Consider the following 55,565-nt stretch of genomic DNA (forward strand, 5'->3'; position numbering starts at 1 on the left):
ACATATTAAAGGACCAGCCTACCAATAAAGACATATTAAAGGATCAGCCTACCAATAAAGAAGTATTTTAAAGGATCAACCTACCAATCAAGACATATTTGAGGATCGACCTTCCAATAAAGACATATATTTAAGGATCGACCTACAAATAAAGACATATATTTAAGGATCGACCTACCAATAAAGACATATTTGAGGATCGACCTACAAAAAAAGACATATATTTAAGGACCAGCCTACCAATAAAGACATACAAAACTGATACAGCCTTAGAATGATAACAGTTTTACTATGGCCAATTATTATAGATCATAACAAGAGTGATCCCTAGGTTGTGAATCTGTCGGATTTGCTAAGGATAGGAATATATCTCTTTTTATCTTTTCAGTTGAAATAATCAAATCTTATGTTGTTGAATTGTGTTTTCTGGGATTGTTTGAAGTTTTTGTTTGTTGTCTGTTTTATAGCCATGAATGTGTATCTGATTTAACATATAAACAACCTACTCTATTTGAACTTTCACCTCAACAGCTTCTTGATCCTAGAGCAACGACTATAATCTGTTGATAAATATATACATGTGTACATGTTTACTCCAGATACTGTACTTAAACTGTGGTAGGTACAGTAGTTATATATCGAGTGTTCAAAATGCACAATACAAATGTTGATGACCTTTCATACTTACCTGTACCACCTTTATCAGTATGCATCTTGAAACTTCCTCAATCTTAAAGAGTTTCTTTCATCAAAAGCATAATCTATTACGTGATGTTACCCATGTGTTTATAAACACAAAATCTCCATTTATTAGAATGATTACGGCATATGGATTTTCAATTGTTGACACATAGTTTTAACTATGATAAATAACAAATATTTGAATCCCTCTGTTGTCCTTTTAGTCACTGAAACTTAGGTAAGATTTTAAAATCTGGCAATTTGTCACGAATCTAAAGTCCTGTCCGTATTTGTGTAGTATTTAATCTGTACTTTAAGGTAGGGTGTGAGTAACAGTGTTTGTGGGACAGGTAAACACCTAAATGATTGACCTTGTACTTATAGCGGTCAAACCAACTTTCAGAATTTGTATAGACCAAGTGGTCATTCAACTGTATGGACATCCTACTTAATCCTAATCACCAGATGTTGTTACGTCATCAGTGTTGATGATTATATCACATTTATAGATCCTTAAACAACATTGTAACATTTTATGTACTACACAGATGTGAGGTCAGGATCAGGAAAGAGCTCAAGGACGTCTGAAAGGTCAAAATAATTCTGATGTTTTTCATCAGAATCAGGGTCTTGATGTTAATATCATTTAAAGCAGTGTTGCATGGATTGACAACATGTGTTGTTTTATTCACAGTCAAGGTCATTTGCAAAAGTCATACAGATCAAATAGATGTCTCTTAGTGCTAAATATAGCATGTTTGGCAGATGTGTTTTTGTTACAGGTCAAGGTTATATCAATATATATGTCTTTTATGGCAGAGATTTAAACTTTCTTTCTTATGGATTATTTTGATACTTGACCTCTAGATAACAGTGGAAGAATCTCCTGCAGCTTACATAACCTCTGTTAATAGCTTCCCCTGGGATTTCTGGAGACAGAAAGATTTAGTCATCAAAGGCAGATTTAATCCATTATGGTCCGGTTGTCAATATAACAATCCTCCATTCTCTTTGAAGATCTAGTTGTCAAAAATCTTAACAATTTCTCTATAGTTGTTTTTTCAATACATCTCCCCTCAATTTCTGTTTCAATAACTGGTTGTCAAGACAACATAACACAATCATCTGTGACGTGGTGAGCAAATGAGACGATGTATCCTGTATAAATGTGAATGGGACTTGGGACTTCATTTACATTTAACAGGTTCTCCTCGTGAGTCAGTGAGAAGTATTCTACTGTGTGGCACATTCCCACTCCTGGAAAGAAACAATGATGCTTGAGAGCAAGGTGTAGTATTTTGTCAATTTTCAATGGTTCCAACGTAGGTGGCACGTCTTATCATGAGAGTAAGGTTCATTGTAGAATCTTACCCTGAGAGCATTAGTATGTATTTTGTCAGTATTTTGTCAGAAGTCCGTGGTTCTGACATTGGTGTTGAATCTTACAATCAAAGCCAGGTTCAGTATTTTGTCAGTATTCTGTGGTTCTGACATTGGTGTTGAATCTTACAATCAAAGCCAGGTTCAGTATTTTGTCAGAATTCCGTGGTTCTGACATTGGTGTTGAATCTTAAAATCAAAGCCAGGTTCAGTATTTTGTCAGTATTCTGTGGTTCTGACATTGGTGTTGAATCTTACAATCAAAGCCAGGTTCAGTATTTTGTCAGAATTCCGTGGTTCTGACATTGGTGTTGAATCTTACAATCAAAGCCAGGTTCAGTATTTTGTCAGAATTCCGTGGTTCTGACATTGGTGTTGAATCTTACAATCAAAGCCAAGTTCAGTAATTTGTCAGTATTTCATGGTTCTGACAAAATTGTTGAATCTTACCATGCAAGCCATGTTCAGTATTTCGTCAATAGTTCATGGTTCTGACATACGTGCCAAATCTTATCACAAAAGCAAGGAAATTTTTTCATCTACTTGACTCTACTTATTATCTTTTTCTTAATGCCTAAGTCAGCATTTCTGTTGATGAATGTCCATGGAAAATCTTGTCATCACAGATACCCAGGTCTTGTGGTTAACCAAACTCTACAGAATGAGAAATCTTTCTGGTCAAATTTTAAAAAGAGGATTTCCACATGCTACATGGTTTTAGAAAATTTGTTCTTTTTCTGTGTCAGCTGTTTATTTGTCTCTCATTAAAAAGATAATTACTGAGTGTCTAGTATCTCAACCATACTAAGATGGCTGCACCAATCACAGGATGCATTTTCAAATGTGGATTTTCATTTTCTTTTATTAAAACTACCTCTGGAAGAAATGCAGTGACACTTTCAATAAAAAATTCTTCTCTCGGTGGTTCAAAGGCTTCAACTTTTTCCTCCAATTTTTACACCCTGCTTAACAGGCATGTGCAATGAGATTTGATTCGCTGAAAAAATTCCATTGTAATGAAAGTATTTAGATGAGTTGAATGTGACTCCTTACTGGCCACCATCAGATCTTCATAATGTAGTGTATAATGATGATCGGTCTTTTCAACAGATAGAAGAGAATCGTCACTCAATGAACAGAAAAATCAAATAAACACACAACAACTTGATACAGTTTAAATAATAAAGTTTATTGTATGTTAACACCTACAGATCGGACTGATCACTAATGCATGAAGATGACAGCACTTGTAACATGAATACCTGACAACTAGGGAACATCATCCTCCTAGCATTTCGCCTTCTGTCGGCACTCAACAATAATCCAAGTAAAAAACTATCAACAGTTTAAATGTATATGCCATTAAAATCACATGTGATTTTTAAAAAATGGACGGCTTCTGTTATAAATGGTAAATTAGGTTGCTCAGCAACAAAAAAACTGGACGGTTTTGTTAATTATAATAAAATAATATAGGATGAAAAAAATATGATTGTTAAAAAAGATATATATATACTTCGTCTGTAGCTTGCACAGACACACACCAATAAATAATTCATTTGCTTTCAAAAATTCTTTTACCATTAGAGATTTCAAAAGCATTACCTTAACAGTTGAAATAAAAGGCAATTTAATTCCCATCTTAAATCGAAGTCTATTTATTGCAATTTTAGATCACAATGACACTTTTTATTCTGATTAACACTTATATCTAAAATTATGTAGTTAGAGAGTACTACTATCTATGGTTTGAGATTGACGTATCCCCTAAATAACAAGCAAAAATATTAGGACAATAGATATGACTTTTAACACATCATGTGTAAAATATGCTTAGTAAAATGTCGAGTCTTGACTTTTCAAATCAGAGCCTTTCATGACAAGACCAAGATTTCTAAAATGTTCTTGTAGATGATTTCTGTGTCATTTTAATATTTTACTGACCAAGGATTGGAATTAGGTGCTTTATACTGTATCATTAATACATGATCAGTCAAATTACATTTAAAAAAAAAAAAAACGATGCTTTTTTTTTTCATTTTTGAAATAAAACTGGTGGTCTAGATAAATAAAATATGTTACTAGGAAATTTGAATTTAGTGCACAATTAATGAATTAGATGCATTTCTAAATGTAACTTTACAACCAAACACATTTGCTACTGTACATGTGATGTATGATAAAGTAGCCAGACTATCACAACTGATCTGGTAACTGGTACAGGTAGAAATGTATGGACTAGTGCAATGTTGGGACAGAATGATTCAGACATTGTTACCATGATTACAAGCATCAAAATTTATTTTATGGCCTAATACAATAAAAATGGTTATTCATGTAAATTATTCAATTATTTTATCAACCGATTGATTATTACTGATCAAGGCTTACTTCCGTTTCAAACAATGCATAAAACTTTTACCTCAATTTTTTAATTGTTTAACTTAAAATTCCATTCACAATAAAATTTGAAAATAAAATTCTAAATTCCCTCAAAAAAATATCTGAAACATCCACATAATTGATAATAAGTCTGCGAGACCCAATAATCTGTACTAATTATATGCATCTATGTGACCCCCCCACTTCCTAAAGTCAAACCTTTAGGTTGACCTATAGGACATATTTTTAACCTCGTGAACAACATTAATTACAACTATATGTACACAATCTTATAAACGTCTGTACACAAGGGACACAATGTACGTAAATACTACTGTACACCTGTGTAACCACCAGTGGTACACTAAAAGTACATCAAGTTGCCAAGGCAATAATTAGATGACCGGGCAGAGATCGCCAATCGCAAATATATGCCAGAATTGTCCAACCAGGTCTGTAACATTTTAAGTGTTGTAAAAGATACAAGTATGAAATTAATGAACAGAACTAAGATATGGAAACCCTGAAAGTTGAATGATTAAACTCCCAAATTTACCCCAGATATATTTAAGTGCTGATGAGGAGTCTGGGATGTAACAGACTTCTAGGATGCAAATGATACTGTACTGCTGGAGACATTGGGGAAATCGTGGACACTCGATTGTCTTAGGGACACCAAAGATACTCAACTGCTGAAAACCCTCATGATGTCTATAGACAAATCAGCCTGACAATACTGTATATACACTTGTGTTAAGATTCTGAGACATGTAACCAACTAGCAATACAGTACTGCTGTCAAGACAATACATTTTATTTTATTTTTTGTTTCTCTACTGATCAAAACAATTTGTTTCTCTACTGATCAAAACAATTACCTATGACCATAAAATGAAACACAAAAGGATTGACTTGTACATAACAAGAATTCAACAAATGTAGAAAAACACTGATGACAATAACAATAAGCACTGGTAACGTCTCCACAGAGAAGTACAAATAAAACATAATAAACAACTAGAAAGGCAATGATTATTACAAAAACTTGGCATAACTTAAATGGACAAAACTTTTTAAAAAATGTACAGCACTTGTTTCTTATAATGAGGCAACTGGAATAAAACCTGATTGGTAATTATAACTTGACCTCTAGCTTATGTGGAGTGAGACCCTTTATATCGGACATAAATGTAACCCTGTATTACAAATACATTTATATCTTATATTTCTGTCAGTATATGTACAGTCATGGAAAAGGCTTTTACATCACTGATGGTATCAAACAAATACCAGAAAAAATTGGTCACTAATTGTTCAGAAATAAAAAAAAAAGATACATCTTTTCGATAAAAAAAAATTCAATATTTATGAAACAGCTCACATATGTAAATTCACCATATAATGGTATTCACTTTGTAGGGAGTGTACCAGGTGATCACACCATAGCAACACGGACTAGATTAACAAAGCAATAATACTCAGTAACCAACAAACATTTGGCACAATCTATCGCCATGGCGATCCTTCTACACGGTGGTACCATTAGCTTATTCTTCTCATAAGAACTGGACGGAAACAATTATTTGGAAGATGACTTTAAAATGTTGCTCTATAGTAATTGATATGTATGTTTCTTTAACAAATTCATTTGTGAGGATTTATCACAAGTGCAAGATACAAAAAAGATCTGCCCAACATTGATGCATGAAATTTAGTATTGATAAGTGGACATGATGGCCAATCAACCATTGATACATATCTTTACAAATACCTCAGATTATCATGAACCTGAACAAAAAAGTTAATGAACACACATTTAAAGCACTTGTTGGATAAAACAAAATCTACAGTTGAATATTTGTAGACAAATATCACAGCTACAAAAATACAAAAACCATGGGAAGACACTACAACATATTAAGAGAGAGAAAAGGCCTAATAAGACTGAATAATTTCAGTGTTGTGCATCTTAAAGTATCCCTAATTAAATCTGTCACATATCTATTGTTTGATTTCTATCTATTTCCTTAGTTTACAACATTCCACAGAATGTCAAATGAATGACTTGACAGCAACGACCAATGATGTTAGCATTGTGTCAGGGAGGCTGCTACAACAACTTTAAGGAAGGGAAAATTATATTTGTGCATGTATAGAAACATGACGAAATAGCTAGTTGGTGTAAGGAAAAAGGCAGACATGAAGGAACAGCACTGTCTCAAGATGTTACCTTGGTTCAATATATCACTGATAGTATCTATAAACGAAGTCCAGATTTGGGAAATATCCATATATGGGATAAGGTGTTTCTGGACGGATGATAAATACTCCTTAGGGCAACCATGCACTAAGAAGGAAATAAGTGTGGAGGGAGGGGCGTTGGTTGGCTATACCCTTCAATGAGAGAAGACACATCCTCATAGTTTGTGTGCCTCCAGCCACATAACAAATATGTATAGTTCCCCGAGATAAAGTCCATCAGGCATGAAACACTCTGAACAAACGGTGGATCCTGAAAAGGTAAATTCTCTTTTACTTGCATTGGCTCGCAAATTCTGTCTATCCAAAGGCAGAGGATGCGACAAAAAGTAAAAGATTGAGCGAGAACTCTCCTTAGGGGGAGTTGTCGTTGTGACATGGCAGTAGGTTCGATGTTATGGAACATACAAATGCAGATACCAGTATGTAGACCAGGGGGGCATCTCAGCCCAATGACGCCAGGTCTGCCTGTACATCTGGGTCACGATGAAGCTCGTCAATTTCCTCTGGCTGAACACGTCTATGTTCTGACCGTAACGAGCGGCCAGATCGATTGGACTTATTGCTTTTAGTTGACCGTGTGGATTTGGCACTTTTCGTACTGTTGGCACGGATGGATTGTCTATGTATGAGGTTCTGACTTATCGTACGATGAAGGTTCTTGTTGCTAGAGCTAGCTGCATTGGTCACTAGCCATGTGTGGTTCATAGACTGGTTGGCCCCGATTCGCACATTCGGGTCCACAATCAGTAATTTGTCAATGAAATCCTTTGCAGCAGCTGATACATCCTTCCAATGCTGCAAAATTAAAACACAAATCATTAGTCACTATACCCAAATACATTATTCAATCTTCTACTCAATATAATTATAAATCATTTTCAGTAATATGTATTGATATATAATTTATATATTTATATTTATGAGTATAAGCTGTCTTCCCAAACACAAATTATGGTTGATTTCCTGAGATAAAAAAATAGACAAATAAATTGTGTAGAGTTGTGTGGACTTGTTACTTCCTTCACTTCTGTCTTAAAATTTTTTTCTGATAATCATCATTACATGGGAGTAGTTTTACATGAAATTTTAGTATAGTTTCAAAATTTTTTTTCAAAATTTGACCTTTAAATTGTACTCAAATGAAACGGTATGCAATATATTTTAAACTCAAAATATTTCTGCAGTTTTCTCTACACAAGATACATAATAACCAAAAAGGACACATGGAAGTCATAAGCAGACAAAAACCTTAAACTTCCAAAATATGACAATTCATCAGAAGTAAACATTGATAAAACACAAATTTCTGCAAACAGAATATATCATAATCAATGTTTTTCTCCATTGTCTTTATAACCCAGGTTATTTCTTTTTTCTGCATTATTAATTCTACCCATCACTTAATATCTGTTTTTATCAACTGTAAAAACATTAATATTTGTTGAGGATTTATTTTCAACTGTTTTGTGGGTACTCTTAATCCTTAAATTTAAATGTCCACTAAGTGTTAAAATAAGTGTATGTAGACTTATTGAGCTATAGGTATATCCACAAAATCATGTGTCCACGAAATTATTTTTTTGAAAAAGCATAAAAATTGAGCCCGTTAAATGTATGCTTTCACAGTACCTAGCTATAAAATTGGGTACCCACAATATGCTGGGAAGAAGACACATGAATGGCTGTCGTACTTCAAACAGGGGTCATGTACTTTAATTGCCTCATGGTAGTAAAACTGTAGAGAATACAACATAAGCCCATTACCACCTTACTGTTCACAGAGATGTGGTGTTAAGATACAGACAACATATAGGATGAGTGCTTTGGACAATGACCTTGACACTACTTCCATCAAGGTCAATTGTCTAGGTATAAAACTGGCTACTGTCTGTACAATGTATCTCTATACCAGAATTAAATATTTCCCACTTAAAACATATATTAGCGCTTTTGCTGATAAAACAATTATGTCGTTTCTGAATCCATGTATAAGCTCACATAATGTGTATTGGCTGTGAATTCAGTCCAATTTCTAGTTGTACTGTACCCATGATACTTCACCCACTAACTGATAAAGTTTAATATCAGGAAGCGCCAACCGATATGCTTTTAAAATATATTTAAAACTATACTGCTGCCACACAATGATCTTGTTCCTCAGTCGTGCTGAGAATACAGCCCTCGTCCTAAATCTGCCATTTGTGTATGGAGCAGGCGTGCTGCGTGATCATCTGCCAGGCTCTGAATTACGGCTCTGTTTTCAACATTGTAAGACAGCAAGTAAAAAGATGGCAGTGTTTAGCAAAAGCAGGATGGGGGCAAACTTGAAGGCAAAAACCTAATGTACCTGCTTCATGAATAATAATATTGTTGAGTAAATTGATTTCCAAGATTGTATGACAGTGGCTGATCTGCAGTACTGCCTCATTGTGTGATGTAGGGTGAGGAACCCCATCTCTACCCTACCACTACTAAATCTATTACAACACTGAAACGAATAAAGGTGTCAGCTTTGCAGGTGCTTTTCTTACTATTGTGTTGTCGTTTACAGGGGCTCCCCTCGGGGAAGTCTAGTTTGATTTATACTAATTTCCATACCATACCACTAGATAAGCTTTCAATGACATTGAAGTGGTACCTCATCACGTTACAATACAAGCATCTTAAAATCAGTGCATGATTCTGAAGAGTAACAATACAGTTCCATTTTAAACATTTCCTGTTTTTGATATACAGTGTTCTATCCACAATTACTTCACAGATGTTTTTTCCCTTATTTTAGTGTCTGTCCATGGCCCTTGATGAGATCTCAGCATGCATTTAACAACAGAAGGAAGAGATATGGCAGTTGTATAGATTAGCCTGGTGATAAACCTAAATCCAAGATAAAACTGCCAGTGTGACTGTGCAAATCATACTTAGTTCCTATTCTTTATAGGAGGAAACTTACTGAGAGTAAGGAGATCACAATCATATCTGACAGTGACAGTTTACAATGGTTAACATATGTAGGTACCCCACTGTCAACACTGACAGGTACACTACAGTCAACACTTACAAATACACCACGGTCAACACTGACAGGTACACCACAGTCAACACTGACAGATACACCATAGTCAACACTGACAGGTACACCATAGTCAACACTGACAGGTACACACCAGTCAACACTGACAGGTACACCATAGTCAACACTGACAGGTACACCACAGTCAACACTGACAGGTACACTACAGTCAACACTTACAAATACACCACGGTCAACACTGACAGGTACACACCAGTCAACACTGACAGGTACACACCAGTCAACACTGACAGGTACACCATAGTCAACACTGACAGGTACACACCAGTCAACACTGACAGGTACACCATAGTCAACACTGACAGGTACACACCAGTCAACACTGACAGGTACACCATAGTCAACACTGACAAGTACACACCAGTCAACACTGACAGGTACACCACGGTCAACACTGACAGGTACACCATAGTCAACACTGACAAGTACACACCAGTCAACACTGACAGGTACACCACGGTCAACACTGACAGGTACACCATAGTCAACACTGACAGGTACACACCAGTCAACACTGACAGGTACACCACAGTCAACACTGACAGGTACACTACAGTCAACACTTACAAATACACCACGGTCAACACTGACAAGTACACACCAGTCAACACTGACAGGTACACACCATAGTCAACACTGACAGGTACACACCATAGTCAACACTGACAGGTACACCATAGTCAACACTGACAGGTACACCACCAGTCAACACTGACAGGTACACCACCAGTCAACACTGACAGATACACCATAGTCAACACTGACAGGTACACACCATAGTCAACACTGACAGGTACACCACAGTCAACACTTACAAATACACCACGGTCAACACTGACAGGTACACCACCAGTCAACACTGACAGATACACACCACAGTCAACACTGACAGATACACCATAGTCAACACTGACAGGTACACCACGGTCAACACTGACAGGTACACCATAGTCAACACTGACAGGTACACCACAGTCAACACTGACAGGTACACCACCAGTCAACACTGACAGATACACACCACAGTCAACACTGACAGATACACCATGGTCAACACTGACAGGTACACCACGGTCAACACTGACAGGTACACCACGGTCAACACTGACAGGTACACCACAGTCAACACTGACAGGTACACCACAGTCAACACTGACAGGTACACCACGGTCAACACTTACAAATACACCATGGTCAACACTGACAGGTACACGGTCAACACTGACAGGTACACCAGTCAACACTAACAGGTACACACCAGTCAACACTGACAGATACACCATAGTCAACACTGACAGGTACACACCATAGTCAACACTGACAGGTACACCACCAGTCAACACTGACAGGTATACCACACCACAGTCAACACTGACAGGTACACCACACCACAGTCAACACTGACAGGTACACCACCAGTCAACACTGACAGATACACCATAGTCAACACTGACAGGTACACCACGGTCAACACTGACAGGTACACACCAGTCAACACTGACAGATACACCATAGTCAACACTGACAGGTACACACCATAGTCAACACTGACAGGTACACCATAGTCAACACTGACAGGTACACCACGGTCAACACTGACAGGTACACCATAGTCAACACTGACAGGTACACCATAGTCAACACTGACAGGTACACACCAGTCAACACTGACAGATACACCATAGTCAACACTGACAGGTACACACCATAGTCAACACTGACAGGTACACCATAGTCAACACTGACAGGTACACCACCAGTCAACACTGACAGGTACACCACACCACAGTCAACACTGACAGGTACACCACACCACAGTCAACACTGACAGGTACACCACGGTCAACACTGACAGGTACACCACAGTCAACACTGACAGGTACACCACAGTCAACACTGACAGGTACACCACGGTCAACACTTACAAATACACCATGGTCAACACTGACAGGTACACCACGGTCAACACTGACAGGTACACCAGTCAACACTGACAGGTACACACCAGTCAACACTGACAGATACACCATAGTCAACACTGACAGGTACACACCATAGTCAACACTGACAGGTACACCATAGTCAACACTGACAGGTATACCACACCACAGTCAACACTGACAGGTACACCACACCACAGTCAACACTGACAGGTACACCACCAGTCAACACTGACAGATACACCATAGTCAACACTGACAGGTACACCACGGTCAACACTGACAGGTACACACCAGTCAACACTGACAGATACACCATAGTCAACACTGACAGGTACACACCATAGTCAACACTGACAGGTACACCATAGTCAACACTGACAGGTACACCACGGTCAACACTGACAGGTACACCATAGTCAACACTGACAGGTACACCATAGTCAACACTGACAGGTACACACCAGTCAACACTGACAGATACACCATAGTCAACACTGACAGGTACACACCATAGTCAACACTGACAGGTACACCATAGTCAACACTGACAGGTACACCACCAGTCAACACTGACAGGTACACCACACCACAGTCAACACTGACAGGTACACCACACCACAGTCAACACTGACAGGTACACCACCAGTCAACACTGACAGATACACCACAGTCAACACTTACAGGTACACCATAGTCAACACTGACAGGTACACCACAGTTAACACTGACAGGTACACCACACCATAGTCAACACTGACAGGTACACCACACCATAGTCAACACTGACAGATACACACCACAGTCAACACTGACTGTTACAGGTAACAAAGGATTCTTGTAGATGGTTATCAGCCTTTATTACAGTTAATTCAGACCTTTTAATTCTTAAGCTTTATGTTTGAACATAAAAATAGTCCCTGATAGCAGTGTTCCCTTTACATAATTTTATACATGCAGTCTTTAAGTATTTAATTTTTGCTACTTTATCAATATCCAGTATAAACTAGCTATTACAGCAGTGACAATGAAGAGCCATTTTCCTTGTTTCAATTTTCTGTTTTGAATACTGGATATTATGATTAAAAACTTTCCCTCTACAATTACAGCATTCTGGGATTATTCTTGAATGGGATTTGTATCGGTGAAATATTGCGGAACAGCGCTTAATGGTCAGAATTCTTGCTAAATATAGACTTGTTGTACTATATATAGCCACCTGACAGGGATAAACAAGTGTTCTGGTACACAAAATGCACGAAAGTTACACCGCCACGGCCAACATGTGCTCACAGAACCTAACACTCACAGAAGACGGAGTTCAGATTTTCTAATTTTTGATTGTACATGGGATTGACATGAATATGGCCAAGGTTTACATCACTGTTAGTGAACTGGATATTTATAGTTGTGGCCTACTGATGGCATAGAGGACTGACCTGATAAACAGAAATGCTGTTTGTTGTAGGCTATCTCTGCCTCTCCCAGCTGACATTCTTGTGAATGGGTAATGCTCAGCCTATGTCTGATAATCACCAATAGTACAGCTTCTCCAGTCTATATACCTCAATGTTACAGTATACTGCAAAATCTACTCATTTTCTCATTAACACTGTTTCAAGACAATATTTCTTATGTACAGAAACAATATACAATACTGAAGTAAACACTTAAAGGGACAATTATAATCATTATAATCATATAGTATGGTCTTTAGGGAATCATTGCTAGTCGTACTTCAAAGCATTAAAACACTAAGGTCTTTAGGGATTCATTGCTAGTCGTACTTCAAAGCATTAAAACACTATGGTCTTTAGGGATTCATTGCTAGTCGTACTTCAAAGCATTAAAACACTATGGTCTTTAGGGATTCATTGCTAGTCGTACTTCAAAGCATTAAAACACTATGGTCTTTAGGGATTCATTGCTAGTCGTACTTCAAAGCATTAAAACACTATGGTCTTTAGGGATTCATTGCTAGTCGTACTTCAAAGCATTAAAACACTACGGTCTTTAGGGATTCATTGCTAGTCGTACTTCAAAGCATTAAAACACTATGGTCTTTAGGGATTCATTGCTAGTCGTACTTCAAAGCATTAAAACACTACGGTCTTTAGGGATTCATTGCTAGTCGTACTTCAAAGCATTAAAACACTATGGTCTTTAGGGATTCATTGCTAGTCGTACTTCAAAGCATTAAAACACTACGGTCTTTAGGGATTCATTGCTAGTCATACTTCAAAGCATTAAAACACTACGGTCTTTAGGGATTCATTGCTAGTCGTACTTCAAAGCATTAAAACACTATGGTCTTTAGGGATTCATTGCTAGTCGTACTTCAAAGCATTAAAACACTATGGTCTTTAGGGATTCATTGCTAGTCGTACTTCAAAGCATTAAAACACTATGGTCTTTAGGGGTTCATTGCTAGTCGTACTTCAAAGCATTAAACCACTATGGTCTTTAGGGATTCATTGCTAGTCGTACTTCAAAGCATTAAAACACTATGGTCTTTAGGGATTCATTGCTAGTCGTACTTCAAAGCATTAAAACACTATGGTCTTTAGGGATTCATTGCTAGTCGTACTTCAAAGCATTAAAACACTATGGTCTTTAGGGATTCATTGCTAGTCGTACTTCAAAGCATTAAAACACTATGGTCTTTAGGGATTCATTGCTAGTCGTACTTCAAAGCATTAAAACACTATGGTCTTTAGGGATTCATTGCTAGTCGTACTTCAAAGCATTAAAACACTATGGTCTTTAGGGATTCATTGCTAGTCGTACTTCAAAGCATTAAAACACTACGGTCTTTAGGGATTCATTGCTAGTCGTACTTCAAAGCATTAAAACACTATGGTCTTTAGGGATTCATTGCTAGTCGTACTTCAAAGCATTAAACCACTATGGTCTTGAGGGATTCATTGCTAGTCGTACTTCAAAGCATTAAAACACTATGGTCTTTAGGGATTCATTGCTAGTCGTACTTCAAAGCATTAAAACACTATGGTCTTTAGGGGTTCACTGCTAGTGATGCTTCAAGGCATTAAAACACTATGGTCTTTAGGGATTCATTGCTAGTCGTACTTCAAAGCATTAAACCACTATGGTCTTTAGGGGTTCACTGCTAGTGATGCTTCAAGGTATTAAAACACTATGGTCTTTAGGGGTTCATAGCAAGTGATGCTTCAAGGTATTAAAACACTATGGTCTTTAGGGGTTCATAGCAAGTGATGCTTCAAGGTATTAAAACACTATGGTCTTTAGGGATTCATTGCTAGTCGTACTTCAAAGCATTAAACCACTATGGTCTTTAGGGATTCATTGCTAGTCGTACTTCAAAGCATTAAAACACTATGGTCTTTAGGGGTTCACTGCTAGTGATGCTTCAAGGCATTAAAACACTATGGTCTTTAGAGGTTCATTGCTAGTCGTACTTCAAAGCATTAAAACACTATGGTCTTTAGGGATTCATTGCTAGTCGTACTTCAAAGCATTAAAACACTATGGTCTTTAGGGGTTCACTGCTAGTGATGCTTCAAGGTATTAAAACACTATGGTCTTTAGGGGTTCATAGCAAGTGATGCTTCAAGGTATTAAAACACTATGGTCTTTAGGGGTTCATAGCAAGTGATGCTTCAAGGTATTAAAACACTATGGTCTTTAGGGGTTCATAGCAAGTGATGCTTCAAGGTATTAAAACACTACGGTCTTTAGGGGTTCATAGCAAGTGATGCTTCAAGGTATTAAAACACTATGGTCTTTAGGGGTTCACAGCAAGTGATGCTTCAAGGTATTAAAACACTACGGTCTTTAGGGGTTCATAGCAAGTGATGCTTCAAGGAATTAAAACACTATGGTCTTTAGGGGTTCACTGCTAGTGATGCTTCAAGGTATTAAAACACTATGGTCTTTAGGGGTTCACAGCAAGTGATGCTTCAAGGTATTAAAACACTATGGTCTTTAGGGGTTCACTGCTAGTGATGCTTCAAGGTATTAAAACACTACGGTCTTTAGGGGTTCACAGCAAGTGATGCTTCAAGGTATTAAAACACTATGGTCTTTAGGGGTTCACTGCTAGTGATGCTTCAAGGTATTAAAACACTATGGTCTTTAGGGGTTCATAGCAAGTGATGCTTCAAGGCATTAAAACACTATGGTCTTTAGGCATTCACTGCTAGTGATGCTTCAAGGTAAAAAAACACTATGGTCTTTAGGGGTTCATAGCAAGTGATGCTTCAAGGTATTAAAACACTACGGTCTTAAGGGGTTCACTGCTAGTGATGCTTCAAGGCATTAAAACACTGGTCTTTAGGGGTTCACTGCTAGTGATGCTTCAAGGCATTAAAACACTATGGTCTTTAGGGGTTCATAGCAAGTGATGCTTCAAGGTATTAAAACACTATGGTCTTTAGGGGTTAACTGCTAGTGATGCTTCAAGGTATAAAAACACTATGGTCTTTTTAGGGGTTCACTGCTAGTGATGCTTCAAGGTATTAAAACACTACGGTCTTTAGGGGTTCAGAGCAAGTGATGCTTCAAGGTATTAAAACACTACGGTCTTTAGGGGTTCATAGCAAGTGATGCTTCAAGGCATTAGAACACTATGGTCTTTAGGGATTCATAGCAAGTGATGCTTCAAGGCATTAGAACACTATGGTCTTTAGGGATTCATAGCAAGTGATGCTTCAAGGTATAAAAACACTTTCGTCTTTAGGGTTTCACTGCTAGTGATGCTTCAAGGTAAAAAAACACTATGGTCTTTAGGGGTTCATAGCAAGTGATGCTTCGAGGTATTAGAACACTATGGTCTTTAGGGGTTCACTGCTAGTGATGCTTCAAGGTATTAAAACACTACGGTCTTTAGGAGTTCATAGCAAGTGATGCTTCAAGGTATTAGAACACTATGGTCTTTAGGGGTTCACTGCTAGTGATGCTTCAAGGCATTAAAACACTATGGTCTTTAGGGGTTCACAGCAAGTGATGCTTCAAGGTATTAAAACACTATGGTCTTTAGGGGTTCAGAGCAAGTGATGCTTCAAGGTATAAAAACACTATGGTCTTTAGGGGTTCATAGCAAGTGATGCTTCAAGGAATTAAAACACTATTTTCTTTAGAGGTTCACTGCTAGTGATGCTTCACAGTATTAAAACATTATTATTGTCTTTAGAGGTTTATTACCAGTGATACTTCACAGTATTAAAACATTATTATTGTCTTTAGAGGTTTATTACCAGTGATACTTCAAGTCCGTTTTTCAGTTCTTACTCTTAGAACTTGTATTGTACAATTGAATATATTTCAATTGATGCAATATTTAAAGACATATGCAACTTTATATGCTGACAAATATTGAAGTTCTTTGTTTGTTATCAATTCATAAATAATTAAAGCTGTTTTCATGTTGGAAACATGGACTAGCACTACAGACGTTTTTACAGCAAAACACAAATGGTTAATCATTGAATGCACCAGCCTTAAGTTAATGTTCTCTTGAGGTTTACCCCACGCCATCAATACATTGAGGTAGTATAAATGCCCTACCAACAGTGTGTATACTAGTATCTTATACAGCCATGTTAATCCACACAAAGATAAGTGATTCCAGCAATGTGAAACATATGATTCAAACACGGCTGGTCCAGAACCAGGCTGTTTCTCTGCCAAGCAGGGAGTGTTTGGTGGAGATTATCCCAATACACAGGAAATGGGGGTCATTATCTTGGTGCTAATCTCCTAATCCTATAGGATGCTCAGACAATGCATCAGAAACAATGGCTGTTGCCAGTCAGTCAGCCAAGCTGTATAACATGTGTATAAACTAAGGGTTCTGTTGCCCAGTATCTTATTAACCTCAACTGTTTCGGATCAAACACACCTAACCTTGAGAATAGTACTTTCTTAAAACTTCTTTCTTTCTTAGGGATATTTTGCCTTACATCAAACCACTCCTGAGGGTGTGGGTAAGATACTTAGTATATGCTATGTGTGTGTGTTTGATGGGGTGAGTGCTGGGAACAGGATTAGGAGACAAGGGTAAAAACAGGTAACTGTTCAAAGCTACAACAATGAAAAAAACTATTTTCTATAAATCTCAACAATGTTCATTATCAATAAAGAACTACAGCAAAAAATTTTACATTGTGAAGTACATATAAAATATCAGTTTCATTTGAGATATCCTGGGTTTAAGTTTATCACAAAAACAAGTCCACGTTACACACTAAGAGATATATACGCCAGAACCGAGCCGCACTACACTACAACATCTACATCCTTTGTCTCTGCCATAGGGATCTCTCCTTACCCCCCATGATAAATACTTCCTGTGAGAGTCATTATGAATCATAACAAATGTGCTGACAATTGGTTCTCTGTAAAAGAATACATTGAGCCACCAGGATGTGTATCTACCAGCCAAAATCCGTATACAAACTTTGTCTTCCAATACTATTCTTCAGAAATTCAACATGTGTATATTTAAGAATACCTCTATATTTTATCACTCAGAATTTCAACATGAAACACCTTTTCGAATAACTGTAGAATGTATAAATTATTCTATAAACTTCCTTCATCTTTAAATGGAGTTGTCTTCTAGAACCTTATTCTTCATAATTTCAACATGATAGTACTTTTCAAGATTTTCATTACAAAATGTTGAATATACCAACCAAAATTCTTCTTTTACCAAGTGATATCTTCATTTTTCTCTTCACATGCAAAAGGATTTTTTTTCTTCATTATATCAAATTGCAGTATGTAAAACTACCAACAAAAACCTTTCAACGAGTTGAATTAAAATATTTCGTTCTACAGAAAATCAACATATTTGTCAAACATTTTACTGAATAAATAACAGTTTGAGTTCAGCTGTATATAAATCTGCAGACAAGATCTAGGTTCACTTGTCCACGCTGTTCTAAAGTAACTATTGAATTTAGAATATCTAGCTAATCCTGTGAAATCCAGCTTTGCGTCATGCCAGTGTACATGTTTAGTGGCTATGTCAAGTATAGAATTGGTACTAATACCTAATAAATCTCTTTCTCCTGTTGATAGCGGTGGCCAACAGTTTGGACTCTGCTTAAAATACAACAATTACAGCCATCTAGAACACCTGTCCCGAAAAGAAAACAGACCCAAGTTCTTCTGATTGTGTTAACGTTGTTTCACTATAATACAGTACCACCAAACATTACAGGATTTTTCACACGCAACTAAAAAGTTACCTGATACATAAAACAGGATTATCACATTTGGAACCTCAATCAATTGTTCATAAAAGACATAAATTATATGGAACCTTCCAGTTAAACAGATCTAGGAGCATGTAAGATTCAATTTGATACAATGACAGAATGCTTGCATGACAAATTGCTCAATGTACTCTAACAAACCACGAGCCTTTATGTCTGTCAGTGTCAAGACAAAGATCCAAATTTACACACATGCATTATTCCTGTACATGTTGATCACATTCAACTTTTTTTTATCAAAAGTAGTTCCAGCACCTGCTGTCAATGACATGAGCACTCTGTATTACTTGTGGAGACCCAACTTCATCTGTTAAATTACATTTAATTTGTTTAATTCATAAAAACATAAAACTGATAAGTGACTTTGGTGTATAGGGATCACTAACAAGCAAATAGGTATTTCTATTTCCTTCTGGGTACACAAATGATTTTGAAAATTTCATGAAGTTGTCAACCTGTAAAATTTTTTTGCATGATTGGGTAAGATAGCTAGAGGATTGTCAAAGTGGTAATAATATGACATTGTGTTCTTTTATCCTACAACACAAATGGATATCTATCTAAACAGGAACATGTAACAATAATCAGGCGTCCTTTACGCTTCACCACACCCTGTCAGACCTCGCTAACACCATATTCTCTGTCAAACATTTATACAGGTGTTTTTAGTATGGCCCAAACACAAGGCTTTGGAAACATGTTAACAAAGACTATTCTGGAACGAAATCTTTAGACATTCTACACATTTTCTAATTCAGCCACTGTCCCCAGTGTTTAGAATTTTAAATCGCAGGAAAAATAAAATCTGTAATATGGATAAGGTAAATGTTCCTGACATTTGTTGTTACAATATCATTCATAGACTCTACACTTACAAACAATAACAATTACATCAAATTGGTCATCCTTTTTTGGGCTATCAAATAACAGAGATTTTCAGTCTCGGTTAAGCTTTCCAAATTTTAAATTGTATTTTCCAACATAATTACAACAATTGAAACTTGTATGTTTGACGAGTTGAGTACTATGATCCATTGGCTTCTGAAACAGGCAAATCAAATTATCTCATCACTTTAAGTGCTACTGATATAAAACACTGAAAAAAAAACGTTTGTACATTAAATTGGAAAATCCCTGATGTGATTGGCCAGGACTAGATTTATTTATTTTAATATGATGATTGAAAACAAATACAAGTAGAAATAACAAATGTTTATCGATTCTGATCCAATATGGCTCCAGAAAGCATGGAATGGAATCCATTTTATTGTATGTAATTAATTATATAAAGTGCACATGTCATTTGTTGGCTGTGGAAGCGATTACCTGTTCTTGGAAACTTGGCTTTGAAACCTTTAGATCTGCACTTGACAGATCTCAAGGGTAAGCAAGTTGCCATTTCATCATATATACCGGAGTGCAGATGATAATTACATACCATCACAAGAAACGACTACAGATAGCTAGTAGTAGTGTTTTAATTGTAATTTAACACAGAGAGAAATGAAGGTACATTTCATATCACAATTATAAATTACAAAATACAGCGACCATTAACGATGTAACATTCTCTATCAATTATCAAACTGTGATGATAAATTGAGATGCGATTTGGTGTCACGAAGTTCCATCAGGAGACGGTTACACTACATCTCTAATAGAATACAACCAAGTGTATTGCTAATAGCTTTATCAGTCAGTATAATATTAATTATCTACAAATATTCCGAGAGTATAATGGTCTAGATCATTGGCACCTTAAACCAGACTCAAATTACATGCATCTCCGTGCATAAAACTGTGCATAAAACCGAGTGGGCATGTGAGACACAATATTCTATATTATGTCATGGATAGATTACGTCAGACGATCCTGCCTGGCAATGTTTTAAAGCATGCAATGTTATCTTTATGGGGCATCAGGAAATTTAGGCTTTTATGACTCAAAGCCTCCCGCCACCTCCTCCCCTGCTACTGTGGCTGGATTAATATAATGCACCTATAGTGCTGTGCATTATTAACATGCTCAGTACAAATTTCCTAACGGTTACAAGTACACATGTTTAGGGTCAAAATAATCATATTCAGACTCGTTCTTGACAGAATTTAGATGCAAATCCATGCCAGAAAATAAAATAAAAATATGGAAATTCTTTTTTCTATTGAAACTATCAGTGTTCATTTTTTTCTCTCTTTATGGTGGAGGAAAAAAAACACTTTTAGTTTTAGGAGCATTAATATGTAGCTAACATTTTTCCAAATTCAAGGACAACAACTTTCAAAATGACGAAGAAGGTATTTTTTTAGTCAGATTTGAATAGATTTTATTAAACCAAGAAAATATCTATCTTAATGTACGTGTACAGCTACTTGAACTTCAAAATTTTCTTCCTTCAAATTGGTATGTCAAAAGTTGAATGAATTTAAACTTCAGCAATGGTCGGTTGGCGCAGTGACAACACACTTGCTTTTCACTTAGCTGCTCAGGGTTCGATTCCCACAATGGACTTGAAAATGTAAGGGGCCATTTGCCCAACCACTCGGGTTTTCTCTCGGTACTCCGGTTTCCTCCCACAATAAGACCCCTAGCACGCTTTCATCCCAGCCAACAAGAGTGACTGTTAATATAAGTTTAAAAAACTTGTTTTGCAATTGTTGTAAAGTTTTTATGTTTAAAAATGAATTGGAGATCTATACCTTACCCAGTGCCTGGTATTACAAATCTACAGGTAAGCACACTAGCACTCCCTGTCAGAATGCTCATTAATCAATAATTAATGAGCCAAATGTGAGCTTTTGTCTTAGCAAACAAAATACCTGTCCAGGTCATTAGATACAACTGATTACATTTTTTCAACATAAAGCCAATTCCTTGATGCCACACATTGTATTACTTTTATCTACCTGTATATTTACACACATAATGTCAATAGATCTCGCCACACTATTTAAATCTACAGAATTCAGGTCTCTTTTCCTCCTTTATGATAAAATATGTTTCATTGTATCTTACAAAAATCTTTCATTGAAGTCCAAAATGTGCCTTTTATATCTTACCACAAAGTGTCATGAGGCTTGTGTGACCTCAATATTAATGGATTAAACAATATTTGATTCATGGAGCCAGCAATGAGCAGAAACTATCTTTATAAAAATACAACTTTATATAGCACTTCCATCATTAAATAATATACCCCCGCAAGTTTTTGACACTGAAGAAAGATAAACTTGCACATATGCAATGCCAATTCTAGAAATATCATTGATATTACAGGTAGTTTTATTAATATTTCACAACCATATCATACATATTCCTGAATGTAAAATTGCTTCAACAAACATGATTCCATCAATTTCTGACAAAGAATTAAATGCCAAGACTAAATATATCTACAGAGTTGAAATATTTGTACAAAGCATACCAGGGCTCTCGATCTGCCAGATTTGGGGCTGAATTCCCAATGCAAAATAGTATCTTTTTTTCCCAATTTAGACCCGAAGTTTTCCCAGTTCTAAGGAAAACACCATTATTTTTCCAAATTCTAAGGGCCCCAGGCCCCAGTCCCAAAATGGGGTGTGAGAGTCCTGCATACATATATCGATCTGGTGATAAGTCCCTCTCCTGCAGGTTCAGTAGAAAATTGCAAACAGATGATATATTCTTGTCCTATAATCAGCCCTTACTTCGATTCGGATGTTGGGCATTTGCTCCTTGGGCTTAATGCAGGACAAACACTGCACTATACTGTCACTTTCTTCAGCCATTTTTCACACTGATTAAACAGGGAAACCAATGCCTTGAAATTCAAATTTTAAAAAGTTTCAATGAATATTTGATTACAAGTTGATGTCAACATTCTGATTACTGATCAACTGGTCACAACGAGTCTTCAATACTGGATAGATTCTTAACATTACCTTACTCAAACAAAATCTTTACCAACCCGCTTAATCTCCAATACTGGACAGATTCCTAACATTACCTTACTCAAACGAGATCTTAACCAACTCGATCTGTCAACAATGGACAGATTCCTAACATAACCTTACTCAAACAAGATCTTTACCAACTCAATCTGTCAACAATGGACAGATTCCTAACATAACCTTACTCAAACGAGATCTTTACCAACTCGATCTGTCAACAATGGACAGATTCCTAACATTACCTTACTCAAACGAGATCTTTGCCCACATGGAAAAAAGAAGTTACAATATGCATAACACAATAATTGTTTATCTGACTCGCTTCACTAATAAAACAACTAATTAATTCATGGAATTTTTACACAACAGTAAATCCTGTACTTCAGAACTAACACAACTTCTTCAACTGTTTGCCAATCTAATCTTGCATACAAAACTAATATGCTGTAACTAATTTATTACAAAGCTTGTGCGTACATCTGTCACGATTTACAGATTAACAGGTCCTTTACAAACATTCTGTAATAGGAAATAAATGGTGTTCCACGAGATTGCAAATACAAACTTCTGTAGATCAGATGATATGTTTGTTGTGCATTATCGACGGCCAGATCAGATCTGAACGGTAGGAGAAAAGGTTTCCTGGTTTGTAAATAAACCTTTGTACCTAGTATTTTTCTACACTTCTGTACATCAAGAGTTAGCGAATTTCATCAATGATAAGCCCATGGTTGGTATCAAATCCACCTCCTTTACATACAGATTTTAGAGTTCAACATTGCCACAAAAGATAAAACCTAACTACATTCCTTCTTGATAAATTTAGTTTTCAGGTAAACTTTCGTTGCAATTTAGCTATCACTCACTGCTCCCTTTTGTAAAAAGGGTGAATATTTATGATTGGTTGAACATGAAAGTTCACACAGACGAAGATGTTCATATAATTCAGGACAAATTTAAATCAACAGTTTTTCAGTTGAGGCAAACCAAACCCTGCCCAAATGTTTCCCGTATACAAATTGGCAAACAATGCTCTGTACAAAATAGATCAGAACAAGAGTATATTTCTCTTCCTTTTTTAACTTTGGTTCATAAAAATATATTACTGTTCATACTTCCCATAATTCTATTGAATTTTGTTTTCGTTTTCATTGTCAACTTAAAGTAAAATAAGATAAAGATAGATACATGTGTCTCGCCAATGAATTAACAATTGTATAGTCAAGTGACCCTAAAGATACTAATAGTATAGGTAGCATAATAAAGAATATTGAAAATCAAAACGATTATAATAACGAAAGGAGAAACAAGAATAAAGCACCATTATTCTGATATTCGACTACAGGTGAAATCACTACAGTTATCTGATCACGACTTCAACAAACGAATTAAAGCTCATGGTGATCTGAAGTAGCCGCTAACCCAGGGGGATGGATTTTGGCAGTCTTTTATGTAAAATCTGGTTTCCTTCCAGAGCATTACATCCAAAATTTTAATTCCACTACTGCAGCATCAACCGCATTTCCTCTGCAGGAATTAGGAGATTACCGCAGTTTTACCGTTTCCTTTGTAGTATTCTGGCACTTACCAGTAGTCCTGTTAAAGCTTGGGATCCATTAGGGACCCAGGCCAGGCTCCTAAGTAAAAGCTCTGATGAAATGATATTTCTATTCTTTTAGTTCTCTTATGATAATGGACCAACACCATCATTGCGCACTAAAGCACCCCACTTATGAATGGTCTGATATCAAACGAAAAACCTATTGTAGAACTATGAAGTCAGGTCAGAAGTTGAACAGGGAACTTTTATGACACATACCAATTTAGTCGACTGTTATTATATTGGCGGTGGATAAGGCTACCCAGACAAAAGAGACTGCCAAATAGTGGAGGTATATGGGCTTCCGTTTAATCTGATAAGAGTAATGAGCATATATCACAATTTGTAGGCCTACAACCTGACAGATACTGCCATCACACAATAACCACCCTCCTCATACATCCAAATCACAAAGGAGCATCTCACCACGTCTCCCATTTTATAAATCTGTATTGTTTTGCAGCTTTCTTCAAATTAATTCCCATCCCCTTTGAACATGGTGTTCTTGATGATGGTACAGCAACCACACATATCAGCTTGGTATATATCCAGAGCACAGAGTACCACACATGTACAAATCCTTCCCCCAACCCCCTCCCTTCCCACATCTTTATTCCCTCCTAGGATTTGTGCCATCTCACATACATGAAAATATTATATCAATTCATCTACTCTGCTGCTTTGTTTGTAAAAATATCACAACAATAAAATTAGCACATGTAGACACCCTAAATACACGAGTCAAAGCATTTAATAAAGATGTTAAGTCTGTGTGGTATATACCATTCCTTAATTAAACATTTTAACTTCACGATTTTGGGGTTATTTCTTTATAACATTCAGTCTACAAACTTACGCAAATTTAATCTCCATTATGAACAATGACCCATGAGCTAGCTTTAGTTATACTGGATCCATAAGCTGATTGAACTCAAAATAACTAGTTAAAAGTGATCTTGATATCATTGTATTCCAGTGAACTTCTTGCCATGGTGTTTGTCACATTGGAGATTATTAATAAGCATTTTTACATGTACTCTGCCTACATATATATCCTCCTATAAAGTCCCCACCACTTCCCTTTCTGTTGACATTCATACTGTAATGCTGCCATTCCCTTTTGTATAGTTGATATATATAATCTGAAACAGTTTTGTCCATTTACTTTTGACATTCCATGTAGAATTTAACTTGTCCCACATCGCTTCCATCTCGACTTCCCCGTTCTTAGTTTCCCTTTATTCTGAACATTTCCCCTGTAGTTTTGACACTCCCCCTGTGCAGCCCCAGCCCCATCCTTTTCCCCTGTCTCTTCAATTCTAACTTCCTTGGTTTTATATCCTTTTTTACTCCATGTATTTCCCCTCAGTTTTGGTTCTCCCTCTTTGGAGTTGTCCCTTTAATTATTATTTTTTTAATTTCCCTTCTGTATAATTGGTCTGTCATTGCTTAATTGTTCGTGTTACTTGCTCTAGATTAGGCACTCACCTGTGGAGTTATCTCCCTTCAATTTTAAAATTACCCCCTTGCATCACTTTTTCCTTAGGAATTCCCCCTCTATGTATTGATAGCAATTACTATTAGCTGTCAGCATTTCCTGGGCAGGCTCTGTCAGTTCTGTAGATGCCCTATCCTACCTGTATATACAGTTGCCCCCTGTGTATTGTCTGCACTCCCCTCTAGTATTGTACTGTCAATATTCCAATGGAAAGATGGAAAGGCCCTGTCAGTTCAGTAGCTGGCTAGAGCCCTATATATTTTGCCTGTATTTACATGGAATAGATGCCCCCTGTGTATTGTCAGCTATCATACTGTCAGTATTCCCCTGGTAGGGCCCCCATCAGTTCAGTAGGTGCCGTATATATCCTGTCTTTATAGATGTGGTTGCCCCTGTGTATTGTCAGCACTCGCCCCTAATACCATACTGTCAATATTCCCCTGGTAGGGCCCCCGTCAGTTCAGTAGGTGCCCTATATATCCTGCCTGTATGTATGTAGATGCTGACTCATCACCGACAGATTATACAGTATTACAAAGGCATGGTTCTTCTCCATTGTGGCTTAACATTCTCTTCACATTAAAAAACCCAGGATATTTTACACACCCTGTCTGCCTGAGGTGGGGATCAACTTCCTCAACAAATACACTCAATATCATTGGATGCTATTGCTTGCACAAACACCCTAATCGCATAAATCATCTCCTCAAGTCGTAAACATCTTCAGTCAAAATCTGTGACGGAAACAATTTTGAATTGAGAAAACAACTTCTATAGAAGCTAAAAACCACCGCTGTTGTTAAAGCAGATATACATAATTACGTTAAAGCAGGTTATTGTGATTGTGTGTTCCTAGCACTACATAACATGCCTTTTCTATTTTAACTACGACAGGGGGATCATTTTATCAAATACAATGTATTTAATTTTATAGCTCCATCACCTGTTAATCATGGTTTTCATAGCACTTTTATGTTGTAAACACTCATTTCTAAATATTGTTATAGAACGTTATTACTTTTGAAGACATACCCTAGAGGTAATGTTGAATATACAAATCTAAATATATGTTAGCCTTATCGTTCTGACTAGCATCTTATCTTCTCACAGCAACTTTTTCATTGTTACCAAAATAATTGAATTTCCTTCAAAGATCTTCAGAAACTCTTGAACAAAATATATGGCTCTGAAGCACACAAGTACCAGTTAGTGTTATAACATAGGCCTGAATAATCTGTATAATTAACTCTGGTAGAACTTCAAAATCTTTACAGCAGGGTATAACGGGACATGAAATACCTGTATTACATAACTGAACTTGGAAACATGGATAACTGGGTATCAGACATTTGAACCTGTGTATAACAAATATTTTAAGACTTGGAAATAACAATTTAGAAAATTGTACAAAAGACACATATGTATAGCACCTTTCAATAAAAATTTAGAATTTACAGCATAGCCATCATTGGTAATCCATGGTCTTGACACTAAGTGCATGAGCATCAGGACCGTGGGTTACCGATGATGCAGTATTGCTAAATAAATGAAAGCTGCATCATACAATAATTTCATCCTTCTAGACCATCATATTTTACATAAAACCTTTAAAATTAGTCACCGCTCACTTAATGAAATGTGGGCAAATTTTCAGCTTTCACTTGCTTATGGCTTACAAGTCTATTCCTGTTTACTTATCCATATTGGGACTAAAAACTGTCCAGCTTGACCAGGACAGTGTCCAGTCGACTAGTAGAATATATACTTTCCTAAAATAGTGTGATCTCAAGCTTTATTTATAAATGAGGCTACACTAAAACAAAGGATATACCATACTATGGAAGAACAGTGAACCAGTGGCTACCTTTTGCAGAAGTGCCAGCACAATGCCCTAAACCTCTGCATTGTACATCTCCATATTGTTGCATGATATAATAATTTCCATTTAATACCTTATATCTACTCTGCACATTTATAGATTTATCTTGTTATCATGGTTGTTATCAAACAGGTATCAAAAGAAGGTCAAGACCAAGCCAATTTCCTTAGTACATTTGTTATACACAATGTAGCTGCCTAATTAGCATGTTATTCAGTCAGTCTGACAAGTTCCATCAGATAATGATTTCCTTACACAGTGATGTAATTGGGCATTTTTCAGTTTGTATTCAATTTGGGATAAAGACATACTTTAATTTGTGCCTTGTTAAATTAATTCGGAAAAATGGATATCTTCAGCACTGACCACCTTTAATATAAGATGGAATACAAGAAATAGATTTCAAATATGAACTGATCTTGTAAATTTTGGTAAGTTTTGAGTTTAATAATTACTTGTCACAAAACAAGAGTATGCATGTATGACACTGTTTTGAAAGATGGTGGCATTAATATTATTTATAGCATATGACTGCTGCTAGAGATCAATGATAATCTGTTGCCACATTTCATCGAATCCAAAAGCTCAAGAGTGGTAGCAATAGCTAATTCCAAAGGCTGTGACAATAGACAGAAACCATAACTTTGTAACATTTAAGCTAAAAATTCTGAAAATTTTGCAGCCTTCTGGGTTCTGCATTTATATTGGGCAGGCCAAATAACCAGTCTAGCTTACTGAACAACATACAGGAGACCCGTCACAAGCCATCCAGGGCAATTACAGTAGTGTCTTGCTGAATGACACAACCATGACAACAGAGACCAGTCTGTTTCTCTGATTCCAAGGAAACACTGAACCACACAGATCAGATGTTCACCCAAGGATACATAAAGGTAAAATCTCAACAGACTGAGCTATTATGGCCCCTACTTTCATTTTGATATTGGGATGGTAGCCATTTAAACTAGTTCTAATTGAAACATCTACAATCTATATTGAACTATATGCACTGCAATGGGCACTGGAGATCTCTAATTTAAAATTTAATGTTTACTCAAGCTATGTGTGTCTTTTGTAAAATCTTTGAACATATTACACTGCTGTATTGTAAACCACTGAATACATTCTTTTGATTTCTACACATATCTAAAGGTGTTACAAAGTATTATTCAATAGAATTATAAATATTTAATTCAAGCAATGATAACTGGACTATATATATATCAACAGTATTGGCTAGTCTTAAAACAGTTCACATTCACTAGATTCTCATCAAAAATCACTCTCCCATCTAGAAAATGTTTTCACTAACATGTTTTGTTAGAAATCTTATTGAACATGAATAAGACCATAAGAAATTCAACACTAATAAAACCTGTCTGTCCTGTTAATCATATATAAAGAAGAAGCATACATGGTGAAAGACAGCTGATCCTCTGTTGCCTTGACCCTCACCTCACAGCTGTGAACCTGTCCTCTAATTGGGACCCTCCCACTATTGTTCTACTTTTAAGTACCTCCAGATCCACTGCATCTCCTCATTAAGGTCTAGCTGCACCCCATCATTTGGCAACCAAACCACACAACATGCCCATACAATCCCCCTATTGATACATTGCACAGACCTCTGAGGAAGGGATTACAATATGAAGGCAGGTTGATTGGGCAGGTTTCCGACATGCAGTTCCCAGCTAGCCAAAACTAGGTTTTAAATTATATCCGGGATAAATACCAAGTTAAATGTATGATGTCCAGTTGATCACAATGTTTATCTACAGACTTGTTACTTGACAAGAAGAGGCATATAAAAGGATTTGTCGGACAGGTTGTACATCTGTTTCCCTACCAGACCAAATACAAAGGTATAAGTTGCTTGTATGTGCAGTCATTATCTTTCCATCTCCCTAATGGGGATTGAACCTGGGACATTCTACAATCAAAATGCACTGTAAGCTTCTAGTAGAAGACAGCTCGCAATTGTTTATGAACAGCATACTACAAACACACAAAATGGATCTCTCAATAAAGCTATTTATACAGACAAAAGTTTTCAAATTTAACATGTCAAGACAAAAACTTTGGTGGAAGAAAAAAATATATTGGAAAATATTCCACAATATCATTCAGTGGCTATGTAAAAGGCGGCAAAGAGTTGAAAGGTCAAATCCACAAATCAAATTATCAAACATTTTAATGGATAAAGTACAATTATCCTCTTTTCCAGAAAAGGGTTGAAGAGGCTTTTATCTTGGTAAAATATAGTAATAGTAATCTGATTCCTGTCACTCTGATATGGTCAATATTTTGGTCAAGCTTTCCTGTTTATAAAAAATGTGTTTCATTACATAATTATAATAAAATCAATTTGTTTATGATCTTGAAAGTCCATTTTATAATTATAGTATTGCACATCCATCAAAAATATGTTATTTATATATATACCATATATTTTTTGTATAAATCATATTTCTGACTTATATACTGTTTAAATTATCAGGAGGCCAAACTATAAATCAATCCATACACATTGTATAAATATAACCCTTAGCAATGTGGTTCAGCTACACAAAAACATTAATCCAAACATGCTTTAAATAATACTCTTATGGATTATAAGCAGATCACTAATCATGAAAAGAAAACGTTTTAAATATATAACGTTGGGTATCTGTAAAATTTACCTATCACTTGTATGTTATACCAGTACTGGATAAGAATAAAAAATGACACAAACTTTATATAGATGTAGCATACATTATCTGATGCATTCACAATTCTTCTCCTCACAATACAACTCATTGAAAAGGAAACAACAAATTATTTTTAAAAAAAAAAACTCACTTAAATCTTTGCGTGTCAAAACTTTCCCCTAAGCATTCTGGTTTCAACAAACTTAATGTTTCCCTATTTTCTGTTATGTATTTGAATCACTGCCGAGTGTCAGTGTAAGATAGACAGCTGGTAATTGACAAAATTTACAAATCTCATTGGGACTTAAAAACCCAGACTGAAAAAGATTCTTTTAATGACTGCTTTAAGATTCTTTAATATTCCTTTTGTTGATGTATGAACTACATTACCTAGAATTTTAAAGTTTATCTTGATGTATTTTATAGCAACAAACAACATACTTCTGGACAATTCATCTAATACAAAATGTACATGCCAGTTTGTTTCTTTGTCATTCATGTTTGCCGTCATATGGCAGTTATTAACAGGTGTTCAACAATTTGTAATTTTCATAAAAAGACCACAAAAATAATCCTCACTGTAATCAGTTATTCATCTGACAGAAAACACTGCAATCGGTCTGATGGACCAATTCATCAGCATTACAGGTACATTTTGTAACAGACCTACTGCCTCTTTCAGACTTTAGTGGCTTTAGATACTTATTTATGGGATTCATCATGAATCAACTTTTTATCCAACATTTACAGGACTATAACTTAAACTAGGACTGTCACTTATGATATCAATACTGCGACAGTATGTATTTTAACTACTTTTAACATCATTTTTGTCCAAACATACAATTTTCTCTCTCTTTGACATGGAATCCAGTTCACTTTTTTAATATGAAGTAACTTAGAATACCAATACTGAGTTGATTATATTTTACCCGAGTGAATTCACATCTTTTTTCTTAGAGAATATTTGTAGGTTTACTAAATAAAACCAACAAAAACATTGCTTACCAAGCTTCTTCACAGATCAGCTAATAATACTCAGTATTGTTACTCCTTACTAACTTGTATACTAGTGACAGGACGATGATCTTATATCATCCATTAATATGTTATCATTTCATATTGTCTAATCCAACAATCAATTGTTTTTTTTTTTAAATTCATCATCAGGACCTCAATACCTTTTGTGTTTAAGCAAAAACAAAATTCACATCACTCATAATAAAGACGCCAGTTACCAATAATATTCTTTTTTATGCTTTTAGGCTTTACCTCGTATCGAAGTAAACTGATTGTTAACAATTGGGCGTTTTGTTCATTTGTAAGTGAAGAGTTTCCCAATTAGTTTAGCTAAATATGAACCATAATTTCAGTTGGAATCTTTACTGTTGAGTTGGGTGTACACAGGGATGTGCTTTGAAATGAAAATTCCCTACAGATCTGTATTGATATATATCAGTATGCTAGTGTGATATATAATCCTAATATTAGATATTGGAGTTAGTGATCATGATAACAATTATCAGTTGAAAGAAAATGTATTGTAAATTTCATTTTAATACCGTAATAATTATTTTATTTTCATCATTTTGATAATGCTGCAGAGATGAATCCATAGAATTTCTTAAAATACTTTTACCTTTTGGGACTCATTACTTTTAGCAATAAAGTTGAACAGTACCATGAGGATCAATTGTAGATTGACAACTGATGCTGATTTGAAATTTCAGACCAACAAGATGTTAACCAGTGGATATTCTCTCATACAATGACCGTCACATACCTAAAACCTACATTTTTTTTGACAACTTTCCTGCATTATAAACAGGAATAAACATTTCAGCAATTTCAACAGCACAAGTATGATTTCTATCTAACTACTTGGATTGAACTCTGCTCTGCACCTTCCATGAAGCTTAAAACTTTCATTGTCATCTATATACCACTGTTTATCAGCTATTACCTGAAAAAACAAGCATGTTACATATATTTTTTATTAATAAAAACCCACCTCTCCAGCATAACTGTATTTTGCCTTCAGGATAAGTCGATAGAGACGTGTTTTGTTTTCATCATCGAAAGGCATAGTTCCACTGAGCAGGATATAGGTAATGACCCCTACTGCCCACATGTCAACCTGGCATGTATAAGGTTTTCGGGCTATGATTTCTGGGGCTATATATTCAGGGGTACCACATGTAGTTCTCATGAAATTATCCGGACCTTTCTTAGTAGCACTTAATCCAAAGTCTGTGATCATGATTTTAGAATCATGACCCGGATGATAGTACAGTAAGTTTTCTGGTTTGAGATCTCTATGTGTTATACCTAAACCGTGCAGGTATTTCACACCATCCAAAACCATGTTCAACACATGAGTAGCATCCCTTTCTGTAAATGACCCTTTCGCAATGATTCTGTCAAAAAGTTCACCACCTGTTGCAAGTTCCATGACCATGTACACTTTATCCTTCGTTTCAAAGACTTCTATAAGTTGTATTATATGTGAATGTTTAACCCGGCGCAAGACCGCGACCTCTGCTTCGAAAACCTCCTTGCCCTGAACCCGGTCAATCATTTTGATGGCATAGGGTTGTCTTGTAACCCTATGTTCCACCCGCACCACTTTAGAGAAGTTCCCCCTTCCTATCAATGCTTTGATGTCATATTTAGCTGTCACCCTAGCATCAAATTTATCTCTGTATTTTTTCACCTTTCGGTTCGACCTCTGCCCGTCAGCCGGAGGCCCCGAAGCCCGGGGGTCCTTCGGTTGGTCCCTGTTGTTACGGGCGTGAGAGTGTTTTTGGTGTGGATTCTGACGACTGTTTTCCTTATTTCGCTCATTTTGCTCAAAAACCTGGACAACGACCCGAGTTGCCGTCGGGTCATCAGGCACCGTCTTACTTACATTACAGCCCATTTGAAATAAAACGAAAAACACTTCCTTCTACATGGTGTCATCCCCTCAGCTGTTTGGAAGGGGGTCGTGGCTATCAACGTGGAGGGAATACACAAATCCGTTCGTTTTCAGAATCCACTCATGAATCCGATTGGTGTCGAAGAACAACATGGACGACGGGCAACTTGTTAATTACATGATTTCCGCGGAAGAAAATAGTCCGCACACATGAACATTGTTCACTCATTACATATCTCTTTTGATTGGTTTCTTTTTTTAATTTACAACATGTATATGTTGAATTTGTGTATCTGATGAATAGAAATAATGTTACAGTTCACAGATGATGATAATCTTTCGCAAATTGCGCATTAATACCGTTATCCCATAGAAAGATCGTGAAACGGCCAATCCTAATACACGTGATCCCCAGATCAAAACCACAGGAGTTCGTCTGTGTGTATTATACCGCTACCTAATACACAACTAACGGCATGTAAAGCGGGAATGTCATATTAACACTTAGATTATTCAATCCCCTGTGAACAACGTCAGAAGTTGTTATAACGACTAACGGGAGCTCACTTGTGGAAAAAACTATGTAAACACTACTTCTTTCCCGTGAAATAAAATAGTAAACAAATATTTCTTTCACAGTCATGCAATTTGTTAGTACATAATGACATTTGGGATTTGTTTTGTGGTGTTTCATAACCTGAGATACGGCACTAATTTTATTTTGTTTGCCTGACCTACTTCGCTACATAACACCCAACTTATCAGCGCGCCCAACAAAGATTTAGACAAACAATTGCCGTTATCACGAGCTGCTAAGAAAATCAGCTTCTGTTGTTCCGTGCGGATTATGGTAAAGCGTTTTCAGCTGAGCTGGTATTTGAAACTGACCCATTTAGAATGTCTACTAATATCAGTGTGGTCGTTCGAGTTCATCAATTTTAATACATATACTGAAATGAACCCTTGCTTGTCACAATGAAGATTATTTTTAAAGCGTGCAGTTTTTAATATGATATAGGACTTCAGTATTCTTATAACTAAAAACGAATAAACACAACTTATTTTACTTAATTTAAACTTTGTCTTATCGTATATTGAAGTGATGCATGAATTATATATATCTAAAACTAAAGGATTCAGAAAATAATGTTATACCGTTGATCATAGCTATTAAAACATGAAAGTATTAAGTTCGTGGTTGTGGAAAGAGGGTCTATGTAATAAAACTACTCATTTTATCACATACAAAAGTTTTGTTTATTTTCGAAACACCAACGATCAGACTCCCGAAAGTTCAAATTATCACGGACTTCAATAATCGATATCGAAGTAGACTAAAATTTGACATGGATCTACGAAATCGATGACATTATACACTTTATACTGGTAACCATTTATGTCCAAGATATGGAAACAATTCAAATGATTTTTTTTCTCAATGAAAGAAAGATTATTTAGATAAATTATGAATAATATAGAAAATATAGAGTACTTCAAACAAAAATATGATATGTGGTCCTATCGAATTGTGACGGTCAGTGACAAAAATATTCCTTCGTGACCAATAATCCTCCTACATGAATACGCCGATTCTTGAAAGAGAAAAGAAACATCTATTGGGACGTGCTATTGAGGTGAAATAAAACCTTTTTCCTTTCACACAACTTTGACCCAACATCTTTCATATATCAGTCAAGCGGTCGACACAAAGTTGCCATATACGGTAGTTGATAATGACCTAGTTGATTTTAGAGGTGTTGACCTTGATGGTAAACTGAGAATAAAAAAAAATGTTCAGTAGAACTTAAACACGCGTGATATTTAGGACTCTGTGCAGATCATGTTTTAACTGTTTGGATTTCTAAGAGCCCATGCCTATCCGATGATCAGTGTTTTTATTGGGAAGAATAAAAAAGTTATCTTTAACAGACATTCGTTTTTCCGGGGTAATTCACCCGTTACTCTGTAAAACCACAGAGACTTCATTGCGCGAAACGTTTCCCAGCCTTTACTTATTTTAATAAAAAGTCTCGCCGGAGCTAAATATTGCCCCTCGGCTGATTTTATATACGGCCGATTTTACGTGTTTATAATCATTATGATATATTTAACGACAAATTAAGCTTACACATATACATACACAGTGTTTGTTTTCATAGTCATGTCACTAAAACCAAACGAGGCCAGAGGGTAATGTGATCTGTAAACTACCGTTATAACGAGGCTCGGGTGGGTGCCGACTGAGGTCATCACCATCACAAAACAACACAATATTTCATTTCGCTCCGATATATATTTATAAACGGTTAAATAGGTACACGTACACTTGGTTTTCCCGAGTTTGTGTATATTATGTTTCAAAACTCCTGTGGTAATAATGTTTTCAGCGAATGGACATGATTCAAAACGTTAAAAAGAAGAAACTTATAAAATACCGATTTCAGTGTTTATGTGCGACAATAAACAATCTCTCTACATTATTAAAAATGGGATAAAGAACGACCTCTAGAAGTGAGTGAGTGAATGAATGAGTGATTGGAATAAGTACACGTGTTAAGAAATTAAGGGGAAAAACAAAGAAAAAAAATTCCATATAAGTGAGAAACCAAAAGAGCGATCTGTATGTAAACTCTGGGGTGTTATGTAGGTACAGGACAAGAACGATCTATGTGAGAAGGATCTCTAACAGTGGGTATATGTGGAGGGAAGGACAAGAACGATCTCTAGCAGTGGGTATGGTGGAGAAAAAGACAAGAACGATCTCCAGCAGTGGGTATATGTGGAGGAAAGGACAAGAACGATCTCTAGCAGTGGGTATGGTGGAGAAAAAGACAAGAACGATCTCTAGCAGTGGGTATATGTGGAGGAAAGGACAAGAACTATCTCTAGCAGTGGGTATGGTGGAGAAAAAGACAAGAACGATCTCTAGCAGTGGGTATATGTGGAGGAAAGGAAAAGAATGATCTCTAGCAGTGGGTATATGTTTAGGAAAAGACAAGAACGATCTCTAGCAGTGGGTATATGTGGAGGAAAAGACAAGAACGATCTCTAGCAGTGGGTATATGTGGAGGAAAGGACAAGAACGATCTCTAGCAGTGGGTATATGGTCTAGCAGTGGGTAAAAAGACAAGAACGATCTCTAGCAGTGGGTATATGTGGAGGAAAGGATCTCTAGCAGTGGGTATATGTGGAAAGGACAAGAACGATCTCTAGCAGTGGTATATGTGGAGGAAAGGACAAGGACGATCTCTAACAGTGGGTATATGTGGAGGAAAGGACAAGGACGATCTCTAGCAGTGGGTATATGTGGAGGAAAGGACGAGAACGATCTCTAGCAGTGGGTATATGTGGAGGAAAGGACAAGAACGATCTCTAGCAGTGGGTATATGTGGAGGAAAGGACAAGAACGATCTCTAGCAGTGGGTATATGTGGAGAAAAAGACAAGAACGATCTCTAGCAGTGGGTATATGTGGAGGAAAGGACAGAAACGATCTCTAGCAGTGGGTATATGTGGAGGAAAAGACAAGAACGATCTCTAGCAGTGGGTATATGTGGAGGAAAGGACAAGAACGATCTCTAGCAGTGGGTATATGTGGAGGAAAAGACAAGAACGATCTCTAGCAGTGGGTATATGTGGAGGAAAGGACAAGAACGATCTCTACCAGTGGGTATATGTGGAGGAAAGGACAAGAACGATCTCTAGCAGTGGGTATGTGTGGAGGAAAGGACGATCTCTATGTGGAGAAAAAGACAAGAACGATCTCTAGCAGTGGGTATATGTGGAGGAAAGGACGAGGACGATCTCTAGCAGTGGGTATATGTGGAAAAGACAAGAACGATCTCTAGCAGTGGGTATATGTGGAGGAAAGGACGAGGACGATCTCTAGCAGTGGGTATATGTGGAAAGGACAAGAACGATCTCTAGCAGTGGGTATATGTGGAGGAAAGGACAAGAACGATCTCTAGCAGTGGGTATATGTGGAGGAAAAGACAAGAACGATCTCTAGCAGTGGGTATATGTGGAGGAAAGGACAAGAACGATCTCTAGCAGTGGGTATATGTGGAGGAAAGGACAAGAACGATCTCTAGCAGTGGGTATATGTGGAGGAAAGGACAAGAACGATCTCTAGCAGTGGGTATATGTGGAGGAAAAGACAAGAACGATCTCTACCAGTGGGTATATGTGGAGGAAAGGACAAGAACGATCTCTATGCGTGGGTATATGTGGAGAAAAAGACAAGAACGATCTCTAGCAGTGGGTATATGTGGAGGAAAAGACAAGAACGATCTCTAGCAGTGGGTATATGTGGAGGAAAAGACAAGAACGATCTCTAGCAGTGGGTATATGTGGAGGAAAGGACAAGAACGATCTCTAGCAGTGGGTATATGTGGAGGAAAAGACAAGAACGATCTCTAGCAGTGGGTATATGTGGAGGAAAGGACAAGAACGATCTCTAGCAGTGGGTATATGTGGAAAGGACAAGAACGATCTCTAGCAGTGGGTATATGTGGAGGAAAGGACAAGAACGATCTCTAGCAGTGGGTATATGTGGAGGAAAGGACAAGAACGATCTCTAGCAGTGGGTATGTGTGGAAAGGACAAAAACGATCTCTAGCAGTGGGTATATGTGGAGGAAAGGACAAGAACGATCTCTAGCAGTGGGTATATGTGGAGGAAAGGACAAGAACGATCTCTAACAGTGGGTATATGTGGAGGAAAAGACAAGAACGATCTCTAGCAGTGGGTATATGTGGAGGAAAGGACAAGAACGATCTCTATGCGTGGGTATATGTGGAGGAAAAGACAAGAACGATCTCTAGCAGTGGATATATGTGGAGGAAAGGACAATAACGATCTCTAACAGTGGGTATATGTGGAGGAAAAGACAAGAACGATCTCTACCAGTGGGTATATGTGGAGGAAAGGACAAGAACGATCTCTAGCAGTGGGTATATGTGGAGGAAAGGACAAGGACGATCTCTAGCAGTGGGTATATGTGGAGGAAAGGACGAGAACGATCTCTAGCAGTGGGTATATGTGGAGGAAAGGACAAGAACGATCTCTAGCAGTGGGTATATGTGGAGGAAAGGACAAAAACGATCTCTAGCAGTGGGTATATGTGGTGGAAAAAACAGAAACGAGCTCTCGCTGTGGGTATATGTGGAGGAAAAGACAAAAACGATCTCTACCAGTGGGTATATGTGGAAAGGACAAGAACGATCTCTAGCAGTGGGTATATGTGGAGGAAAGGAAAAGAATGATCTCTAGCAGTGGGTATATGTGGAGAAAAAGACAGTGGGTATATGTGGAGGAAAGGACGAGAACGATCTCTAGCAGTGGGTATGTGTGGAGAAAAAGACAAGAACGATCTCTAGCAGTGGGTATATGTGGAAAGGACAAGAACGATCTCTATCAGTGGGTATATGTGGAGGAAAAGACAAGAACGATCTCTAGCAGTGGGTATATGTGGAGGAAAGGACAAGAACGATCTCTAGCAGTGGGTATATGTGGAGGAAAGGACAAGAACGATCTCTAGCAGTGGGTATATGTGGAGGAAAGGACAAGAACGATCTCTAGCAGTGGGTATATGTGGAGGAAAGGACAAGAACGATCTCTAGCAGTGGGTATATGTGGAGGAAAGGAAAAGAATGATCTCTAGCAGTGGGTATATGTGGAGAAAAAGACAAGAACGATCTCTAGCAGTGGGTAATGTGGACAAGAACGATCTCTAGCAGTGGGTATATGTGGAGGAAAGGAAAAGAATGATCTCTAGCAGTGGGTATATGTTTAGGAAAAGACGAGAACGATCTCTAGCAGTGGGTATATGTGGAGGAAAGGACAGAAACGATCTCTAGCAGTGGGTATATGTGGAGGAAAGGACGAGAACGAGCTCTGTCAATGGGTATATTAGGAGAAATGACAAGAATGCTTTGTTTATATGACATATCATTACTGTAAGACGATACGTAAATGAAAGCAATATTAAGGATCAAGACCAGTTTTTCTTCCGTTATGGACTTCTGTCAACCAGGCCTCTATCTGTGTGAAGTAAACATGATCCGTGCCAATAATCACCAGGAAATTTAGAGTAAAATGTGATGACATCTTGATATTTCACACTAGTTCGTTTATCGTAGATCATGCCAGGGTATTACCGGATTTTGATAACATCTCATTACAGAATCTAATATCTAAATATCACAAAAACATACATGTCACGTTTTTAATTATAAGTTTGAATGCACTTTTATTCAGTAAGGTTGACTTTACAGCGATATTTGAAAATGTATCTACCTAGAACTGACGTCATCAAGTGTTCGGCGTTGTGTTAAAAATATTTAACGAAGAAAACACCTTGATCTAAATTCGATTATGTATATCAAATCTAATGTATTCGTATTTACAATTAAAAAGGCGGGGCGGATTAAATACAGACTTTTGAAGAAGATTTTTACAGGTGATTTAACAATGAACAACTTTAAGTCATATCCGGCTTATTATGTCAGTTTTTTTCTCTCACTTGCCCGGTGTTAAATTACATATATTTAAATTGAAACAGTATCTGCCAATCAGCTCAAAAAACTAATATTGGTCGTCACTTTGTGTTCAGTGAGCTCGAACAATCCAATTAAGTGGATATATAATGAACGTGTGTTGAAGCCCTGGTTAATAGCTTTTATATGACGTTGAGTTGTGAAGTTCAAAGCCAATGACAATGTTTAAATCGTTCACAGAGATCTACATGATTGTTTTAGAATACTTGATTATGGGTAGTTTATTTACCTACATTTATATATAGACACGACTTCAATCTGATAAAATAGTTTCGTTACTTTATTTAAAGTTTGGTTGTTGATAAAAAACAAAACAAAAAATGTTTACAACACTCCAAAGAGACATGAACACATGGTAACTATGTATATAACATAACGTTCTTTAGGTCTTGTATATGGGGTGACTCTCTGGTCAAACTTTTCAGCCGATGGTTACAAGACCAAAAGTTGAAGTTGGGGTGAGCAACCACCTTTGTTTGTACTTAAATGATGTTGAAGATTATTCATTCCAAAATAAAATTCAAGTCTCACAATGCCCCAGTAATGATTTCGAAACTCTATTTAATAAATGCATGTATATCAAAGTTTTGTGATAGGAATTATGTTACTAATCTGCTATGACAGGAATTGTTACTAATCTGCTGTGATTGGAATTATGTTACTGATCTACTGTGACAGGAATTATGTTTCTAATCTGCTTTAGCAGGAATTGTTACTAATCCGCTGTGATACGAATTATGTGACTAATCTGTTGTGATAGGAATTATGTTACTTATCTACTGTGATACGAATTGTGTTACTAATCTGCTGTGATAGGAATTATGTTACTAATCTGCTTTAATAGGAATTATGGTTCTAATCTGCTGTGATAGAAATTATGTTACTAATCTGCTTTGATAGGAATTGTGTTACTAATCTGCTTTGGCAGGAATTATTACTAACCTGTTGTGATAGGAATTATGTTATTAATCTGTTTTAGCAGGAATTGTTTCTAATCTGCTTTGATAGGAATTGTGCTACTAATCTGCTTTGGCAGGAATTGTTACTAACCTGTTGTGATATGAATTATGTTACTAATCTGCTGCGATAGGAATTATGTTACTAATCTTCTGTGATAGGAATTATGTTACTAATCTGCTGTGATAGGAATTATGTTACTAATCTGCTTTGATAGGAATTATGTTACTAATCTGCTTTGATAGGAATGATGTTACTAATCTGTTGTGATAGGAATTATGTTACTTCTCTACTGTGATACGAATTGTATTACTAATCTGCTGTAGAATTATGTTACTAATCAGCTTTGATAGGAATTCTGTTTCTAATCTGCTGTGATATGAATTATGTTACTAATCTGCTGCGATAGGAATTATGTTACTAATCTGCTGTGATATGAATTATGTTACTAATCAGCTTTGATAGGAATTCTGTTTCTAATCTGCTGTGATATGAATTATGTTACTAATCAGCTTTGATAGGAATTCTGTTTCTAATCTGCTGTGATATGAATTATGTTTCTTATCTGCTGCGATAGGAGTTGTTACTAATCTGCTGTGATAGGAGTTGTTACTAATCTGTTGTGATAGGAATTGTTACTAATCTGCTGCGATAGGAATTATGTTACTAATCTGCTGTGATATGAATTATGTTACTAATCTGCTGTGATAGGAATTGTTACTAATCTGCTGTGATAGGAATTATGTTCCTAATATGCTGTGATAGAAATTGTTACTTATCTGCTGTGATAGGAATTATGTTACTAATCTGCTTTGAATGGAATTATGTTACTAATCAGTTGTAATAGGAATTATGTTACTTATCTGCTGTGATAGGAATTGTTACTTATCTGCTGTGATAGGAATTGTTACTAATCTGCTGTGATAGGAATTATGTTACTAATCTGCTTTGATAGGAATGATGTTACTAATCTGTTGTGATAGGAATTATGTTACTTCTCTACTGTGATACGAATTGTATTACTAATCTGCTGTGGAATTATGTTACTAATCTGCTTTGATAGGAATTCTGTTTCTAATCTGCTGTGATATGAATTATGTTACTAATCTGCTGTGACAGGAATTGTTACTAATCTGCTGCGATAGGAATTATGTTACTTCTCTACTGTGATACGAATTATGTTACTAATCTGCTGTGATAGTAATTATGTTTCTTATCTGCTGCGATAGGAATTATGTTACTAATCTGTTGTGATAGGAATTATGTTACTTATCTGCTGTGATAGGAATAGTTACTAATCTTCTGTGATAGGAATTGTTACTAATCTGCTGTGATAGGAATTATGTTCCTAATCTGCTGTGATAGAAATTATGTTACTTATCTGCTGTGATAGGAATTGTTACTAATCTGTTGTGATAGAAATTGTTACTTATCTGCTGTGATAGGAATTATGTTACTAATCTGCTTTGAATGGAATTATGTTACTAATCAGTTGTAATAGGAATTATGTTACTTATCTGCTGTGATAGGAATTGTTACTTATCTGCTGTGATAGGAATTGTTACTAATCTGCTGTGATAGGAATTATGTTACTAATCTGCTTTGATAGGAATGATGTTACTAATCTGTTGTGATAGGAATTATGTTACTTCTCTACTGTGATACGAATTGTATTACTAATCTGCTGTGGAATTATGTTACTAATCTGCTTTGATAGGAATTCTGTTTCTAATCTGCTGTGATATGAATTATGTTACTAATCTGCTGCGATAGGAATTATGTTACTAATCTGCTGTGATATGAATTATGTTACTAATCTGCTGTAATATGAATTATGTTTCTTATCTATTATGATAGGAATGATGTTACTAATCTGTTGTGATAGGAATTATGTTACTTCTCTACTGTGATACGAATTATGTTACTAATCAGTTGTGATAGTAATTATGTTTCTTATCTGCTGCGATAGGAATTATGTTACTAATCTGTTGTGATAGGAATTATGTTACTAATCTGCTTTGAATGGAATTATGTTACTAATCAGTTGTGATAGGAATTATGTTACTTATCTGCTGTGATAGGAATTGTTACTAATCTGTTGTGATAGAAATTGTTACTTATCTGCTGTGATAGGAATTGTTACTAATCTGCTGTGATAGGAATTATGTTACTAATCTGCTTTGGCAGGAATTGTTACTTTATCTGCTGTGATAGGAATTGTTACTAATCTGCTGTGATAGGAGTTGTTACTAATCTGCTGTGATAGGAGTTGTTACTAATCTGCTGTGATCCACTGCAATATGTTTTATGTATATATATGCTAACTTCTATATTCTCTGTGTATGCTTTTAGATGTGTTGTCCTGTTGGTCTAATGATAATGTAATAATTATGGTATGTTATTATTGTATAGCTCTGTATGTCATTGTTGTAAATATATGTTTAATTGTTCTGTTTTGTCGCAAGAACGGCTATAGAATTTATATTTATTGTTCATAACATGCGACTTAAAATTAATTTTCTTGTATCTTGTATGTATATTTTACAAGTACATTACACGGGCGTAGTAACTCCGTTAATCCGGCGCAGAAGTCCGTTGGTCTGGATGCCCAGGTTCGGAATTCGAATATTCTAAACCATAATGATATACACTAGAGATGATTATACTGTATGTAAAGTCATAACTTATCTCTTCCTTAATTTAAATGTACAGTTTTGTGGTAATGTGTAGTTTAACTAAAAACAACGTAAAACTCGACTTTAACAAAATGGAACTCTTTTACGAAGAATTTTCTAATTTTGCAAAAATAAATCGGCAATGTTAAAGTAATCTTAACGAAAATGAAGGTATTTATAAGTGACTAGGACAGTTTGTATCACATTTCTTCTTCCATGTTATTTATCACATGCATTTGATAATAATAATGATCATGATAAATGATGAAAGATTCCGGGAAACGATGTAATACGAAAACAGAAACATCGTGTCCTGTAATTAAACAGAGAAGGTATCGCTGAAACGAGTGTTTTTGATAGACAGGTGACTAAAACCTGGGTAAAACTATCGAAACTTGTATCAAACGAAGTAAAATATTTTAAATTATGTAAAGTTATTTCTTTAAACAAACTTGATTCACAAGGTGTTCCTGACTGGGTACCCACAACTGATGAAGCAAAACCTGAGGATGTGCATTTCTGAAACGCTTGAAATTTTCATCAAAAGGTGTTCCAATTTAAATTGTGCCGAGTGTGAACCATCTTTTTACTCTACTCGTGATATTTTCTCGTTAGCAGGAAGGACACACTTTGATTCCAGGACAAGTCATGAGTTTGAGATGGGGAGTTTATGTTTCAATGTGCGTTACACAAACGCTTATTTAGGTTTCCATGTTCAGCTTCACACGTCTATTCTGAAATTGATTTCCGATAATCTCTAAAGCTCGTTGAAAGTTACATTACAGTGCCACATCGATATTTAAATACTTTCGATTTTTCAAAACTGTGTTTTCTCAAGCACTTTCAGTAGCTGACATATGGTAAAATCGTTTAACACTTAAATTGAACAAAGCCACCCAAGGACAGCCATTATAAAAAAAATAAACAAGTCTGTTATTCTATGTAGATTACGATAGCATTTTATCGATACAAATATAAACACTATCAGCAAGATGTCATTGAAACAAATCAATACGTTTAGCATATTTAATGGATTCTTGGAGTGTAGGTCCACAAACAGGATTTACATTTGCATGTTAACTAACCATTAAACGGACTCCAGTCAAGGCATAAGTATAAACAAGATATTGACTAGCTTCTTATACCATAGTGGTCGGAAATCTACTCTTACTTTCCAGATCACAGGGAGACGACAGACCTGTTGCCAACTGTCCTGATCGAAAATCATTTTAGAAATCGCCAAAAGAACCCATCACCTTTCTACAATGTAGACAGAGATGTTTCACTTTCATTTTTTTTTTAATTCAATAAATTGCTTTCTCGAGTCTTAACTTTCTGAGAATTAAAATTTATCTACATTACAGTGAATTTATTTTTCTCTTGCACACTTTCTCATGGTAAAATATCCTTTCATCGCCGGAGAATAAATGGGAGACGAGGTGTGTGACAAAATGGGCAACATTAACATGTTGTTGTTTGTTTTTCACTTACTAAGTTTATTGCGTTTTGGTTATATCACTTTTATTTATTTATGATCGTGAGATAGGACCGACAACTTTCTAAACGAATACAGTGGCAAAATATGACACACCACTGCCTTCAAAAAAAAAACAGATTGGCATAAAAGGGTATATGCGGTATCAATGGACTATTTTAGTACTGAAAGTAGAATGTTTAGAGGGCAGATACTATACTAGGTAAGGTACTACAGATATTATATTTCTCTTACGCCGAATTCATTACTTACAGAACAGTTAAATCAGAATATGTTGTTTTTCTCGACTGTCGAAAAAAACGAAAAACCCAAAAAGTTCAGTTCGTAAAGAAAGTCCGTTACGGCGGGATTTGGTTAGTCATTGCGTTCTCTTTGCGTACAGTTCAATATTTTATTACATCATGCATTGAACCTGTCATCCCGTGAATTGTCATTGTATTATTTTGTATATGTCACTATTGTATACACTGGAACGTTTCTCGTTGGATTTACAAGTCAGAATTCCATTGTGATGTAATAATATGAACAATGATCACAAATTGAAAATGGTGCAACGAAATGGCTGCCCCCCCCCCTCCCCGATTGATTTTGTCTTCCACATGTTTACTTTAAAACCCGTTAAATGTTACTTTTCTGAGTGATAAAGATTATCTCACATTTGTTGTTGCTATGGAATGGTATTTATGAAATGAGCCTATATATATATCATATCTAGTGAATAGAACCATGCAGTATTATTGTGTATTACACACGAGTAATATAACTTAGTGTGACGTTAGTTTGAGATAATTACATGACGTCACACACACAGATTACATCGTGACATAACAATGGTGACCATAGATATAGTATAAAACCTTGGACATTGACTTGTAAATATCCATTTTCTACAATATTTGCGCGAACAGTTGAATGTGATAAAAAGGATCTTAAATTATCCATCCATCCATCCATCCACCAATCCCTCCGTAAAAATGAAATATGATGTAGATTATAAAACTATTTATATGTAATATATTTCTTTTTATATTTTGACCGAACTTCCTCTAAAGTAAGAATAATTCGATAGATATTTTTTTTCTATCATTAAAAGTTTCCACACCAACGTAACGTCTATGATTACCAGAAAATCTGAAATTCTTATCTTTGAATTTTCTATCCAAACTGAATCTTAACAACATTCCCGCCTTTATAGTAGCTTCTCGACTGATGTTCACACACTGTACCGACCTTCATGGTCATGTAAATTATTCCATTTCCATGTTACTATGTGTCTGATTTGTAAAACAGAAAAGCTTAAATGCATCGTGCACGTATATTTGTCATTTGCACATATATTTGTCATCGTGCACGTATGTTTGTCATCGTGCACGTATGTTTGTCATTTGCACGTATATTTGTCATCGTGCACGTATGTTTGTCATCGTGCACGTATATTTGTCATCGTGCACGTATATTTGTCATTTGCACGTATATTTGTCATCGTGCACGTATGTTTGTCATCGTGCACGTATGTTTGTCATTTGCACGTATATTTGTCATCGTGCACGTATGTTTGTCATCGTGCACTTATATTTGTCATCGTGCACGTATATTTGTCATTTGCACGTATATTTGTCATCGTGCACGTATGTTTGTCATCGTGCACGTATGTTTGTCATTTGCACGTATATTTGTCATCGTGCACGTATGTTTGTCATCGTGCACGTATATTTGTCATCGTGCACGTATATTTGTCATTTGCACGTATATTTGTCATCGTGCACGTATGTTTGTCATCGTGCACGTATGTTTGTCATTTGCACGTATATTTGTCATCGTGCAAGTATGTTTGTCATCGTGCACGTATATTTGTCATCGTGCACGTATATTTGTCATTTGCACGTATATTTGTCATCGTGCACGTATGTTTGTCATCGTGCACGTATGTTTGTCATTTGCACGTATATTTGTCATCGTGCACGTATGTTTGTCAAAACCGATGAGGATTAAGTCAGGACGCCGTCGTCATATTTACTCGGATAATTGCACTAACTTAGGAGTAAGCCAAGGCGCGTTATTGTCTAATATTCTATTTTCATACGATCTTTGCCTGCAAAGTTTGTCCTCGAAAACGACCATTAAAGCAGTACAGTAAAGTGCTTGTATTCATGTTTCCTGTCAATGCTACTGTCTTGTGCCGATTATAGCTTGAATTAAACTAAACTAGAATAATATTATTGATTATCGACACTGTAATGCGTCAAGTGGAAAAGTATGACGTTTAAATGAGAGTGCATCATTATGTCTACTCTTATATTGTAATGTCTTATTGTTAAGGTGCGTCATAATGTCTACTCGTATGTTGTACTATGTTAAAGTCAGGGTGTGTCATTATGTCTACTGGTATGTTGTACTATGTTTAAGGGTGTGTCATTATGTCTACTGGTATGTTGTACTATGTTTAAGGGTGTGTCATTATGTGTACACGTATGTTGTACTATGTTAAAGTCAGGGTGCGTCATTATGTCTACTACAATGTTGTACTATGTTAAAGTCAGGGTGTGTCATTATGTCTACACGTATGTTGTACTATGTTAAAGTCAGGGTGTGTCATTATGTCTACACGTATGTTGTACTATGTTAAAGTCAGGGTGTGTCATTATGTCTACTCGTATGTTGTACTATGTTTAAGGGTGTGTCATTATGTCTACTGGTATGTTGTACTATGTTAAAGTCAGGGTGTGTCATTATGTCTACACGTATGTTGTACTATGTTAAAGTCAGGGTGTGTCATTATGTCTACACGTATGTTGTACTATGTTAAAGTCAGGGTGCGTCATTATGTTTACTACAATGTTGTACTATGTTAAAGTCAGGGTGCGTCATTATGTCTACTACAATGTTGTACTATGTTAAAGTCAGGGTGTGTCATTATGTCTACTCGTATGTTGTACTATGTTTAAGGGTGTGTCATTATGTCTACTGGTATGTTGTACTATGTTAAAGTCAGGGTGTGTCATTATGTGTACACGTATGTTGTACTATGTTTAAGGGTGTGTCATTATGTGTACACGTATGTTGTAATATGTTTAAGGGTGTGTCATTATGTCTACTCGTATGTTGTACTATGTTTAAGGGTGTGTCATTATGTCTACTGGTATGTTGTACTATGTTAAAGTCAGGGTGTGTCATTATGTGTACACGTATGTTGTACTATGTTTAAGGGTGTGTCATTATGTGTACACGTATGTTGTAATATGTTTAAGGGTGTGTCATTATGTCTACTGGTATGTTGTACTATGTTTAAGGGTGTGTCATTATGTGTACACGTATGTTGTACTATGTTAAAGTCAGGGTGTGTCATTATGTCTACTCGTATGTTGTACTATGTTAAAGTCAGGGTGTGTCATTATGTGTGCTCGTATGTTGTACTATGTTAAAGTCAGGGTGTGTCATTATGTCTACTAGTATGGTGTACTATGTTAAAGTCAGGGTGTGTCATTATGTCTACTGGTATGTTGTACTATGTTAAAGTCAGGGTGTGTCATTATGTCTACACGTATGTTGTACTACGTTAAAGTCAGGGTGTGTCATTATGCCTACTGGTATGTTGTACTATTTTAAAGGGTGTGTCATTATGCCTACTGGTATCAGTACTATGTTAATGTTTGGGTGCTTCGTTATGCCTATTGGTATATTGTATTGGGATTTGGAGTATGCCAGGGCGCCATTGTTATACCTTTTCGTACTGTGAAATATATGTTAACATTAAACCATGGCATTATCCTTATGTCTATATTCTTACTGTGTCATACATATTTGTAAATACATTATTTCATCATTACATCTGATATCGTACCAAGGCACATATATCACAATCTTATTATTAACTTTTATTTCAGTAAGGGGATCGAGATGTGAGGTCAGTGGTGTCTACCACCTGTATAATCGGAATCCAAGTTGTTAATCGGATGGACAGGGGTTTTCTTAAATCGTATTCGATAGGAGAGTCGACAAAGTCATCGTTAGACCTTACTGCAATGGTACAACATTCTGTTTCCAGATGAAATTTTGTCTTGTACAGCTGACGGAAGAGGCTAAGAAAGGAGGTGACGAAGGGGAGCATTTTACGAACTGCTGCGTCACAGAACGGGACCGAATCGTAGTGGACCGATGTCTTCATCCGTACACGACTGACAAGGGTTTACCACGGTGGCTGATTCGGGACATCGTAATATCGCTTCGTTTAGTGGGAAGCGATATTGCGATATCACGATACCACGATGCGATATCACGTTATCACGATGCGATACCACGATAGCGCGATGCGATAACACGATAGCGCGATGCGAGACCACGATAGCGCATTGTGTTATCGTGTTGTCGCATCGTTCTATCGTAATATCGCAATATCGCTTCCTATTAAACGAAGCGATATTACGATGTCCCGAATCAGTCACCATAGTTTATAATGGAGTGCTACCTTTTATGGTTTTCGAGAAGAACTTCAGTTCATTACAATGTTACCAGTTAACATCATCCTCATCTACACAGAGTTGTCGTTTCTTGAACTCCCCTATAAGATGGTTGAAATTTTAGTTACCTTTTGCTCGCAAATTAACCGAAACCCGATACTTCAAATCACAGGAGTATTTTGCATGTCGTTTCCTCTTCTTCGTCCTGTATCGATGTCTACAGCTAGACGGTGTTCGTGTTAGCTCGTGACTCACGAAACGTGTCCTTTATGTATTCATCCTGTACTTTGTGGTACACAAATCATCGGTTTGGACGCAGTATCGATACTTAGTAAAAAAACACATATAAAACACGAAAAAACAGGTGATGAAAGGAATATCAAGATCTTATGTATTTCTTCCTTCTATATAGATGTACGCTGGTATTGGATGTCACGTTTTCTGCAGTCTTATCGATTCTTGGTGACAGTATTTTTAAATTATCATCTCCGTTCTTAGATGTTTATGCAGACTATAGACAACACAATATGAAATTGATTCACTGGGTGTTTGATGTTCTCGATTTGTTTACTGTGTACATCTGATATTTATTAACACACGACGACATATATAATAGGCCTTCTATGTATCTAAACATCAAAGTCAATATGAAACACGCCCCATCATTTCTTTAATATTTACCAAAGCCGTTCTATTATTCCAACATAACTTTTTAACTTGGTTATTCTATTGGCAAGTGCGTGTTCGGCCATTGTAGCGTGGAGTCAATCACCGATCGTACCTGTCTTTTACTAGTTACATGTAAATCGATAGATATATTTCAATTGACCAAATTAGGCTTTTTATTTATGAAAGAAGGGTTCATTATTACTGCAGCAGAGCCTCATATAGAAAATAAAAGTAAACCTTGTGAAAATCCTGTGTGATGAAAGGGATTTTAAAATAACTTGTTATAGGTTATTGGGTGTGAGTGCCCACACTTTTTAAAGCCCCAATATACGTAAAATCACTATAAAAAACAAACTTTACCTTATTTTCCACGTAATATATGTAACAAAACAAACACTTTCCTTTAATTAAAGAAAATAAAACTGACTGTTTTCAATTTAAATAAAAATTGAAAAAATCGGAAAATAAACAATGTGGGACCCACAATAATTCATACATTAGCGATGACATTGCGCATGCGCATTTTCCGCGCGTGTAAACATGGCAGACACAGTACAGACATTCACCAGTCGCTTCCTTTTTTTCCGATCATACATCAGGCCAGTTCTGAATTCTTACGTTATAATTGTGCGTCGTATCGTTTCTAAACCAATTATTCCTTCTAATAATTTCCTAAAAACTTAATGTTTATCACAGGAATACCTCAAGTCTACGACAAGACTTCGCAAACAATGCTTGTAAACAAAAACTTACCGAAGACATATCTGCATGTGCTTCCTCTATAAGTAGAAACCTCAACTCTCGCGAGATCAGGTCATGAACTTTCCGACGTGGTTCGGCAACAATCGAAATTTCGATGGCGGCGTGTTTGAAATGGAGGTGTGTTTACAAATAGCGAGTTTCAGCTGCTCATATATCAATAATTTATGCACAAAGTCATGGTAACTATTGTTTGAACAACTTAATTTTAACTACATCTTAGAGAATATCTCAATAATTATGTGTGATTCTACACTAAATTTTTGGTGAATGTTACGTATATTGGGGCTTTAAACAATAGGATGGTGTTGTTTTATGAAACAATAGCAACGCATTTATATACTCCTCCATATCATGTATCTTTTTCTTAGCTGGATCTTTACCTGAGATTTAACTTTGTTTCTCACAACCTTCATATGATTGGGATATTAAACAAAATCTATTAATTTATTTTGATGAAAAATACTGAATAATTAGGTTTTACTTTATTCAGCACTAAAACATATAGAAACCTAACATATTTCTAAAATCAGTATAACATGAAGGAAAAAGAACCCACAATAGAGCTAATATTGATCTTAGTAATCTGTCACAGAAAATATACAATATTTAACTTAATTACCAGACATTACACAAATAATAATCAGTTTAGTGTCATACAATAAAGAACCCGAATCAAAACCTAGACATAAAGAGAAAAGTATCTTAGATAAAAGTAGGGTATTCGAAATGAAAACAAATATACCTAAAAGGAAAATAGAAAGGAAAGAAATATCTTTTATTACATAGCTTATAACCATTTTTCTTTTTAAATAATATTTGATTTACCTTTCGCAACAGTAAATTTAGCCCTATACTTATTGCCGTCATGTACTAAGTTCTGACCACCCAGTCTGTTTTCACCAATCTAAAGGTCAAACTGAGCATTAGCCATGATACAGAAGAAAGATTATGGGTTTTATTTAAAATTCAAATGCAATCTTTAAGGACAGAAAAATCTGAATGCAAACTTCTCATAGCAACAAAAACATAATTACACCTGCTACTCAACAAAACGTTATTTCAAAGATGGGATGATTATGGTTATGAAAACAATGTCATTATCGGTTAAGAAAATATCATATTTCTAGTAACTGGTATCAAATCTACTAATTTATCAATGAGGAATGATTGATAGCCATTTCAGTTTCATTTAGCTTTATTAACTTTTAAACTAAGGGTCCATCAGTACAACATGTGTAGACAAACACAAGGTATATGTGAATAAAGTCAATTATCTAAAATATGGAAGATAAAATATTTATGATGATATGGTGGAAAACATTGACCCTTGGATCCTTAATTTAAAACGTGACCTTTTAACTGTCTGCCTTGGAAACATGTTTGAAGATACCAATAGCAGTTCTGCTTAATTTCATAATATTGTCTATAAACAACGTTTATTTAACAATTTTCAACAAGAATGTCATACGAAAGTAAATTCTTCATCAAAAGGATTTTTATATTAACATCTGGTTGAAAGTATTAAAATCCAGTTATACCTATACATAAGCTAGATAATCATAATTCTCAGAAACTTATTTCGAACATCCGTTTGGCGATACAGTGACGTACCTAGAGAAGAAAGATAGTGTATATTATGTAATGAGAACGATATAGAAGACGAATAGAATTTTATTATTAAATGTAAATGTTATGCAGACATGCGCACCAATTTTATTCAGCCATATCATTTTGATAAGCCAAGTATGTTTGAATTCATTCAGTTACTCAAACTCGAAAATACAAAAAAAAAAGAAAAAAAATTTAGGATAATATCTAACATCAGCAAATAAACGTAGGAAAGATTTATTGTCACAATTTAATTAGTATTTTTCTAGTTTCCTTCAAAAATTTTATACCAACATGCTGTATAATGACATAGTGTGTATGATGGTAAGAGTGTGAATGTCTTTGTCCTTTTAACCGTCAGTTATCAAATAAGTTGTATAACTTACGGAAATAAATTGGATATTTATTTAAATTTGACAAAATTATCATAAATACTGCATTCAAAATAAAATAAAAATTCAGACATTCAAACATTTCACAAGATATATAAAATAGGTTTCTTCATACCTGATAAGGTTAATAATAAAATTACTTACAAAATTGAATCTTGTTTCAACATATCCTTAAAATTTGTAATAAAAAGGTACCATGAACATAAACCGAAAGGCTAATGGCAAATAAAACTGCAAACCAGTTGCTGAGTGCCAACAGGTTAAGTTTATAGGTAAATTTACCTGTTGGAACTATTACTTCTATAAGGGAAAAGGCTATTTCACTATCAAAACAAACTGTCCTGTAGGGGGTTACAATGTTGGCACTCAGGGATACACCCTGCGTCGGAGATACAGACAGGCGAGTTATACAGAGACCCTTGCACTTTTTCAATTCCAGAAAAAGTCAAGATCCGACAGGTGACCGTCTTCAATTGTGATCGTTAAAATTTGAATTATGATTATGTTGACATGTTGGTATTTCTTGTTGTTTTTTGTACGGACAGCTTTGCCCCTGAGAGCACTTCTAACCCAGTAGCAAATACCATGATGAGTCGGCGCCCAAGTATTAAAAGGGCACCCTTAGCAGGTCCCAAGGGTACGGGACCTATTATTGGAATACAGAGTACCCCCGGATTGTCCTCAGGGAAGTTACTCATTTTACACAAAGCGCTGATGATTTCAACTATAAAAAATCTGACTTTGCAGTACAATTATAAATTCCTTACGGACACATTTAGTCAATCAAGACACATACGAACTGTGCAACATTTCGAAATGCTGGACAAAAACTGCCAAACTTGTAATAATACAGTTACTCAAAAGAACCTCAAAAGTAATCTAATGAGGTTTAAACTACAAGAAGTTTTGAGCCCCAATATTGTAAAAACTACCAATGTTTGATATATGGTGGTGCAACAAAAGGACAGTTAAGACAACGTATGGAGGGTCATCGTTTAGCAGTGAACCGCGGAGAGAATCAATGTTTGTATCAACATTTCAGCCTCCAGGGCAATTCCATACTGTCGATGAATGTCCGTATTTCGGAAACAAATACCACCGTACAATCGTAAACAATGTGAGGAACACTATATTAGACTCATTGGCACTGCTGCACCATATGTCCGCAATGACAGTGTGGACTCAGTAGGAAATTTGTCCAGTCCTGGATGCGGTAACACTTAACATGATGGCTTTATTCACTCCTCAAACAAGACGTAATCGTAACAAAAAACAACTGCATTGCAATAAATCTAGCGGATGTCATGTTTGAAAATCCAATGAATACTTAACAGAAACCATTATGTTTGAGTGTAAAATCCAATCGATCCATTTTCCTCGAAATAATTTGCATCTTGAAATCGGAAATGAAAACAAAACACAGGCCAGCGTTCGTCGATCCTGATGTTTAATACACACTTCAAAATTTACATGACAGATATGTTATTGTGTCTGCAGATAAGGCGTCCAATGACACGATCCTTGTCTGCAGACATTATTACATTCCCTGTATACAAAAAGAACTAGGCATGTTTGATAACGAAGGAAACCCTACCTATACACTATATAATGTTTCAAAAGAGGAAATATTGTCTAATCATGCGTCCGTATTACAATAATTTAGATTGCCCTTTATTGACAAGGATATGGACCTCCTCCGTTTATATTGGATTCTTAAACTTCACATGAATCCATATAAACAACGATTTATTGCTGGCTGGTCTAGTTGTTCAACCTAAACTTTTGTTGAAACTACAAACTAAAATTCTTAGCACTGTCACATCTGGGTTATCATCTTAATGTGATACTGTTTACTCAAGAAAAGGAATCAATAGTATATGAATTTTAGAGAACTCAAGAGAGCTTTTGATCAATCTTTCATGCCCTCTCCTTGAAAACCAATTTCTTCTTTAAGAACATTTGATTTTCCCACTCTTTACACCATCATACCCATACTTAACTGAAAGAACGCCTGCATTCTCTATTATGGCAGTCCTCTTTTCTAAGAAAGGTGAACAGCGGTACAAACATATGGTTGTGAACTATACTGAAGCATATTCTGTGAAAAAAAAGTCCAGATCAAAGAGAAAATGTAAAGAGGATGAAATCATGAAAAACGATAAAGTTTCTGGTTGACAACATCTTAGTCGAGTTTGGTGGTAAGATCTTCCAATTATTGGCATACCTCTTGGGACTAACTTTCCACCTCTGTTGTCCGACTTGTTTTTGTTATTATATGAAGCTAAGTTTATTGTAGGTCTTATTAAAATAAGTCACAAAGACCTTGCAAAGTCATTCATTTTCAAGTCAGATATATTGGTGACATCTTGCCTTTAAATTACAAGAAAGCTATAGACCAAAATATTCGAAGCCTGTTCATATTATCATGATTTTCATGCAAGAAGTTGTCAACTGATGGACAAACTCATAACACAGAGTTGGTTAATGA

At 36.1% G+C, this 55,565-nt stretch overlaps 1 protein-coding gene across 1 annotated transcript; it reads right to left on the bottom strand.

Annotated features, from left to right (window-relative positions):
• Nucleotides 1-3,229: 3,229 nt before the first annotated feature.
• Nucleotides 3,230-33,671, bottom strand: LOC132553960 (serine/threonine-protein kinase H1 homolog). The gene is made up of 2 exons (XM_060218255.1): nt 32,601-33,671; nt 3,230-7,500 (listed from the first exon to the last, which is right to left on the bottom strand). The coding sequence occupies exons 1-2, from the start codon at nt 33,507-33,509 to the stop codon at nt 7,147-7,149; spliced, it is 1,263 nt and encodes a 420-aa protein (XP_060074238.1). The 5' UTR covers nt 33,510-33,671; the 3' UTR covers nt 3,230-7,146.
• Nucleotides 33,672-55,565: the final 21,894 nt, after the last annotated feature.

This window comes from Ylistrum balloti, unplaced genomic scaffold (assembly GCF_031769215.1).
Source record: "Ylistrum balloti isolate Yb309-2 unplaced genomic scaffold, AGI_CSIRO_Ybal_v1 Utg370368, whole genome shotgun sequence".
Classification (NCBI taxonomy): Eukaryota; Metazoa; Mollusca; class Bivalvia; order Pectinida; family Pectinidae; genus Ylistrum; species Ylistrum balloti.

Coding starts and splice junctions, on each gene's coding strand:
- LOC132553960 (XM_060218255.1), bottom strand. CDS start 33,509: ATGGGCTGTAATGTAAGTAAGACGGTGCCTGATGACCCGACGGCAACT. Junction 7,501..32,600: donor AATACAGTTATGCTGGAGAG/GTGGGTTTTTAT, acceptor TTAATTTTGCAG/CATTGGAAGGATGTATCAGC.